This window comes from Gossypium arboreum, chromosome 2, assembly GCF_025698485.1.
Source record: "Gossypium arboreum isolate Shixiya-1 chromosome 2, ASM2569848v2, whole genome shotgun sequence".
In the NCBI taxonomy this organism is placed as follows: Eukaryota; Viridiplantae; Streptophyta; class Magnoliopsida; order Malvales; family Malvaceae; genus Gossypium; species Gossypium arboreum.
In genome coordinates this window covers 86940102-87012190 of record NC_069071.1, presented here as the reverse complement: position 1 = coordinate 87012190, position 72089 = coordinate 86940102, and the positions used below count along the sequence as shown (strand labels likewise).

General features: G+C 36.3%; 3 protein-coding genes and 2 non-coding genes across 5 annotated transcripts; 3 read left to right on the top strand and 2 right to left on the bottom strand.

Moving 5' to 3' along the window:
• Positions 1 to 19821: 19821 nt before the first annotated feature.
• LOC128290041 (small nucleolar RNA R71) lies at positions 19822 to 19928 on the top strand. Its single transcript, XR_008279682.1, has one exon. It is a non-coding gene; the product is annotated as a small nucleolar RNA R71 (small nucleolar RNA).
• A 5057-nt stretch (positions 19929 to 24985) lies between these two features.
• Positions 24986 to 34119, top strand: LOC108465199 (protein VAC14 homolog). The gene is made up of 20 exons (XM_017765519.2): positions 24986 to 25426; positions 25534 to 25647; positions 25751 to 25816; positions 27004 to 27093; positions 27184 to 27303; positions 27394 to 27422; positions 27539 to 27681; positions 27766 to 27860; positions 28078 to 28164; positions 28369 to 28476; positions 28586 to 28677; positions 28877 to 28958; positions 30165 to 30230; positions 31219 to 31334; positions 31493 to 31613; positions 31799 to 31960; positions 32087 to 32215; positions 32842 to 32910; positions 33142 to 33435; positions 33638 to 34119. Exons 1-20 carry the CDS (start codon positions 25337 to 25339, stop codon positions 33725 to 33727), a joined length of 2163 nt encoding a protein of 720 aa, XP_017621008.1. The 5' UTR covers positions 24986 to 25336; the 3' UTR covers positions 33728 to 34119.
• A 695-nt stretch (positions 34120 to 34814) lies between these two features.
• On the bottom strand, positions 34815 to 37396 carry LOC108465200 (ankyrin repeat-containing protein At2g01680-like). The gene is made up of 3 exons (XM_017765520.2): positions 36752 to 37396; positions 36118 to 36527; positions 34815 to 36024 (listed from the first exon to the last, which is right to left on the bottom strand). Exons 1-3 carry the CDS (start codon positions 37077 to 37079, stop codon positions 35149 to 35151), a joined length of 1614 nt encoding a protein of 537 aa, XP_017621009.1. The 5' UTR covers positions 37080 to 37396; the 3' UTR covers positions 34815 to 35148.
• A 300-nt stretch (positions 37397 to 37696) lies between these two features.
• Positions 37697 to 38297, bottom strand: LOC108465198 (protein MAINTENANCE OF MERISTEMS-like). Its single transcript, XM_017765518.1, has 2 exons — positions 38244 to 38297; positions 37697 to 38158 (listed from the first exon to the last, which is right to left on the bottom strand). Exons 1-2 carry the CDS (start codon positions 38295 to 38297, stop codon positions 37697 to 37699), a joined length of 516 nt encoding a protein of 171 aa, XP_017621007.1.
• A 23858-nt stretch (positions 38298 to 62155) lies between these two features.
• On the top strand, positions 62156 to 62262 carry LOC128289879 (small nucleolar RNA R71). Its single transcript, XR_008279521.1, has one exon. It is a non-coding gene; the product is annotated as a small nucleolar RNA R71 (small nucleolar RNA).
• The last annotated feature ends 9827 nt before the right edge of the window (positions 62263 to 72089 follow it).

The following is a 72089-nucleotide window of genomic DNA, read 5'->3' as shown; positions in this document are numbered from 1 at the left end:
CTTGCATCAATACACAACCCAACCCAAGTAAGGATGCGTCACTGTAAATGACAAACTCTTTGCCTGATTCAGGCTGCACTAGCACTGGAGCTTCAGTCAAGTAAGTTTTTAGTTGATCGAAACTTTTCTGACATTTTTATGACCATTCGAACTTAACATCTTTCTGAAGTAGCTTTCGTCATTGGTGTGGCTATCATCGAGAAACCCTTTACAAAACTGGTGCACCCTAAGCAGAATAACTCGGTCTAGCAAAACTCTATTCGTCAATTCTTGAAACTGAGCTTTCAACTCTTTTAACTTTGTCGGGGTCGTTCTATACGGAGCTATCAAAATTGGAGTAGTTCCCGGCATTAAGTCAATACCAAACTCAACTTCTCAGATCGGAGGTAAACCCGGTAACTCATCAGGAAACACACCTGAATACTCACAAACAACTAGCACTGATTCAATCTTCTTTTCAACCACTTTCGTGTCAAGTATATAGGCTAAATAAGCTTCACAACCCTTTCTCACATATTTCTGAGCTAGCATCACTGAAATCACTGCTGGCAATCCATTCAAACCATTTGATTCAATTCGGATAATTGCGTTACTCTGACATCTCAAATAAATCATCTTTCGTTTACAATTCACAATCGTATCATGCAATGTTAGCCAATCCATACCCAGAATTATGTCAAACTCATCAAATTGTAGCAACATCAAATCGGTTGGAAAGCAATTACCCCAAATCATTAATAGACAATTCTTGCACACTTTATCAACCAATACACACTTCCCTAAGGGGTTTGATACTTTAATAAGTCTTACTGGATACTAAATTCACACATATATAAGAATGAGTAGACCCTGGATCTATCAATGCAATACTTTAGCATCATAGAGAGTAAAAGTACCGGTAATAACATCTGGAGATGACGCTTCTTCGCATGCTTGAATAGCATAGATTGGTGCAGGTGCTCTAGCCTCAGATCTCGCTGCAGTGTCCTGTGTCACACCTCTACCACCACTCACATTTCCCGTGTTTCTCAGTGGTCAACCTTTAGCTGCGATGTTATTCGGCCTCGTGTTCTAAGCATTATCTTTTTCAGCTAACTCAGGGCAATATTTTATAAAGTAATCTCATGAACCAAAATTGTAACAAGCTTTGTTATTACTTTTCCCCCAGCAATCTCCAAAATGTCATCTTCCATATTGTTTACACTAAGGCTTTACATCCTTTGCGTTACCAACACTTGATATAGAGGTAGTTTGAGCTTTGGGGTTGGTATATTGCTTTCTACGATCTCTATTCTGACATCCCACTAAAGCTATCGATCGATCAATATAATCTCTGGATTTCTTTGATGAAGAATGATAAGATTTATTCATTAACCTCTTTCTCGAGTCTCTAGCCTCTGAATCAGCTTTTCTCTTTTCTTTACTGAGATCTTCGGCTTTACAAGCCCTCTCAACCAATACTACAAATTCTTTCAATTCAAGTATCCCGACTAACAATTTTATATCTTCGTTCAATCCATCAATAAATCTTTTACACATGTTCTCTTCAGTAGACACATATTCTTGAGCGAACTTGCTCAAATGTACAAATCCTCTTTCATACTCAGTAACGGTCATTCGACCTTATTTCAATTCCAGAAACTCTTTATTTTTCTGATCAAGAAATCTCTAGCTTATGTACTATTTTCGGAACTCAGTTTGCAAGAATTCCCAGGTAACTCATTCTCTAGAAACCATCGATGTCAACGTTTTCCACCAGTGATATGTATTATCTCTAAGCAAAGATACTACGCATTTAATACATTCTTCTGGAGTACAGGACAATTCATCGAATACTCGGATAGTGTTTTCAAGCCAGAACTCAGCCCTCTTGGCATCATCATCAACTGTAGCCTAAAACTCTTCAGCCCCGTGTTTACAAATTGTATCAATAGGTGGCTTACTCAGTTGAATTGGGTCTATTATTGGTGGCACAACCAGGACTTGTTGAGCAACAGGTGGGGGTGGAGGTTGTTGAGCAGCCGGATTCGTTCGTACGAATTTTGTAAACCACTCAGTCATCATTTGGAAGAAGGCTTCCTTAGCCTCTCCTCTCTGACTACTAGATATCGGCCTAGATTCAGCCGGCGCTGCCCCTTCAGCGGGAGTGGGCACATTGCTTTCAACATCATCAGTTATTGCTCGTTCGGGATCCATTAGCTATATGAAAAACACATTTTAACTGTCAGGAATCATCACACTATCGCAATTTATATATATGGCATGTATAGTTAGACCCACATATGCTACGTTAGTCCTAGAATTGACTAAACTGTAGCTCCGATGCCAATCAAATGTAACACCTTAACCCGTATCTAGTGCCAGGCTAGGGTTAAAAAGCATTACCAGACATATCGACACATTTAGCATTCATTTCACAATCATCATAGCATCATAGGTCATACATCAATATAAAGTTCTTTACATAGGTCAACAGGACCTTAAACATACTTTAGAAATAAGTTGGGACTAAACCGAGTACATACAAATTTTTCCAAAACGTAAACATTTTTCTAAGCTATAAAGGTCACATGCCCGTGTAAACAGGCTGTGTGCCTCACACGGTATTAGACATGCCTATGAGTCAAGGCCATAGCAAAATAGGGCATACATACTGACTTCATCACACGGCCACAAGACACGCCCGTGTGCCTTGGCCGTGGTCGAAACTGACTTGGGTCACACTGCCGACCACACGCCCATGTATCTAGCCCGTGTACCATTCAAAATGGCCACACATGCCTATATGTCGAGGCTGTGTGCCTCACACGGCCACCAGACATGCCCGTGTCTAGGCCGTACTCGAGACTGACTTGTATAAATAAGTTACAGTAGGCACACGGTCGAGACACACGTTCGTGTGCTCCACCGTGTGGGGTGAAATTGGGCTTGGTTTAAGCCAAATTTCCCACCTATCTCAAGCACACTAAAACCACAATATTTTTGCATCATTTATAGACAACCAAATCAACCATTTCATACATATTCCATAACATCCAAATACCATCCAATTCACTACTCAATTCCACAACCTAAATATAACAAAATCATTAAAACTTACATAAGTTTTAAAAGTATAATCTCATCATCTTATCACCTATTTCATTCCACAAAATTTACCATTACAACATTTCACAATTAAACCATCGCATAAGCAATATATACATCATATAACTTACTTAGTAAACACACCATTTAAGCCAACTTAAGAAACCATACATATCAACATCTACAAGCCAAAACTTATGGCTAATTTTCACAACACAAAACATACCAAAATGACACTAGCCTATACATGCTATATACCATAGATACAACTCTCAAAATGGTACCAAAATTGTTGTCCGATAGTGTGAATGAGTTGCTGACTATCCTCGAATCTGAGCTAGCTTTATAACACTGTAAAACAGAGAACATTTCACACAGTAAGTTTCTTAGCTTAGTAAGCTCATACCAAATATAATCAACTGTTTGTATAATACAAAACATCAACTAATAAATACTTAATGGTTCACAAATCATCTATCAATTCTATTCCATCACATTTAATATGTTCATACAATTTCATCAAGCATCATACACATAATATCATCTACCACAAAGGTATCATATATAAGAATTCGCACACCTAGTGCTTTAATAGTTAGCCGAAGCTGTAATAATCCCGCACACTTAGTGCCATCTCAAATAATTGAAATATCTCTGTATCGCACACTTAGTGCCTCATATAGCTGAGGCTATTTCAATTCGCACACTTAGTGCTATTTATACCCGAAGCTATTTTGAATTGCACACTTAATGCCAATGTAGTCGATTTATCATCATGTACAAATCATAATCAAATATATACAATTTATGCATTATCAAAGCAATTAAACATAAATTGTTACATCATTTATCACATCCGAACTTACCTCGTACTCGAAATTGACGATTCGGATCGTTTACTCAATAACCTTTGATTTCCCTCGATCTAAATCTGAATTCCTCTTTTCTTGATCTATATGTATTAAAAATTAACCCTTTTATTCAAAAAATTATTCAATTCAATCCATATACACATATTTAGGGCATTTTACAAATTAGCCCTCACATTTACACATTTTGACAATTTAGTCCCTAATTCACAAAATCACAAAATACACAAAATCCCCTTTTGCACATGTTAGGCTGAATGTTTCTAAAGTTCATATAAGCCCATATATTCCATTTATTTCACATTTTAGTCCCTCAAAATGTCCTTTTTACAATTTAAGCTAAATTACTCAAATTCATCAAAAATTCAAAGACAAAACATGTTAACCCAATGCATATCTTTTATTTACTATCAACAAACTTCTTAAAGCTCATAATTTCATCAATGGCTAAACTCAAAATCATCAAAAATTTCCAAAATTCAGACATGGGCTTAAAATAAATTCGGTTAGGCTTGATTAATAAGGAAATCTGATATAAATCGATTACGAGCCTAGGGGTAAAATCATAATTTTTGTGGAAGTTTAGGGGCAAAATGGTCATTTTGTCAAAGTATAAATTATGGAATATATTGGTTAATAAGATGATTAAAGTAGTGAATTTTATCATTATAGGTCAATAAAACCGAGATTCAGGCTTAAATCGAAAAGTACGAGGTTATGGACTAAAATAAAGTAATTAGCTGAAATTGCATTCGAGGTAAGTCCGTGTGATTAAATAAGCATGATATCCGTGCTATTGTTAATATACTTGAAATTTATCTTGTTATGATTTGTATTGAATTATATGTTGATGATATTGTATATGAGAAAGTGATGCCAAATGTTAATAATATTTATGTGATGATTGAATACATTGGAAATTTGATGGAATACGATACTCCATTGAAATGAGTAAGTTGCGCGTAAATATTAACAACTTTATCGTTATTATGCATTGAATGATTAATTTTGCATAAAATGCTTGAATGAGGTTATGAGAAATGTACGATGAGACTTAATGAGATAAACTCTCGGTTGAACTGTAAGAATAAATTGGATATTCATACCATGACATTTGCGTGACATGTGTGCTAATGTAACATCGCAAAATATGGCCTAGTCGGAATAGTGGTTTTGGGACCACAAATCTGACATCAAAATATTTATTTTATGATTATTATGAGGCCTAAAATATGAGAATATGCATGTGTTAAAGTTTCATGAAAAAATTCTTTGAGTAAGGTGTCCAATTGGAAATTAGGGACTAAATTGAATAAATTGCAAAACTTGGATTCTAGAAGAAATTTGTATGAAATTAATTTAGATTATAAATTAGAAGGTCTTGGAGAGCAATTTTCCCAATTTTTAAGTTTTTGGACAAAAAAGGGCTTGCATGGATGAAATTTTAAAGAAATGGCTTAAGGGCATTTTGGTCATTTGGCATTTTAATGAAATAAAATCGGAAAAATGAAGCAAAAATCAGCCATTTTATCCTTTGTACTAGCCGAAAATCTCAAGCCCTCCATAGCTAGGGTTTTCAAGCTTTTCAAGCTCAATAGTAAGTGCTCCCAAACCCCGTTTTTAATGTTCATTGTATTTTTGAAATTTCGATAACTTGCTCTCTCCATTTCTATCCATATTTCATGCGAGGATTCATGTTTAAAAATTTACCCATGCATGAGTTACTTGTATTTTGATGGATTATGGAGGAATATGAAAGTTGGATGAGTGTTAAACATCATTTTCTATATGGTTTTCATGAAAAACCCTTAAAAGGACCTTTTTGCAAAAGGTGTAAAATATGTGGTGGAAATGAGAAATAATGGAAAATGTGGGCTTCCATAAGAGGGAAAAACATTCGGCTAAGCTTGGGTAAGATAGAAATTGTATGTGTTTCATTATACGAGCCTATGGACTAAATAATAAAAAAAGTGAAAGGTTAGGGGCAAAACGATCATTTGGACCAGGGGGAATTTAGACTTCAAATGTATAATGTGGAGTGTTAATGATTTAATTTTGTTTAATAGACCCTGATGAACAAATTCCGAAGGTTGATTGAGGAAACGAAACACATCACCGAAACGAATACTAGGTAAGTTCGGATAACTTAAAGTAAACTCTTAATATGCCTAATTATATGATTTGTGAATGAATGATGATTGCATTTATTGATAGCATAAGATTTCATGAAATGCATTCCTAATAATTATGTGTTGAAAAATTGTCTCGGTTGAGCTTAAAAAGGGAATTCGATGGATAAACGATGTTTTACATGTGTAATGAGATCCTGCATGTGTTGCAGAAAGGATTTAGCCTGGACGAGTGTTCCTTTGGATAATTGAGCCTCCCGAAGAATACATGTGCATTATGGATTTAGCCCAGACAGGTAATTTGATCAGGGTCTGAATTTAGCCTAGACTGGTAATTCATATCCGAGCTCATTAAAGGTGTTTGTTGCAATAAGGGACTTAGCCTAGACTGGTAATCCCGACACCACCTTATAAATTTACGATATGGGGGATTTAGCCTGGACTGGTAATCCTACCATAAGATGTGAGGTTCGGGGGAGTGCACACCTGAAATGATCATCCTTATGAATTGACGGTTAATGGATAGTCCATCAAGATTTCCTAGACACTCAATGGGATTAACATGAAATACATGTACAAAATGAAATGTTGAATGATGAGCTCATCTAAGATAAATTACATGGTGTTTTGTTATGTGACTAACTCATTAGTTAAGTGCATGTGATAGGGAACCACTTCATACTTGATGTATGCTAATTACTTGGTAAGTTTACTTTCTGGTTATTCGAGCTTACTAAGCATGAAAATGCTTACCCCTCTCTTTTCCCTATATTTCAGAGTTCGAGGACTCGTAAAGATTGAAAGACGGTTGGAGAGTCAACACACTATCAACTAGTCCAGCTTTGGTACATAGATACTTTATTTTGTTCAATGGCATGTATAGATATTTTTGGGTCATTTTGTCATATGTGTCTTTTGGCTAGCAATGTAAAGGCTTGAAAGTTATGTCTATTCATTTTGTGTATGGCCTTGATATATGTCCTATATTGGTGTAGGTTGCTATCCTACTAATCATGTAATTTTTACTTGTTGAAATGATTACATGGTGTATTATGAATGGATACGATAAATGTGACCAATTCATTTGAAATTGGGAGGACCACAGTTGGCAATGAGTTAAAGGACGAGCCAAATCCGATATTCTGATTAATAAGACTATAATCTTTAATACAAAAAGGGTCACCTAGCATGTGAAAAACTGATAATATGAGGTTTACGTGCAATTGACAATTATGATAGAACTTGAGTGCAATTAGGCATGTTAGATATCAGTGGAAACTATAGATGAGAGTGGGCAATTAAGGATGGCCAAAGGCTTGAAAAGTAGCCTAACAAGGTCCACACGGGTAGACACACGGGCGTGGGTCCAGACCGTATGTGACACATGGGCGTGTGTCTTGGCCGTGTGAATCTAACAGAATGCTTAAGTTTTGGACATGGGGTGACCACACGGGCATGTCCCAATGCACACGGGCGTGTGTATGATCTCAACACGGACGTGTGAGGTATTAAACTATAAGTTTTCCTCAGATCTTTATTTTGGTCCCGAACCTTTCTCAATGTTTGTTTAGGGCCTCGTAGGCCCAAAATTTGGGACACTACAATGTTAGTGGATTTGTTTTGAGTTGAAATGAAATTTTATAACCTGTATTTTCTATTTATGCTCACATATAAGTCTAGTAACGCCTCATACTTGTCCCCGGTCTCGGGTACGGGTAAGGGTGTTACAGCTTGTGTAAGACATGTTTGGGACATGCATTGGCCATACTATAAGAGCCAGTGTAAGACCATGTCTGGGACATGGAATCGGCATTGAGACTAGAGCTAGTGTAAGACCATGTCTGGGACATGGCATCGGCCTCGAGATGTGAGCCAGTGTAAATGAGATCTGTCAGTGTAAGACCATGTCTGGGACATGGCATCGGCACGAATATGTGAGAGCCAATGTATGACCTTGTCTGGGACATGGCGTCAGCCTCGATTACGATAGTCGATGTAAGACCATGCCTAGGACGTGGCATCGACTTGATGTATGAGCCAGTGTAAGACCATGTTTGGGGCATGGCATCGGCATCCTACCCTATGTTTGGGGCTTATCGAATATCCTTTAGTATTCCGAACGGTTCAACAAAGAGATTTATAGTTAAAGCTTAATGAGAGAAGTTATGACCATGTTGTGAGTGGTACAGGTACCTACTTGAAACGTATGACATGTAAGCTCGATATATGCTATATGAATTGTATTGGATAGTGATGAGTAAGTTGTGCTTATGTCCATTTATGTATTATGAATGAACTATGAAATGTTATGAGCACGTTGAAAAGGTTCAGGTATGTACTCGAAGCTCAAATACTATTACGATCATGAAATGAATGCATCTTTAGTAAGGAGACAAATAAGTAAGCTATGCCTATGAGAATGAAATATTGATGACCTTGTGATTATGGCTCTATGCTTATGATGTACCAATATGTATTTTTTTGCCATGATGTTTAAAATGGTTTGTAAAGGTGTTATAAGCTTAGTTACCATTATTTTACACTAAAATAGTTTTGGATAGCAGTAGTAGTCCGACTTTGAAAATACACCAAAAATAGTAGAAAATGAGTTAGAGACTGAATAAAATATGGAATTGAAGCTTATCAAGTCTAGTTTCTTATAAAGGAAATGTTGTAAGCAAAAGAATTTCATATTATGAGATATTTGAATTTGTGTGAGACAGGGTCAGAACGATTTTGAAATCCCTTATTCCTATTTGAGAAAATCATTAAAAATTTTACAAAAATAGTTATGGGTTATAATTTAAATGCTTAGAATTATTAATGAGACTAATTTCAGGAGAAATATATAGAAACATCATCCGAGTCACATACTGTGAGTTAATTAATATTTAGTGAAGAGGGGTCGAAACTGTCAAACAACAAAACAGGGGTGACTTTAAAGAATAAACTGTACTTATTGGCTAGACAAAAAATTTTGAAAATTTTATGGTAAGAAGATATGTGAGTCTAGTTTTAGGGAAAAATAGCAGATCTTAATTTGGGGTTTTGTAGCTCAAGATATAAATAATTTAATGACTATGACTCGAGAAAACAGCTTGACCTGAACATAAGTAAAAGTGCAAATATGGTTGCATTACCTTGAGAAGCAAGTTGATAAATTGCTTATTATTTTCATATAGTCTTACTAAGCTATAAAGCTTACTCCTTTCCTTTCCTTTTTTTTAGAGTTGTCAGGTTAGCTCGGGATTGGAGATTGTCGGAGGCAGCATCACACTATCAAGCCATCACCTTTGTAATATTGATATCTGTTAAATGTTTTAAGTGAGTGGCATGTATAGGGACTTATCTCTATGTTATGTGTTATTATGATTAGCCAAATGTATTGGCTTATATTGAGTTATTTGTATATGGCCAAGAGGTGTGTCTTATTTTGATTATGGTTTGTGAACCTATTTATCTATGCTATGTTCTAATGCTTGTGATGAGGTGGTGTGATTATGCTTGTTGGCCATATATGGTTGGCGTTAATGTTATGAATGTGTCTTAATATGAGATGCTAAATCATTAAAATGATGTCATGATATGTGTCCTTAGTGCGTATAAAGATGTGAAGGATTAAGGGTAACAAAAAGGCTTAGAAAATAGCCTAAGTGTTGACCACACGGGCAGAGACACGGCCGTTTGTCTCAACCGTGTGGGGGACACGGCCTTAGCACACGGGTGTATGACTTGGCTGTGTGACTCTAAACGTTTGCTAACATCATAAATAAAGAGTTACATGGGCTGAAGACACGGGCATGTCTAAGCCACATGGGCGTGTGAAACCCACACGGGCGTGTGACTCTCTAAAGTGTAAAAATTTTCTAAGGGTTGCAAAAGTTTCATATTTTTACAGTTTGGTCCCGAACCACCCCGAATGTATGTTTTGGTTCCCGTAGGCCTATATAAGGGACAACAAGCATATGAATGAAGGTTTTTAAATAGAATGAAATTTTATGGCTAGTTTTTACATGATTGATTGTATTCAACTCCAGTAATGCCTCGTACCCTGTGCCGACGTAGGACATGGGTAAATGTAACACCCCGTACCCGAGTCCGTTACCGGAATCGGACACAAGGTGCACACAGACTTAACTATTTTCACAGTCCAATTAGAAATTTCCAGACTAGCTGGTCACTGCGTCACTGTCACCTTAAAAATCATATCTTGAGTTTCAAAGCTCGAAAATTTGTTTCGTAATTTTTCCCTGAAACTAGACTCATATGTCCATCTATAGATTTTTTTCTAAAATTTTTGGTCAAGCCAATTAGTACAGTTTATTAGTTAAAGTCTCCCCTATCCCAGGGTTCGACTACAATGACCTTCGTGCGTTACGAATTGAATATCTCCTTGTACAGAGCTTTAATACTGATGCCGTTTATTTCTATAGAAACTAGACTCAGATAGGAATCTATACATATATGGCATGACTCCTAATTATCTCTGGTTAATTTACAATGAATTTCCAAAGTCGGAACAGGGGATCCAGAAACCGTTCTGGCCCTGTTTCACGAGAACTTTAATATCTCTTAACATATAACTCATATGACCGTTTCGTTTCTTCCACATGAAAGTAGATTCATCAAAGTTAATTTACATAATTTATTCACTATTTAATACCATTCCTACTATTTTAGTGATTTTCACATCCACATCACTGCTGCTGTCAGCATCTGCCTTTAAGGTAGGCTTTACCTATTTCATGATTTCCATGATTCAATTGGCCCTTTTGCATACATAGCACAAAGTGTGATCATGATTAACCATCCCAATGGCTAATCGTTTCAAAACAATTCCATACCTCATAATGATCAACAAACAAACGATTATGGTACTAGGCTAAAACGTATATAAGCCATTTTAGCATGGCCATCCAAGTTTACACAAAACCGAAAGGTATATGACCTTCAACAAAAGGGTAGTCCTATACATGCCATTTCAAAGTTCAACCAAAATTGTACCAAAATGGGGGCTTTGATAGTGTGGATGACTTCGACTTTGATGATCCCGAATCCGATAGCTAACGAGCAAAATCTATAAAAGCAGAGAAAGAGAAGACGGAGTAAGCAATTTATGCTTAGTAAGTTTGAGCAAGAGATTCCAGCACAACAAAAGCATAGCATTCATAAAGATAACGGATAATTTCATATGCACAAATTCTCAATATCATACTCATTTCACATTCCAACCCCTATGTTCATACATAAGGGATCATCTTAGCCACATACCGGAAACCCATTACTCGACTGAGCGAATATTATTCGAAGGGAATCAACTAATTCAAGCACATACGAACATACCTCATTGCTGGAATTTTCACAAGTGTATAAACTGAAATTTTTACAGCAAGATTGCTCGTTCTCGAATCACGTACCTTCGGAATTTAACCGGATATAACGACTCACTCAAATGCCTTCGGGACAAAGCCCGGTTATAGTAACTCGCACGAATGCCTTCGGGACTTAACCCGGGTTTTGTAACTTGCACAAATGCCTTCGGGCTTAGCCCAGATTTATTAACTCGCACGAACGCCTTCGGATCTTAGTCCGGATATAGTCACTTAGCACAAAGCCTTCGGGACTTAGCCCGGACATCATTCAAATAGCCAAGCACAATTATCAATAAAACATGACACATTCGTATTTCATTTTCATTAGCAAAATTCAAACACAAGTCACTTATCACATTTGCAATTTCAGCTCAATAGCCACACACAAAGAGCATGATCTAATCAAATCATAATCTAAGTTCCATTACTCGAGAACTTACATTGGATGTTGTCGAGCGATTTCGACGGCTACTCGACTACTTTTTCCTTCCCTTTATCGGATTTAGCTCCCCTTTGCTCTTGAGCTTAATCTTGATGCAAGTATAGCCAAACCCCTTCCTAATCCTCTTCCAAACCAAGCATGAAGCAAAACTCTTCCTTATCCTTAGTATTTTCGGCCAAAAAGAGAGTGAAATGGATGAACAAAATTTTTTGTTTTCTTTCCTACCTACACGGCAATGGGGAGGAGAGAAGCCTTCACACACATTTTTTTTTCCATACTCCTTATTTTATTTATTCCAACATAACCCACTTACCAAACATGTTTCATGACATGATTTTGCCCATAATTCCTTGTCATGGCGGCCACTAGCTATTGGGGAATTTGACATGCAAGTCCATTGTTTTGCATGCATGCTTTAATTAGTCATCACACATTTCCCCATCATACTTTCAAAGTTTACTACTAGGTCCTTTCTAGTGAAATTCACATTTATAACTCTAAATCAAAACATCAAAAATGTCACACATGAGTTAACACACATTATAGGAAATAAAATAAATATAAAATTATTTTTATGCCTCGGTTTTGTGGTCCCGAAACCGCATTCCGACTAGGGTCGTTTTAAGGCTGTCACAACTCTCCCCCACTTAAGAAATTTTCGTCCTCGAAAATCTTACCGGTAAATAGATTTGGGTATCGCTCTTTCATAGAGTTATCGGGTTCCCAAGTAGCTTCTTCTATTCCGTGTTTGAGCCATAACACTTTTACTAGCGGAACCCTTTTGTTTCGCAACTCTTTTACTTCACGAGCTAGGATACGAATCGGTTCTTCTTCATAACTCATATCGGCTTGAATTTCAACCTCTGATGGACTAATCACGTGCGACGGATCAGATCTATAATGTCGAAGCATTAAAACGTGGAAGACGTTGTGAATCTTTTAAAGTTCAGGGGGCAAAATCAAACGATACGCAACTGGGCCAACTCGTTCAGAGATTTCGTACCGCCCAATGAATCTCGGGCTCAACTTGCCCTTACGGTAGAATCTGAGTATCTTTTCCAAGGCGAAACTTTAAGAAACACTTTATCTCCCACGATACTCAATGTCCTTTCGTTTCAAATCCGTATACGATTTACGACGATCTGTGGCCGCCTTCAGACTTTCACGGATTACCTTTACCTTCATTCACATTTTTAATCAAATCCACTCGAAAATTTTGTTTTCACCGAGCTCGGTCCAAAACAATGGTGTACGGCATTTACGCCCATACAAAGCCTCGTAAGGCGCCATCTTAATACTTGATTGAAAACTATTGTTGTGCGAATTCAATCAAAGGTAAATCTGATTCCATGAACCACCGAACTCGAGAATGCAACATCTCAACATATCCTCAAGTATCTGAATTATCCGCTCGGATTGACCATCGGTTTGAGGGTGAAAGGCGGTGCTGAAATGCAACTTGGTACCCAAAGCTTCTTGCAATTTCTTCCAAAATCGCGAGGTGAACCTCGGATCTCTATCCGACACAATGTAAATCGGTACCCGTGTAATCTCACAATCGAGAAGCGTACAATTCAGCTAGTTTATCCAATGAAAAATCCGTACGCACAGGGATAAAGTGAGCCGACTTAGTCAGTCTATCAACAACAACCCAAATCGCATCCTTCTTACTTGCTGACAATGGCAGTCCGGACACAAAGTCCATTGTGACTCGATCCCATTTCCATTCGGGTATCGTGATCGGCTGAAGTAATCCTGAAGGCACTTGATGTTCCGCTTTCACTTGTTGACATATTAAACATCTCAAACAAAGTCGGAGATGTCTCGTTTCATTCCATGCCACCAAACCGACGTTTCAAATCGTTGTACATCTTCGTACTCCCCGGGTGAATTGCCATTCGGCTACAATGGGCTTCGTTCAGAATTATCGAAATGAGTTCCAAATTCTTTGGAACACACAGACGACTTCTGAACCTCAAACAATCGTCATCATCAATTTGAAACTCCGATTCCTTGTTCGAACACACTCACCCGCTTTTGCAAGCAACTCATCGTCAACTTTACGAGCCTCACGAATTTGATGAGTTAACAATGGTTTGGCCTTTAATTCGGCTACTAACACATTGTCGGGTAGAATAGACAGTGTACATTCATTGCTCGTAAAGCAACAAATGATTTCCGGCTTAAGGCGTCTGCAACCACATTAGCCTTTCCCGGGTGATAATCAATGACGAGCTCATAATCTTTTAACAACTCGAGCCAACATCTTTGTCGTAGATTTAAGTCTCTTTGAGTCATCAAATATTTGAGACTTTTGTGATCCGAGTACACATGGCACTTCTCACCAAATAAGTAATGTCGCCATATCTTTAAAGGCGAATCGATGGCGACCGATTCGAGATCATGGGTCGGATAATTTTTCTCATGTGGCTTTAATTGTCTCGACGCGTAGGCCAAAACTCGACCTTCTTGCATTAATACACAACCTAACCCAATTAGGGAGGCGTCACTATAGATGACAAACTCTTTGCCAGATTCGGGCTGCACTAAAACTGGAGCTTCCGTCAAATGAGTTTTCAATTGATCGAAACTTTTCGACACTTTTCGTCCATTCAAACTTGACATCTTTACGAAGGTTTAGTCATGGGTGTGGCTATCATTGAGAATCCTTTTACAAACCGTCGGTAGTAATGGCGGCAAGCCCCAAAAGCTCGAACCTCGATAATATTCCTCGAGGCTTCCAGGTTAAGTATGGCTGAAATTTTACTCGGTCGACTCGAATACCGATCTGAGATACCACATGACCCAAGAAGCTAACCTCTCTTAACCGAACTCGCACTTGTTGAACTTAGCGTATAACCGCTTGTCCCGTAAAACTTGCAACACTACTCTCGGGTGCTCGCATGTTCGGTCTCATCTCTTGAATAGACCAAGATGTCGTCAATGAACACAACTACGAACCGATCCAAATACGGTCTCGAAGATCCGATTCATCAAATCCATAAATACCGCAGGGCATTAGTGAGCCCAAACGGCATCACTAAGAACTCGTAGTGACCATATCTCGCTCAAGGCGGTTTTGGGTATATCCGAATCTCGGATTCAAGAATCGATAATAGCCCGATCTCAAATCTATTTTTGAGAACACCGAGGCTCCTTCAGTTGATCAAACAAATCATCGTCTGTGATAACGGATATTTGTTCTTTATTGTCACTTTATTAAGGCGGCAATAGTCGATGCACAACCTCATAGTTCCGTCCTTCTTTATCACAAACAACACTGGTGCACCCCAAGGTGAAAAACTCGGGCGAGCAAAACCTCTATCCACCAACTCTTGCAACTGAGCTTTCAACTCCTTTAATTCCATTGGTGCCATACGATACGGAGCTATCGAAATCGGTGTGGTCCCAGGTACAAGCTCAATACCAAACTTTATCTCCCGAACAGGTGGCAAACCCGGTAATTCTTCGGGAAAACATCCGGGTAATCACAAACCACCGGCACAGATTCGGGTTTTACTTCTAACTCCTTATCATCAAGTACATACGCAAGGTATGCTTCGCACCCCTTTCTTACATATTTCTGGGCCAACATTGATGATATTACAGCTGGCAACCCCTTTAAGTCCGTAGATTCAACTCGGATCATCTCGTTATTTGCGCACCTCAAATCAATAGTTTTGCTTTTACAATTCACGACCGCATCATGCACGGTCAACCAATCCAACCCAAGAATAACATCAAATTCATCGAACGGCAAAAGCATCAAGTCCGCCGGAAAACAGAACCTCGAATTACTAGGGACATTTCTTACACACTTTGTCGACCAAAGACGTAACGACCCAAGGATTTGACACCGAATTACGAACTCGAGAGACTCAATAGGTAAAGTCTTCTTTGGATGCTAAGGTTTCGCATATATAAGAGTGAGTAGAACCGGGGTCAATTAAAGCAATCACATTAGTATCAAAGAGAGTGAAAGTACCGGTAATAACATCCGGCGAGGAAGCATCCTCACGTGCGGCGTATGGCATAAGCCCTAGCGAGCGCGAGCCTCGGATCTGGTCGTAGCATCTCTAGATCCTCTCGACCACCACTAGCATTGCCCGTATTTCTAGATGGTCTACCTCGAGCAGTGGTAGCACCCGGCTTCCCACTCTGATTTGTATTTTGTTCAGGCAACCTCGGGCAATCTTTAATAAAGTGGTCGACCGATCCACACTTGTAACAGAGCGGTCACGGAACCTCAGACTTCGAAATGCCATTTGCCACAATGTCGACACTCAGCTTACGTCTCGGCGTTCATTCCCAACACTTGGCGGCCAAAGTGCCTCGTGTACCCATTGTGGGTCGATCACGATCTCGTCTAAAAAGGCCCGAAGTGCCTCTAGACCGGCCCATATCATCTCTAAATTTCTTCGATGCATGTTGAAGAGACTTTCCCGAGGATCTTTTACAAAACTCTCCAATTCCCACATCAACTTTTTGTTTTTCTTTTCTAAGCTCTTCGGCTTTACAAGCTCGCTCGACAAGTACTACGAACTCTCGTATTTCAAGAATGCCAACGAACATTTTTATGTCTTCATTCAGCCCATCCTCGAAGCGTTTACACATGACAGCCTCGGACGAAACACATTCCCGAGCGTATCTACTAAGTCTAACAAATTTTCGCTCGTAATCAGTAACTGACATAGAACCTTGCTTAAGCTCAAGAAATTCCTTCCGTTTTTGATCAACAAATCTCTGACTGATATACTTTTTCCGAAACTCAGTTTGGAAAAATTCCCAAGTTACTTGCTCTCGGGGCTGTGAAGTCGAGTGCTCCACCAATAGTAGGCGTAATCACGTAGCAAGGAGATAGCACACTTTAGGCATTCATCGGTGTACAAGATAGCTCATCGAGTACCGGATAGTGTTGTCCAACCAAAATTCAGCTTGCTCGGCATCGTCGTTATCCGTAGCTTTGAATTCAGATCCCGTGTTTTCGGATTACATCAACTGGGGCTTATTCGACCTTATTTGGTCGATTCTAGGAGGCATTGTAGGTCTTGAAATGTGTTTGTTGGGAATGGAGGTTGTGGAACAATCAGTATTAGTTTGAATGTATTGGTTGAACCAATCATTCATCACGCTATAAAAGGCTTGCCTAGCCTCATCATTCGGATTGCTAGCAACAGGTTGAGAGTCCGCGGCATTGTCCCTTGTGCGGGAGCAGCGCCACACTCTCCACATCATCACTATCGCGGTTGGGATCGGGATCCATTACTATAAATAAACACAAATTCAAATGTCGAAATCACCACACTATCAAATAATCACATAAATGGCATGTATAGCTAGACCCAAACGCATTACGGTAGTCCTAGAATTGACTAAACCGTAGCTCGATACCAATAAAATTTTAACACCCGTGCAGAGTCCGTTCTTAGGAATCGGACACAAAATGCACAGACTTAACTATTTTCACAATCCATTTAGAAATTTCCAGACTAGTTGGTCACTGCGTCACTGTCGCCTTAAAAATCATATCTTGAGTTTCAAAGATCGAAAATTTGTTTCGTAATTTTTCCCTGAAACTAGACTCATATGTCCATCTACAGATTTTTTTCTAAAATTTTTGGTCGAGCCAATTAGTACAGTTTATTAGTTAAAATCTCCCCTATCCCAGGGTTCGACTACACTGACCTTCGTGCATTACGAATTGAATATCTCCTTGTACAGGGCTTTAATACTGATCCCGTTTGTTTCTATAGAAATTAGACTCAGAGGGGAATCTATACATATATTGCATGACTCCTAATTATCTCTGGTTAATTTAAAATGAATTTCCAAAGTCGGAACAGGGGATCCAGAAACCGTTCTGGCCCTGTTTCACGAGAACTTTAATATCTCTTAACATATAACTCATATGACCGTTTCGTTTCTTCCACATGAAAGTAGATTCATCAAAGTTAATTTACATAATTTATTCACTATTTAATACCATTCCTACTATTTTTAGTGATTTTTCACATCCACATCACTGCTCTTGTCAAGATCCGCCTTTAAGGTGGGCTTTACCTATTTCATGATTTCCATGATTCAATTGGCCCTTTTGCATACATAGCACAAAGTGTGATCATGATTAACCATCCCAATGGCTAATCGTTTCAAAACAATTCCATACCTCATAATGATCAACAAACAAACGATTATGGTACTAGGCTAAAACGATATAAGCCATTTTCGCATGGCCATCCAAGTTTACACAAACCGAAAGGTACATGACCTTCAACAAAAGGGTAGTCCTATACATGCCATTTCAAAGTTCAACCAAAATTGTACCAAAATGGGGGCTTTGATAGTGTGGATGACTTCGACTTGATGATCCCGAATCCGATAGCTAACGAGCAAAATCTATAAAACAGAGAAACAGAGAAGACGGAGTAAGCAATTTATGCTTAGTAAGTTTGAGCAAGAGATTCCAAGACAACAAAAGCATAGCATTCATAAAGATAACGGATAATTTCATATGCACAAATTCTCAATATCATACTCATTTCACATTCCAACCCCTATGTTCATACATAAGGGATCATCTTAGCCACATACCGAAACCCATTACTCGATTGGCGAATATTATTCAAGGAATCAACTAATTCAAGCACATACGAACATACCTCATTGCTGGAATTTTCACAAGTGTATAAACTGAAATTTTACAGCAAGATTGCTCGTTCTCGAATCACGTACCTTGAATTTAACCGGATATAACGACTCACTCAAATGCCTTCGGACAAAGCCGGTTATAGTAACTTCGCACGAATGCCTTCGGGACTTAACTCAGGTTTAGTAACTTGCACAAATGCCTTCGGCTTAGCCCGGATTTATTAACTTCATTTAACGCCTTCGGATCTTAGTCCGGATATAGTCACTTAGCACAAAGCCTTCGGGACTTAGCAGGACATCATTCAAATAGCCAAGCACAATTATCAATAAAACATGACACATTCCGTATTTCATTTTCATTAGCAAAATTCAAACACAAGTCACTTATCACATTTGCAATTTCAGCTCAATAGCCACACACAAAGAGCATGATCTAATCAAATCATAATCTAAGTTCCATTACTCGAGAACTTACATTGGATGTTGTCGAGCGATTTCGACGGCTACTCGACTACTTTTTCCTTCCCTTTATCGGATTTAGCTCCCCTTTGCTCTTGAGCTTAATCTTGATGCAAGTATAGCCAAACCCCTTCCTAATCCTCTTCCAAACCAAGCATGAAGCTAAACTCTTCCTTATCCTTAGTATTTTCGGCCAAAAAGAGAGTGAAATGGATGAACAAAATATTTTTGTTTTCTTTCCTACCTACACGGCAATGGGGAGGGAGAGAAGCCTTCACACACACATTTTTTTTCCATACTCCTTATTTTATTTATTCCAACATAACCCACTTACCAAACATGTTTCATGACATGATTTTGCCCATAATTCCTTGTCATGGCCGGCCACTAGCTATTGTGGGGGGAAATTTGACATGCAAGTCCATTGTTTTGCATGCATGCTTTAATTAGTCATCACACATTTCCCCATCATACTTTTAAAGTTTACTACTACGTCCTTTCTAGTGAAATTAGTCATCACACGTTTTAAGGCTGTCACAGTAAAGGTTGTTACAGTTTTAATCATATTTGTTAAAGATGATACCTGATCTGTTAAAGATGTAATCGCATCAAGTTCCATTGCTCTAACAACTCTTCTACCAGTACCAATATTGGTAGTGGGTTACTGATAATCATTGTTTACTATTCTTTCTAGAATTTCGTATGCTTCATTATAGGATTTGTCAAGCAACGTCCCATTAGCAGATGCATCCACCATCATTCGCGTATGAGCATTTAATCCATTGTAGAACATTTCTATTTGTGTCTAATACTGAAAACCATGTATCAAACATTTTCTAATTAGTTCCTTGAAACACTCTCATGTTTCATATAATGTTTCATCTTCCGATTGTCTAAATGATGTAATGTCGTTCCTAAACTTGGCATTCATGTTGGGAGGATTGCACCTAAGCAGAAATCTTTGACACAGTTCATTTCAAGATGCCACCGTACCTGATGGTAATGCATTCAACCATGATCTGGCACGATCTCGCAATAAATAAGGGAACAATTTTAATCTAAGGGCATCTTTAGGGACACCCTGCTGCCTAAATGAGTCACAGACTTCAAGAAAAAGTCTCAAGTGCAATCTTGGATCTTCAGTAAGTAAACCACTAAACTGCCCTATCGTTTGTAGCATTTGAACCATTAATGGTTTTAATTTAAAGTGTTGAGCTTGAATATGTGGCCTAACAATTCCTGGATTTAGATTTCCAAAATAGGCACTATATGTTCTCTGATGGATCTGCCTTTGTCATCTATGATTCGAGGAATATCAGTATTCCTTTGATTCCAAAGTACTGGATCTTCTCTGATTGGATCATTTCTAATTCTCTCCATTTCTCTTAACACTTTTCTTCTTTGCCTTAATGTCTTTTCAATTTCAGGATCAAAACAATGTCATGTATCCTCTTGAATACTTCTTCTCATGCACTAATACAAACCTGGAAAATAAAATAAAATACTAATTAACTCTAAAAAAAGGAATAATAACAAATCAACTTTTCACCAATATTGTCGATCCCTACCAATGGTGTCAAAAACTTGTTGCGTGTAAATAACTAATGCAATTGTGCAAGTGTACACGTCATTCAAGTAATAGAGTAATAAGTAAGTATCGCCTTTATAGGGATCGAAAATTGGTAAGAAATTGAGTAAGTTATTATAATCCATTTGACTATATTAAATAGCAGGAAATACTCTCAAGTTAAATAAGATGTTTATATAATGAATTAATGAAATCAAATGCTAAAAACAAAGAATTGATATGGCAAATAAAATGTTGTGGCAAATTATATAGAAAGCAAGAGTATTTCTATTATTGAATGAATCGAGCTGGAATTATTCAAATGAAATGTTCATATTAAAATAATGCCATGGAAAAATATTGTCTAATCAACTGCTTAGAGAGTCGCTACTGTAACCTGCCTCTTTTGATAGCTAAATCTTAAGCTAGAAATCTAAGTTACTGTATATCTACAGAACTCTAGATTTATAGCTACAATGAACGTTCTTATCTGTACAACTCGCAACATCTATGTCTAGAGTGTACGAATATTCTATTGAGTATTCGCTTGCATCAAACGATTTAAGATCTAGTATATTTAACCTTTTCAGAATTAAAAATACACCTAAGAACACAACACACAATCAACTATGTCTAGAGCTAGCATGCATGTATTTAAAATAAGTATAAATCGAATGAAACAGTGACATAGACAATCTCAAATCACGGGCATTAAAGATAATAAAACATTCACCGAAATAACTCCAACCCAAAAAGGATTTAGTTCATGGGTGGAAAAGTTAACATCAAAATAAAATCATTCATCAACATTCTCAAATAAGTTTGAATCACAGAAATCAGGAAAATAAAGGTAGAAATGAAAGAATTCTCTCCACATCTAGCTTCTCTTTGATCTTTAGATTATACGTGAATCCAGGATAGCTATCTCTCCCCCTTCTTCATGTTTGTATTCTACTTTCTTAAGCTACTACCCTTTCTTTCTCTGGAATTCTCCAATAGAGAGAAAAACCATTGTCACCAATTTTCTTCTCACACAAATTCTCTTCTTTTTTCTTCTTCTTCTTCTCTCTTCTTCTTTTATTGGGTAGGTCCATCTTTTTCAGCATACATTTGTTTCTCCTCTTTTTCAGGATGGTTTTTCTGGTACACGTCCAGCTGGCTGAGAGTGACGTGGATAGAGTACTAAGCCATCTTCTTGGAATTGCCATGGTAATTGTGTTAATAATCAATCTCACCATTTGCTACGGTAATGTTTCACTTCCCTTATTTTCCTTTTGCATCCTTTTTATCCTCTTCTTCTACCTACACATATGTCTAACCACAACCACAACTTTTCCTTTCCCAAGTAATAAAAGTAATAAATGATTATCATTATAGTGCAATCCAAGCTTTTATTATGCAATGTTCTAAAATTATCTTAAAAATGAAGATGTATTTATCTAATTACAGACAATTAGTTCTATCTAGAGTCCTAAAATATAACTCCTTTTAAGAGTTATCAGTGTATGAAAGGAAGCAAAGATGAGAAGTAAGGATAGATCTCGCTGATATGGCGAGGTGATAGCAAGTTAATTTTATGATTTTAATATATCTATTTTTGGTTAATTTTTTAATAAAATACTACTAAACTTATGATTTCTTTCTTAGATCTTATCAGGGATGAAATTGGAGTGCAAAAATTCAAAACCAAGCAGAATGGAATAAATCAGAACAAAAAGCAAGAACATGGGCTGAATTAGAAAAATCACAGAATTAGTGGTTGGTCAAATCAGATTTTTGAAATTGTCAAATTCTATAAATAGGAAAATTCTGGTTTTAGTTGGCATAATCTTAGAGGAGTCATGTTGATATTAGTTGGTTGATTCATGCTAAATATAACACTTGAAAATTGTATAAATACTTGTATAAGTGGCTTGGACAGACATACTAGAATTTACACAGGAAGTTGAATTGAATATATTTTTCCTTATTCATTTCCACTCGTTTGTAGCTTGGCAAAGCTTACTGCCAATTTCTTTCTTTTTTCTTTCTTTTGGTATAATTGCTTTGCAAGCCATTTCTCATTTTCACCCATCACTATTACACTCAAATCCACATTTAAACACCAATTGATTATGATTAATTTCATGCTCAACTAAACCCCATTTAGCCTTAGCCCAATTATCATTCCTATAAAAAATCGTGAGATATGAACCTGTACTAAAACTTTTCAAACATGGTATTTGTTATCTTTTCGGTATATGGGATAGTCACAATCCTCCCTTATAGTTAATGTAATTTCAATTCAAAAAGTGCGCGCTGGGTTGGAATTATTTGGCGTATAGTTGGGAAAACGAGACAGTCATCTGCCAAGTTTGAATTCTCACGAACAAATTGGCATGTCTAATTGGAAAAATCTAGTTGGGTTTTATCAATGGAGATAGTGATCAGAAGAATTAAACGACCCACGCAGTTGAGGTCATTTATTCGAGTTAAGCTTTTCTAGATCGCAAGGCTACCGAGATCTTAAATCGCGAATGCGTGTTACGTGGTTAGATAATCAGTAAGGGTTGGTTTGTAGGTTATATCAGAACCTACTACACAATGAAAAGTTAGCGGTTGAGGCTTCCTTGATCACTATAACCAGCTTATCATTTGGAAAAGAAAATCTACTTTCAAGGATTGATACGAATTCGGAGTGTATCAAGGCTGAGGCTAAGTATTAATATATTTGATTTATTGATTTAATTTAATTTCCTTAATTTTATTTTGCAATCATTATTATATTATATTATATATTTTCTTTATTTTCTTCATCAACTAAAATCCTCATTTTTTTATTTTTTTTTAGCTCTACAATGCATAGGTCGTGGGCACGACAACTACCTAGACTTAGGAATCTGGTTACTTAAAATAGGAAAATTATGAGTCCCAGTCCATGTGGGATCAACCCTATTACTCTACACTACTATTTCATTAAGTTAGAGCGTAGGAAATTATATTTGTTGTTTTTGACGTCCATCACGAGGTATCTGGCATATGGTCTAGTGGAGAGCTCGACCAGAGGGAAGTGTTGTAGTGAGCTGAATAGCTCAGAGGAATAGGTGGAGTCCGCTACCCTGATAAAGAATATTCGCCTTGAGCGAGTAAGGAGTATTTATGTTTAGTTCATTTTACGATTATTACCCTCGTACGATAAGGTTTATTTATGTATGACCTAGTGAAGGAACTCATTAAGTTCATTTGATCTTACAAGTGGTTGGTTTATGTTCGCAGGATTTGCAAAGATTAATCAAGGACTTCGAGGAGGGACCAAGCCAGATGGAGAGGAGATTGTGGATCATTGTTGGACCAAAGTCATGCACATAGGAGGGGTACCATTGAAAGATTCGCCTCAGGATAAATCATGGCATAACCAGATAACGTCTTTAGGGTCTGGGTTCTGAATTAGTCAATGTAGAACAATTTTGAGTACTAAGTAAAAAAAGTTTAATGACTTTTCTTTTTCTCAAAGACTCTATATAAATAGTATCAAAGTTCCTTGCCTTAAAGAGAGAACGATCTCCTCATATCAAATTAGTGAAGAGACTATTGAAATGACTTAGAAGGTCAAATAGTGGAATTCTATTGAGTATAATAAAGGACAACAAATTAGAAGACAATAAATAAAATGCTAGCAAAATCATGAAATAAAACACACTCGGGAATCACCCATTTACATGCATGCAACATATACGAAATACATAAGGGACCAAAGAAAGGATATGGAGAAAAATGATTTTCTTAGAAAGTCAAGAAAAATCCAAGTAAAATACGAACACTAAATTCTTGGAAATAAAATGATTAGAAGATCTTCAAAGAAATAAAGAATCAAAGAAGAAATAATTATCATAAAATAGATTGTGAATTGAAGAAAAAAAACTATAGATGATTTAGATGATGGAAGAGAAAGGTGATTACCGTGTAGTTAACTAACTCTATTAAAAGGTTAATGATGATAAAGTGAAAACACTTTGGAAAGAGAAAAAAATTTTAGTTCTTATACTATGCTCAAACTTTTGCTATCATGGTTACAATGCCTTTTACCCTTTTTTCTAATTGATTATCAATTGAATTTTAATTTTAATTTTTAAATCAAATAATAGAGGATTAAGTTCATGAAATTGAAATTAGGAGATTAAATTTTAAAACTCTGAAAGGTACAGGGACCGGAGGTAAAATAGACATTCAATCTAATTTAAAGATAAGTAATTATTGGTAGAATTAGGTGAAAAAGTAGCACTTTTTCTAACATTATGAAATTCCAATTTCACCTTTATGCTCACCCTTATCTCGTTCTGAGACACTCGGATTGTAGCTGTAAATACTATTTATGGGAAGGTTAATTTGGACATTTCAATTAACTATGTCACTTTCAACACCCTTTCCCCATTTATCTAAACTAAAAACGACACAATCCAAATTCCCAAAAAATGATTTGAAAATTAGTTTGTTAAAAAACATTCAAATAATAAAAACTAAAGAAAGGAAATTGAAAATCCGATCGCATTTGTTTGAAAAAAAAAAAAAAAACTATTCGTTTCTGCAAAATTTCTCCAGATCTGTTATTCCCCTCAATTTTCATTTACCGGTCCAGAAAACAAACCGCAAACCCTAAATAGACCAAAAGGGAGGGAAAAGAAAATAGAGAAGAAAAAAACTATGTTCAGATTCGAATTTGAGAAGATCAGGAAACGAATTTGATTTTATCGAAAAAAGGCCTTTTTTTTTTGTAAATTTCTGCTATGGCCGACGCGCTTTCTGTGATTCCCGCATCAGTTCTCCGTAATCTTTCTGACAAGCTGTACGAGAAACGCAAGAATGCTGCCCTTGAGGTTTTTGTTCCTTTCTTTTTTGAATTTCCGTGGAATTTAATTTGCAGCTCTTTTTTTTTCAGTGATCAAATTGCTTAACTTCTTTTTTGTCATATTACTACTTCTAGGTTGAAGGAATTGTGAAACAGCTGGCGTTGTCGGGAGATCACGAGAAGATATCGGCGGTGATCAAATTGTTGGCCAAGGAATTTACCTACTCTCCACAAGCCAATCACCGTAAGGTTGGTGGATGATGAATAATTTTGTGATTTTTCTCACTTTCACTATTAATTTAATTTGAATTTTGGCTCGGTCTTGTTAAATTCCGGTCTTCTGTTTATGTAGGGAGGATTGATTGGTTTGGCTGCTGCCACTGTTGGGTTGACTTCCGAAGCCGCGCAACATCTTGAGGTAAGCACTAGTTTGGCTTTATTTTCAGTCTGTTAACACGTTTAAACCTTTTAGAAGCATGTAGAACAGTGTTTACCATGGCATTGATATTCAATCTCAAGGTTTATGGACTATTGCTCTATAATTGTAATGTTTTAGGGTTGTTAGTTCAGGTTTGATGTTTGTTAATAAGGAGATAACTACACTAGGCATACATTTGGTGTGCCTTATTAGATATTACCTGACATAAGCTATGGGATTTTCGCAACTTAATAAACTTTAGTTTTTTACCTTCAGACTTCTGTGTCTCTGGTAGGGAGTTGGGGATACATGCGAAATTAGGGATATAATTTAGTGTCATCTCACTGACTTGGTTTGACTTTTGAAAGTTTCTATTATTCAAAAGTTGCTTTATTGAACAAATGTTATCATGATTGCATGCATGGTGTTACTATTTTAGGCTTAGCCCGTTTCTGTTTGTCGTATAAGTTGTAGAAAACTGCTTGGATGATGCTTTGGTTGCCATAATTTTTTTAGCCCCTTGTTGGTAATTGGTAATGCATTGATGTATTTTCTTATTTGTCTAATGTGAACATGTGAGCTCTTTCATCAGTTCTTCATTACTCTTGCATGAGCTTCTAAAAGAATTGGAAAACTTAAAAGGTTGAATTTGACATTGTTGCACATTTAATAACATTATTGGCCAAGTTCTTAAATATTGTTATTTCGATTTGACCTCTTACTTTGGTTTGTTGTTCCTGTTTTAAGAACTCTTTTCATTATTAGCTCATATAATTATAAATTGTTGATTAAAAAGCTTTCAAGCATTGTAGTAGACTGCATCTATTGGTGTATTTCTCTGCCACTTATGTAGCTTGGCTTGGGTATAGTGATATTTATATTTCCCCTTTCCATTTTAGTCTTGCGGGGGAGAGAATGTGGGTGTTGGGCTGGGACAGGCTATAGGGGTATGAGTTAAGACTTTAGGTCCTTTCAGGCACATAGAAGGGATTAACGTTGTTTGAAAGTTTTATTCTTTCTCAAGCAGAAATAGGAAGTAAAATGAGAAAATGTTGTGATTATTTTGTCTTTATTAAGAAGTGTCAGTTATTTTTTCGCAGTTAGATGTTTATTTAGTTAACTTCTTTTCTTTCCTCTTCTTTTGTATATAATTTAGTGATTGATTTTCTTGTGATTGAATCTGCTAGCAAATTGTGCCGCCAGTGCTTAATTCTCTTTCTGACCAAGACAGCAGAGTACGATATTATGCTTGTGAAGCACTATATAACATTGCAAAGGTGAAAGAAGATTTATTTACTTTTTTTTTTAAATCATTTCATGTCTTCTTTACTAATAGTGGATGGAATATGCTGTCTTCTGCTGTTCAGGTTGTCCGAGGAGATCTCATCATATTCTTTAATCAAATATTTGATGCATTATGCAAGCTATCGGCTGATTCTGATGCCAATGTACAGAGTGCTGCTCACCTTTTAGATAGGCTCGTGAAGGTTAATAATTGCTACCTCATCTAAATGTTGGCATTTAATTATGTGAAATATGAGAATTTATTGCCCTTCTATTTTTACAATGTGAAACAGGACATTGTTACTGAAAGCGACCAGTTCAGGTCTGCTTTGTTCCCTTCCAATTTCACTTCTTGAATCTTGTTTCATTTAGAAGTCTCATTTGAATTTTCTGGGAACTATCTTTGTAATGTTATTTGTATGGTTGCTTTGCCTTCAGTATTGAAGAATTTATACCATTACTGAGAGAGCGTATGAATGTCCTGAATCCCTATGTTCGCCAATTTTTGGTTGGGTGGATAACTGTACTGGACAGTGTTCCAGATATTGACATGTTGGGTTTCCTTCCTGATTTTCTTGATGGTAATAAAATCTTGGTCTCTTAAACCAATTTACCACTTCCTGATGAGAATTTATTTTAATTAATTAGCACTTGATAACTTTCAGGTTTGTTTAATATGTTAAGCGATTCTAGTCCTGAAATACGGCAACAAGCTGATTCAGCACTTTCAGAGTTCCTCCAAGAGATTAAAAACTCCCCAGTAAGACTTCTACTAACATGTTCTTTGACTGTTGGATTGGATTCTTGGCCCTAAGATTCTCTGTTTTAGAAATCTTTATGGTAATAACATGATTCATTACCTCATTATTTTTACTGAACAAGGTTATGGATTTATTATATATCATCAAAAGAATTTCTCATGAAAAAATATTTTGTTCATTTGTAATTTTCTGACTCGAGCAGTGCTACTCTTGAAGTCTGTAGATTATGGTCGCATGGCTGAAATACTGGTGCAAAGGGCAGCTTCTCCTGATGAATTTACTCGGTTAACAGCAATCACTTGGGTGAGTGGAATTTGACTTTATGTTGCCATAGATACGGGAATAATTTTAAAGCAGAAAAGTGGAAAATAATCTTGATAATGGATTCTTCCTCTTGTTAACTTATATATTCATACTATGATATTTTTTTCTTGCTACTCTTAGACTGATTATTTCATCTGGTACCTTTACATCATAGAAATTGAATCTAATTTTTGCCCTGGACAGATAAACGAATTTGTAAAACTTGGTGGAGACCAGCTTGTTCCTTACTATGCTGACATACTGGGAGCCATCCTCCCCTGCATATCTGATAAAGAAGAGAAAATTAGAGTGGTAAGTTTGTTTCTTTTATAGTCTCCTTAAAAGAATCATAAATAACCATCTGCAATGTCTTATAGGAATATGTGAGTTCTTTCCTTTATGTTTTTTATTTTTATATTAGGTTGCTCGTGAAACCAATGAGGAACTTCGTTCAATCAAGTCTGATCCAGCAGAGGCTTTTGATGTTGGGGCCATTCTCTACATTGCAAGGAGGTTAGTTTTTGTTACCTAGGAAAAATACTAGTCTTGAGATGTTAGTAGTAGTCTGCACTTCCATCCGTCAGCATATGCAGCGCTTCTGTATTTTGAGGAGCTATTGAAAAGTGTTTAAAATGGTGTCTTTGTTTTATTTTACTCCTGAAATAACTTTGTAATGATTTTGTACTAATTACCATTTACTTTTACTGATCAGGCAACTGGATAGTGAGTGGGAGGCCACTAGAATTGAAGCATTGCACTGGATATCAACCCTTTTAGACAGACATCGTGCTGAGGTGAGGAAGCATTTATTTGTGATTTTCATTTACATTTGGATGCGTGTGTGTTTTTGCATACTTTTTTACTATAATCATATTGGTCTTACATGCACAAATACTTAATTTAAATCCATGTTTAACCATTTCAAGTCTCCTTGTAATAAATTTCTTAGAACGATACCTTGTAGGTGTTTGGTTTTCATGTTTCTGTTTCTTTCTACTATTATCTTCCCTTTGAAGTTTTTGAGGAGTGTCTATTACATTATGCCTTATTTCTTAAGTTGTTTTTGGTCCTAGTAAAATTCACTGAAATGTTGGTCATTAAATTACATGTAGAGGCAAAGTATAAAAGGTCCCAAACTAAATTTCAATAGCCCTTTTTCAAAAAAAGAAAAAAAAGAAATTTCAAGTAGACTTGATATAATGGTGTACAATGAGATACTGATGGCCAAAGTCAAAGCAGTTATTTGTGATTTTCATTTACATCCTGCCCCGGGGGGGGGGGGGGGTGTCACATATTTTTGCCATAATCATATTGATCTTACATGCACAAAAACTGAATTTAAATCCATGTTTGTGCTACTCTTTAAGCATTTAAAGACTCCCTGCGATAAATCTCACATCTCTTAAAATGATACCTCGTAGGCGTCTGGTGTTCATGTTTCTGCTCCTTTCTATCATTATCTTCCCTTTGAAGTTTCGAGGAGTGTCTATCACTTTATGCGTTGTTTCTTAAGATGTTTTTAGTCCTAGTAAAAATCACTGAAATGTTGGCTGTTAAATTATAGGTAGAGGCAAAGTACGAAAGGTCCCAAACTAATGTCACTAGCCCTTTTTATAAAAAAGAAGAAAAAAAACACAAGTAGACTTGATATAAAGGTCTATAATGAGATACTGATGGCCGCCAAAGTCAAAGCTTGTTGGCTACGTTTGGTACTTGGATATATATAGCATCTGCATCTCAATAGAAGTCCTAATTGACCTTTCTTTAGACTATTGTTAGCACTTTTTGTTGAAGCACATCTGATACTGCATCCTTGATTTCTTTTCATGTATCAAACAGACCTCATTGCGTTGTAAAGGCATGATAATTTCAACATAAATCGAAATAGGAAGTGTACAGTCTCTTGTCAAATTTGTAATTTGCGTGTTATATTTATTTGCAGTTTATGATGCTTGTTTTGCTCCTCTATGCATGATGTTTAACTTTTTTACCTGAAACAGGTCTTGTGTTTTCTAAATGACATATTTGACACCCTTTTGAAAGCTCTATCTGACTCTTCTGACGAGGTATATTTCTGCTACTGCTTATGTGTTTCGGATTTAACTATTCCATACTTTATTTTATTTTATCTTTATTATTGTTTTGCGTATTTGTATTATTATAATGACAATAGGTGCATAGTTTTATTTTATTTATTCTTTTTTTTTACATATTTGTATTACTATAATTAAAATAGGATGTATGTATAATTTTGTTTCTTGGATGCAACTGCTATTGAAACTTTCTATCTAACACTGTTGGCAATATCCTTATATTCTCTTCTTTGAGAGCCTAGAAAGAGTGTTACCTTTGCAAGAGGTTCTCCTACACCCCATTATGTCTACCATCTGATGCTTTTCCAAGAGATGGGATTAAGGATGGATGTGGATATGTCTACTCTGTTGGCTAAATGTTAAACCTGAAAAGTAACAAAAAGGGGGGATTGCAAAATTTGGAACTCATGAAGAAGCTAGAGTTCCTGAATTTCACTGGGAAAGTGTTAAAGTTCTTGCCTTGGACTCAATTAATTTGCTTTGTTTTCTTAATTTTGTTAGAGAAATTTCTTTCTAAATCTCTCTGACATTATTCCAAAATTTGGTACAAGTTATAGTAGTTAATTCATTTGATATTTGTTATTGTGTATCTTTTGTTTCGTTTCTAAAATCTTCCACCATTTCTAGATTGATCCTGGCTACTGCTCTCTTTATCTTGAAGCTTTTTATCCTCCCTTTGTCCTTTTATTAGGCTGACTGGATGATGATGCGATGGTGGTTGGAAGATTTTCTTCCCCATAATGTATTGGGATCATCTTAGTCATTACTAAATGGATGTTATTATGTTGGGATGTATCTAATGTAGCCTATGGTCTTCCTCTCTAATATCCATTTTTATGTCATAAAAAATGAAATTAAAACTGCTCATGATTGATTTTATGGGTTTTGGTTCCAATTATTGATGTTAATTCTCTTAATTAACATATACTAATTTATCATGCGATTTTGGTTTTGCCATCAGGTTGTGCTTCTGGTTCTTGATATTCATGCATGCATAGCACGAGATCCCCTACACTTCCGCCAGCTTATTGTTTTTCTGGTGCATAATTTCCGGGTTGATCATTCTCTTCTGGAGAGGTGATTCTAGGTCCCTCAAGCCTCATATATTATTTAATTTTTTATTATGAATTGTTTTGTTCAGTTGAGCACTCGTAGGCTATGTGGCCTACTTGTCTTGTAATTTGTGTACAGTATCTCATCACTTTCTTTTGCAAATTCTTCTCCTCTATTCTTAGGCGTGGTGCTTTGATAATCCGTAGACTTTGTGTTCTTTTGGATGCTGAACGGGTCTATCGTGAACTATCCACCATACTAGAGGGAGAAGCAGACCTGGATTTTGCCTGCATTATGGTTCAGGTTCTGTCATGTATTTAAGGATTCAATTAATGCAATAATGCTCTTCAGTGGACATAATAAAATGAAGCTGCTCCATAACTTTAAAATGTGATAGTCATGAAATTATTAAAGTTTATATGTTTTTTTCCTGAATCTTTATCTTTTAGCTGAATGGTGTCCAATTTTAAATTTTATCCTGTGTGCAGGCTTTGAATTTGATTCTACTCACTTCTTCTGAGCTATCTGTGCTTCGGGAACTTTTGAAACAGTCACTTGTTAATGCTGCTGGAAAGGATTTGTTTGTTTCTTTGTATGCTTCATGGTGCCATTCACCCATGGCCATTTTAAGTCTTTGTTTATTGGCACAGGTAATAAATTATAATTCCTTCAATTGCTAGCCAATCCCTCTATTTTTGTGTGCGGTGGGCTGAGAGAATAGGTGTGTTTGGACAATCTACTTCGATGGTTGTTAATCTAGTTTATTTGCTTGATAGGCATATCAGCATGCAAGTGCCGTGATTCAGTCCTTGGTTGAGGAAGATATTAATGTCAAGTTCTTGGTTCAGCTTGATAAATTGATTCGCTTGCTCGAAACTCCCATCTTTGCTTATCTTAGATTGCAGGTTCCTAAATAATACTTACTACTTGCCTCAGTTGTCCTTTTAATATCTTTACTATGCTTGATTTGTAGGAATTGTAATATTGCATGCATTCTTTATTTAGGTTTTGGTTCACTTCCGATATTTGCTTATATTTCAGCAAGTCTCAGGGCATATTTTTTATTCATAATTATTTCTCCTCCCACCACCCCCCCCCCCCCAAAAAAAAAAAAACAAATTGGCACATACTTGTGTATTTCACTTGAACTAAATTATGGTACAGCATGCAATTTCGTTTTCCGTAGAGAGATGCATATTCTTATTCTCAACCCTTTTATGATGGGATGTTTGGCCAATGACTGACTTATGTAGCCTTTGTTATTGAAAAGGTTATGCTCCAACATTTTAGTGGCTGGTCATTGAACTTTTATGTGAACAATTTTCCTTTTCCAATAGTTGCATATCTTCATTCACTGGGAGATTTGTTTGCAGGTTGCTGCTCATTTTACCAGGCCAAACTAAGGCTTTAGTGAATTCATTGGTTGTAATGTAGTTAAACTTTTCTTAGAAGTAATTGGTTTACTAATATTTTCCTTGTTTATGTTTTAAATTTAGAATGTTGTGCTGCTGACCCTTTTTTCTGATTTCAGCTTCTTGAACCAGGAAGGTATATATGGTTGCTGAAAGCATTGTATGGTCTTTTAATGTTACTTCCACAGGTATGTCCGTGCTACTTTCTTTTCTTGGCACCCCTGCCCCAAACCTAAAAAATGGTTGTCAGTGCATTAACTACTTGACATCATCAAAACAGATCAAACACCGTAGGGGGATCTTTGATTGGTTTTAAGGGGGCATGTAGTGTGTTCACGCATGTCACAAACTGGTGCATGCGCATAGACACTGCATAATTTTCATTGTTAAATTATATTGACCCTTTGATTTATCTACAGCAAAGTGCTGCATTCAAGATCTTGCGAACTCGTTTGAAAACTGTGCCATCGCACTCCTTCAATGGTGATCAACTCAAACGAGCATCATCAGGCAACCCATACTCCCAAATTTTACATTATAGTGGATCCCAAATCAGTGAGGATGGCGATGTAAGGCAAGATAATGGGAATTTACAGAACGGAATCAACTTTGCTTCAAGGCTACAACAGTTTGTTCAAATGCAGAGACAACATCGAATGCTTGAAAAATCACAAGAGCAATCACAAGCTAGAAGTAGTTCCACTTTATCAAAGGTGTGTAAGTTACTCATTGATCTTGTTTCATAATCTTGCATCATTATCTTAATGATTATGTTGGTCATTGTATTAAGTTGTAAATTTGATTAAATTAACTACATAATACATTTGATCTTTATATGGGCTATTGGCAGAAAATGAAAGGTCCTGTTGACCGGTCTTTCTTCATGATACTTTACCTTTATACATTTTTATGCAGGAAGGGCCAGAAGCAGAAGAATCCCGGGGACCTCAAACATCCGACTCAAACTTGCCTCCTTCAAGATCATCCAGAAGAGGCCTGGGGTAATTGCCAAATTAATTGATGGTGCTTCTGCGACCTACTTATAGTTCAAAGTCATTGTACTATGATCTCAATATGGTTGAGCCACAGGTGAGATCTGGTATAAAGTATGTAAAATTGTATATCATATTAGTTTGTTTCCATTAAACTCATGGAGATTGGGATGGTGGAAATTGGGTTTTGAATATAAAGCTTGGAGGGGCTTTCCAAGCTATTCTTTTTCCTTTGTAAACAGGATACACCCATGTGGTTCTGTGATCTTTTTTTTATTTATTGAAATCCACATGGATTAGAGGGAGATGATGAATTTAGAGAATGCAGTTTTTATTTTTCTATTTTCTTCATGTCTCGTAGCAATCTTACAATAAAAATAAGGGAATTTCTAATTCATGTACAAATTGATCTTTGGTGTAGCTATGTATGTACACTTTTATATATCCCTTTTAATCGATACATAATTTGATTATGGTGGGCTGTTTTGCTGTCTTTGTTGTTGCTTTCTGCAGGCCACAGGAAAATATAATGGATGTATATGACAGCAAAAATAGAAAATTGACCTCAACTAGTCACTGGATTAGTGGCAAATGACTAGTGTTGTTTTAAGTATTTGCTGACAGCATGTCATTCTGGGTTCATATCTGGATAATCCCTTCCCTTACATTTGATTAAAAAATAAATCCTTTGGCTATACAAGGTTCCATTTCATTTAATTGATACCTTTTATTTATTTATTTTGATTAATCATAACTTATTTTCAAAAGGAAGCAAAACCCTGATGTGCTCATCTTTTAATAGCTTTGATCTAAATAATGGAGAAAGGGGTGCTTTTCATTTTCCAAGTCAAGCCTTTTTCACGCCAATTTACAGGGTAGAGAAAAGCTTTAAAGCCTCTTCCACCAACTTGTTCTTTTTCTCTTCGTGTAATTAGTTCTCTAATGCTGCATTGTCATGAACCATTCATCATACCTTACCGTTATTTTCCTCAATTTCACAAACAAGACTTTAACCAGATAAGTTTCCACTTTCAACTACCAGCAAATCTTCTAGTTATTTAGTGGTTGTTTCTTTAAAACAATTTTGTCTTCATTCGACATTTTTGTTTAACACATTATAACTATATGCATAAAATATTTAAAAAATCATAATGTCGTATGCATACTAATTTACAATACTCACATGAAAAACATAGTCTATTGTACACAAATCTATAATCAGCCTTGGGATCGTGAACCAGGAAGCATGAACTACAGTCTTGCTTTTACAGCATTTGGATTAAAATTTGACAGCTTTGATATTACAACTCTGAATCATTAGGCGTCAGCCATTTAGTTACACAGCAAAAGACTTTCTGCGGCTGTACCGTGCTCCTTTTGCAAGCTTTTATTTAGTGGCTTCTTTTTTTCATTTTTCTTTTTTAAAATAGAGTTTTACAAAGCATATATCTTCTCAAGGTCAGAATTATAATCATCATCATCTGATATATTTGCAGAATATGTCCATGAGAAAGACTTGCTTCCACTTGCCCTCTTTATTCGTCTCTGTGAGTCGCTGCGAAAACCCCGGAAATGTTGTTGAGAAACAAAGTAACACATGCTCGCAAGTGTCCCAACCAGAATTGGTGCTCCAACAATGGTTATAATGACTGCCATCCATGAATTCCCTTTTCCTACAACCAAAAAGGCTATTGACAAAAATGCTCCACAGGTGCAAGCACAAGCAGCCCACATTAGCTTGTTAACCACTGATACAACCTGTTTTTGAGCATTTGTGTCCCATGCTACCAATGTGATCTGAACAACAACAACAGCCAATGACATGAAGAGGGATGTGGCATTCAAGAGGCAGAAAATGCGGAAACCTACGTGATCAGCTATGTTGGCCTTCCCTTCATCCGGTTCACTTGTTACGTATTCGCCAGGCAAGTTGAAAATGGCTAAGAAGGCAATCGATGCAAAGAGCACTGCAATAACGGTGACGAAATTGGTGGTGTTTTGAACAGCTTCTCGATGGAGTTTCTGAAGTTCCTTGGCACTTCCGGACACCCTTATGTTGGTTTTTTGGTTTTGTAAGAATTGTGACTGCACTTCATGCTTAATATCACTCACAGTCCTCTTAAGTTCCATTGCTTCATCCACTTGGCCAACATACCTAGCATGCTGTGCACCTGCCTCCATCAGAACTCCTTTAATTTCCAGTGTGGATTCTCCATATTGGAGTTTATCGGCCAAATCCAACGCGGTTTTGTGCTGATTATTAATGGCATTGATATCAATCAATCTTTTGGTTAGCAACAAGCTCACAATCTGAAAAGCAGAGGAAAACAGAATATCAGTTAAATCTTACAACTGCATAAGTTTATGCCATTGCTGGTATGTGACAAACAGTGAGAGAGATACCTGTGGACGAGCCTTCCTCGTAGCTATATGCAATGCGGTATTCCCGTTTTTGTCTCGTTCATTCAGTAGTGAGTGATTGGCAAGCAATATTTCATCAACGACAGCCGGGCACTGACCCTTCACCGCCATATGGAGCGCGGTTTGGCCTTTCTTATCTTTGATTCTCACAATGCCTTGATCACAATCTGTAAGAGCTTTTACTACACTAATAAGGCCATACCTTGCAGCCGTATGCAATGCCGTCTTTCCATTTTTACGCACTATCCTAACGCAGCTTGGATCGCTACTCAATATTGCATTTACGACATCTAAATTACTTTTAACAGCTGCAAAATAAAGGGGGCTGGTATTCGTCGAGTCACATAGCTCACAAAGCTCCGGCCAAATTCCCAAAAGTTCCTTCACCACACCTACAATACACAAAACACTATATTTGGTCAATCACATTTCAGACACACACCGCGACAAAAAGCAATTAAAATCAAGATTTCCCTATTTTTCTTAAACCTTCCACCAGATGCATGTTTTCATGAAAATGGACCCTCTCCCAATTAAAATCAAGCTAAAATATAAAACCCAGATTGCAAAACCAAATCATGATTGAGAAATCAGAACCATACCCAAGTTTCCTAACCCAAGTTTCCTAACTTAGCAACAACATGAAAAGTGTTGATATCAGAGTTGGACCTCATCTTTACAACCTCAACATCACAAAACTTGAGCAAGTAACTGAAAATCTCCTGCAAATTGTTTTCTGCAGCAATATATAAAGCAGTCTTCCCTGACTTATTTTGTGATGCCACCAGATCAGACACCGTCGATGATCCATCAGACGGTTCATCTTTTGTCAGCTTATCCAACATCTGCTTCACAGACTGAAGCTCCCCAGATTGAACAGCTGCAAAGAAAGACTGCTGAGTGAGGAACCGTAAAGACTTGGACTCCATTAAAGCTGCTTCCATTTTTGGTTTAGTTGTAAATGATAATAGATCGATCTCTTGAATTTGATTTTTAAATATGGTTATGGGTTTATCTGATGGATTGAGAAATATAATGGGGGGTATCTGCCATTAACAATCGTGTGCCAGAGTTGACTGTTAAAGAAAAACAACCACCCGGTGTGATATTATCCAACAAATAGTGGAAATATAGGATATAGCTTTGTAGTTGAAGTTGTAATGTATTTTTGTATTTGGAGAAATCAGAGTTTAAATGCTGTCGAGATTCTAAGAATCCCAACTGTTGCTTTGTTCTGGTGGCTGTGACATCACTTGACTTCTGTTCCTTTTTCTTTTCACTTTTTGTTTATAGTCTGATTTTCTTGAGTTTTTTACCTTAATATTATAAAAAAAAATTTATACACTAAAATAAGTTGTCAATCAGATTAATTACGAAAATGGTATATTTTTTTAGGTCGTGCCTATCTGACAGGCATAACCGATTTTTTTAATATTAAATTTTTTTTCGTTTAAAAAATTATTATTATATATATATTTTTTTTTTCGGGTTAGTATACAACCCGTGTATATGGAAGCATACATACATGTTGTGCCTACCTGACAGGCTCAACTAGTTGAGCCTATCTGACAGACACGACTAGGTGCATAATGTAAGCTCGAACGGCCTGCATCACCTCCCATTCATTGACAGTACTCGGCAAATACTCAAAATTGGCCTTTAGCCATGACAACCTCAAACTGGCAAATTTTTCCACACTTGGCGAGAGTCCAAGTAATTCATAGCAAAAGGTTGCCGGCCTGGAGATCGAACTTACGCCCATGACCGCATTCCCGTCGATGGGGAGCCCGAGCTGTACTGCAACATCTTCTAGAGTGATGCAGCACTCCCCGCACGGCAAATGAAATGTGTGGGTCTCCGGACGCCATCGCTCGACTAAGGCGGAAATCAGGTCATATCGCAGATCAAAAGTCCGGATCAATGCTGCTGATTCGAACCCGGCTAACTCCAAGAACGGTATTAGGCGTTCATCTGGCTGAAACCCTATACTATTAACACGGCCTCTCAATACGTGGTACGACTCCTGACATTATTATATTAGCGAAATAATTAATACAATATAATTTAATTCAACAAATAACATGACTATGAAATAAAAATTTTATTACCATCTCCTTAATGGTACTTGATATGTGATTTGTATTATCAATCAAAGAACCCATTTGTTACAAATCTGCAATTAAAAAAAATTAAATTCAATTTTTCTTATTTCAAAAGTTACAATAAATTTTTCAAATTTTAGAAATAAACACAAGAAATATCTCATAATTTCTCATTTTTACCTACAATTTTTTTATATTAGATAACAATAATAATATAATTAAAACAAATAAACTATCTAAATATAAAAACATACGAATTAAAAAAAAAGAACTAGAAACATACCTAATTAGAAGAACTTCCAAATGACCTATAAAATTATGTAACAACAAATTTAATCAATATTTTAATAAATCAATAAAAATTATCAAATAAATATATAATAATATAAAATTACATTATATAAAAATTACATTAAAAATCACAAAACACTAAACTCACAAAACACTAACAATTTATAATCATATACTAACACAAAATAACTATAAAATTATTTTTTAAATACATTACTAAAAAAAATCACAATACATTAATACACACACTAAACACTAACAATATATAACCTAATCTTAAATTACTAATAAAATAGCTATAAAAATATTTTTTAAAATATATTACTAAAAAATTCACAATACACTAATACACTAAACCACTAAACACTAATAATTTATATAACCTAATCTTAAATTACTAATAAAATAGCTATAAAAATATTTTTTAAAATATATTACTAAAAAATTACAATACGCTAATACTAAACCACTAAACACTAACAATTTATATAACCTAATATTAAATTACTAATAAAATAGCTATAAAATTATTTTTTTAAAATATATTACTAAAAAATCACAATACACTAATACACTAAACTACTAAACACTAACAATTTATATAACCAAATCAACTATAATTTTTTTAAAAATATATTATTACTAAAAAATCACAATACACTAATACACTAAACACTAACAATTTGTAACCTAATCCCATAAATTATTAACAAAACAAATAACTATAACAAAATACAAAAAAACTAATAATTTATAACCTAATCATAAACTACTAACAAAATATTTATACAATTTTTTAAATAAATTTACATACTAAAACTCACAAAACACCATAATTTTATAATAAATTACTAAAATAATACATTACCTTTTTTTTCTTCTTCTTCCTTCTTCTTCTTTCTTCTTCTTCTCCTTCACGTTCCTTCTTCTCCTTCTCCTTTCTCTCCTTTCTTTCTCACCCGTAGATGCTTCAATATGGATGGGAGGGACCATGCTTATAAGGTCCCCCATAATTTTTTTTTTCCCATGAGTGATAAGACTCATGCATGAAAAAAAATGGGCAGCATGCAGGGGGAAGGCAGCAGCAGTAGCAGGGGGTGTTGTGCCTACCTGTCAGGCACGACTAGTCGTGCCTACCTGACAGACTCGACCCATTTCAGGTATTTTTACCCGTATAAAACCCATATTTTTACATATATATTAATATAAATATTAAAAAATAATATAATAATAATTTTTTAAACGAAAAAAAATTTAATATTAAAAAAATCGGTTGTGCCTGTCAGATAGGCACGACCTAAAAAAACATACTATTTTCGTAATTAATCTGGCTGACAACCTATTTTGGTGTATAAATTTTTTTTATAATATTGAGGTAAAAAATCCGATTTTCTTCGTACTTTCCTTCTTTGGGTGAGGAATAATAAAGGGATTAACTGTAAATTTATTCTCTAAAATTACTTTGTTTTTAATCGTTTTGTTCTTAATTTTTAAAATTAAGTTAAATTGAGGACACGAATATCGCAGCTCGTGTAGCAGTAAACTTCTTTTGTAAAAAAATAATTTAACGAAAATTTGATAAATTACAATGCCAAAAATCAATTGTCGAATTTGAGTGGCAAAGCTAGAATGGCAAACTTGTTATTTGTTGTAATTTATAATGACAAAAAAAGAAAAGCCTTTAGCAGAGAATTTATATCAGAAAATACATCAATATTAATATTATATAGACTGAACCCCACACGGATTTGGGAGCAAACCTGTAATCATTGGATTAAGGAGATTGATACATAATGTATGCTTTATTATAACCTAAAAAAATATTATATTAATCTGATTTGTTAAAACTATAACGTGGATGAAATAATTTATCATTAAATGTAATCAAGAGAACCCATATATAAAAGCATTGGACACTTGCTATTTTCGTCTAAGGTCAACTGGAAACAAAAAACAATCTAAATTGTCATGCTTCCAATTAAGCCCAACTTCCTAATATTTCAAAAATGCAAAAAGTATGTATTTTAAACTATTAAACATTTATAAATATATTATAAATATAAAATGTATTAAAAATAAAAAATAAAAATTTAAAGCTCTAAAAATATTAAAATTTATTAAAAAACTATATACTTTTTCAAAAAATATTAAAATATTATAGATTTCTTTTTGAAATAAAAATGCTAATTTGGTTAACCGTAGCCTCTAATGACACCAAAGCTAAGCAAACATTCATGTCAAGGATCTGAAGCCTCTCGATGCTGGAAGCGGCGAGGAGGCTGGGCACCACATGGTCTTCCGGAGGTTGCCTATATTGCTGTCATGAAGGAAGTGTTTATAACCATGAGGGTTCTTAAAGCAGTGAACTGTTTAAAAAAGGTAGGTTACTAAAACACAGGTAGCTTGGGTGAAGTCCACGTGGTGCTAGGCTTCCTGATGGCTTCTACCACTGAGAGGCTTGAGATCCTTAATGACGGACCATCACATGCTTAGCTTAGTGTTGTCTAAGGCGATGGTTAACCACATTAGAATTATTTTCAAAATTTTGTTATAATATTTTTAAAAGTTTAGAATTTTTAATATTTTATAACAATTTATCATTTTAAATTTTATAGTATTTTTTGTTAATTTATTTTAATTTGGTTGTCATTGGCATTGTTATTAGAGTATGAGAATATAAGTTTGAGGCGTTAAAAATGCATTTATCTTCCTATTTATGAGTGGAATATTGTATCAAAATTTTAAAGTTTTTAATAACTTTTCTAAAATTTTTAGTCGTTTAAATCATTTCAAATTTAGGTTATTTAGAGATTCATATTGAGTTCAATTCTTTTTTATTAGATTGTTTTCACTTTAATAATTTATTTTACATAGAAGTTGACATATTCATATATTTGTTGTGTTCATTTTATTTAATGATAAAACATATCTTAATAATTATCAATATTTTTTGCATCATGTTTGAGTTGACAATTTGTATAGTTTTATCATAGTAATTTCATTTTTTTACATAAAACCCATAATAACTCAAATTATGCTAAAAGTAACCAACATGAATTAAATAATGTTTAAAAATGAAGCATTATTTATCGAATTTTTTAAAATTTTAATAGATTTTAATTTTAACAAGTAATTAGTTCTCAATATGCATAAATATATATTGTAATCATGACTGAAATTTTTAAAAAATATATTTGCAAGCAAAACAGACATAGTGCTAGAAGTAGTGTTGAAGACCAGTGCTAACTGCTTCAAGCATTGAGTATGAACAAGGTAGAAAATAATGAACATACAATATGTTCACACAGTTCAGTTTCTTTATATCTACGAGGCATTGGCTAGAGATAATCTTCTGTCTTAGTGACACGTACAACAAGTGATTTCAATCTCTAACACTTGTCAGATTTGACTCCTCACTTTTGCATGTAAGATCTAAACAACTCTCCTCTAAGTTTCCCCCTAAAAACTTTGGACATTAACCAAGTAACTCACTTGATTTTTCACTCAATGCACTTAAAAGAAATGTTCCTCAATAAACAAAAATAAGTACTCCAAGTTTAGTACATCACCTATACAAGTTTCCACAATTTATAAGGAATTGATATTTGATAACATACTATATCAATTAGAATCAATCTTCTCATAAAACTAGTAGGATAACAAACATAAATAATATCTTCAATGAGGCCAAATAAATCTTGAATCTTCAATATATACTTTCAAGTTTCACATGATTCAATTGGATCCCACCAAACTTGGGAAGTCAATTATCTCAATCCAAATCCAAATGATCTCCAAGATATATATCCACTTTGGATATCAAAGATGGACTTGCTGTCGTCTAAAGTATTGGCTAGAATCAAAGCCCAAATATTTTTGTTGCCAAAATTTGTCAACTCATACATGTTTTTGAGTTGAACAGTACTAGATACCAATGGCCATTGCTACTTGGCACTGCTAAAAAATTGTCTAAACAATCTCTCCCTTTGAAAGTTTTTTGAACAAAACCACAATAGGAGAACATACTCAACAAAAGATACAAATGCTCCCCCAAGTTAACTCTCCTTAATAAATTATACTTTACTATTAATATAACCAAGCACGTTAATCATTAATGTAAAAAGATGAGGATTGCATTAACAATCAAAATACTAAGAATTATTTTATAATAAGTAAATTGGAAAAGGGTTCATAAAAATAACCACCAAAGTAAATGTAATAAAAGTTCACAATTTTAATGTTACAACTTCAAAATAAAAATTGAAAAGAACAAAAAAGCAATAGCAAAAGCTGTGACAAGAAGTAGTGGCAACACCAAATAGGCACTATTCCCCCTTTTTGTTCAGTAAGTTTTCCAAGGCATTACCGGAGTTACTTCGCCAATAGATCATTCCTTAAGGCTTTGGCATGATGAAAATAAGTCTGAATTTGTTGAATGGCCCTTTCTTGGAAGGAAATCTCAGTATCAAGATGTCGTAGATCCACTATTCAAAGGTTTAAAGTTGTGCAGAAGTGTTAGACTTAGTGCCAAATGGTAATAGCTAACATCAAGGAAACTAGAAACAATAAGAGGACAATGCACATCAATAGAAAGTATCATATCATAAGGGAGATAGTAAGATACAAAATGGTAGATGTAGTCAAAGTCGTATTAGAAGACAACCTTGCAAATCTATTTACCAAAACTCTAATAGCTAGGAGTTTTGAGAAACATGTAAAGAGTATGAGCATGTGAAATATGACTCATCTACTTCACTAAGGTAAGGGGGTTGTTGGATTCGGTGCTCTAAGTGTAGTATTTTCGTTTTGTATTTAAGTGTAGTATTTTCGTTTTGTTTACTTTTTTTTGAACAAATCGGTTTAATAATAACATTTATTAATTGCCTTAATACCCTTTATATATTATCCTTAGTTTTTTTCATGCAAAACAAAATGGAGGAAAATATTGGTTCATTGGTTATCAAATGTTTAACTAATACTAAGCGGTACTATGTGGTCGGATCATAATACAAAAAGACAACTTGTATTAGTAGGTGAACCTAAAATTATCCTTAGTTTAACCAGAAATGAGCAAATAGGTTGAAAAACTAATATGTCATCTATCAAGTTCAATTGGGGAGATGCTTTTCCTTGAGCATCAAAGAGGATGGCTCTCAAAAGTAAATGTAACTCTCCTAACCCGTCTCCATCGCCGGATTAGGGTTACGGAGAATTACCATACAATAAAAAAATTTAAACAGCATATCATTCAACATGTTAATAATATTATAAACCACTCATTCACATGCATATCGTCCCTAAATCAAGCCTTTGAGGCCCTAAAAATAGTTTAGAAGCATTTCAGGACTAATTTAAAACAAAACAGGAAGTTTAGGAAAAGGTTGAAAAAATTGGAAACAGGGGTCCTGCGATCGTGTGGAATCACCCCAGCCCGTATAACTTTCGAACAGAGGACACACGACCGTGTCCCAGCCCGTGTCTTCACCCTTTTAATTCATTGAGTAGGGTCACACGGCCGTGTCACACGCCTGTGTGCCAGGCCGCGTAACTCTCTGAGTTGCCCCACACATCCGTGTGCCAGACCGTGTAACTCACTGACTTGAACCTTAAGAAAACCTTAAATGACACACGACCGTGTCGCCAGGCCGTGTGCCTCACACGGCTGTGTCACACACTCGTGTTCCAAGTAGTGTGAACCCAAAATTTACCTAAAATCAAGCCATCTCAAAATCATTCCATGCATAACTTTTCAACCTATTTATGCACACTTTAAAGGGACCTAAACATCACCTAAACACACATCAAAATGCCAATTCAAGACCCTATTTCAACTAATGAATATGCCATTCAAAGGCACCACAATATACCAAAACAAAAACTATCAAAACATGTCAATATTGCACCATTTCATACATAATAACCCATTCCAACTAGTTATCAAAAAATGTTAACATCACCTAATTCAATGCATTAAGATCTATTTCTATTATGTGCCCTAAACACATCATAAATGACCATTTCCATGCCAACATCTTGTAATAAAAAGCCATACACATCAATTTCCAAAATGTGACCAAAAAGGCTTACCTAAACAAGCATTACAAATCCATCAACCATACATAAACATCAACTCACAAACATACCAAATTACCATTTACATATTCATCATAACACCATTATAAACCACCCTATACATGCCATTATAAACCTTGGCCAAAATGCTAAAAAACTACCAAATTAACTGTTGGATAGTGTGATAGGTCTCCAATGAGCTTCTAACCAACTCGAGCTTCCGATAATCTATTAAACAAATAAAAAAAACGTAAAAAACAAGTACTTAGTAAGCTCGTATAAACTAAAACATAACTTACCATTTCATTTGCATAATATAAAGTATAAGTATAATATCAACCAAAACCATAAGCTTGGCATAAGCCTATACAACATCATCAAATTTATAAGTTAGTACACTTGTACATGATCCAAATGAATTTAACCATAAGATAAGTATATTTCCATATGAAATACGTCATTGAATTCATAAATCATTTCCATAAGATTATATTTAATTCCATTTGAATACTTACCTTTTCATTTCTCGTTGAACCATCTAGAATTACATCGGATACACAGGAAAGCTCACACAAAGTGTGCCTTTACATATAAACATAATCTTTCCTTTACATCATTGTCCACACGAGCTATGAACGGGCCTTCTCACACAAGCTGTGGGTTGGAATGTAAGCTAACGATGCTGCTCATACGAGTTATGGAGAATCTGCAACAAATGCAAGACCTCAGACATTGGTAGGACATGTAACACCTCTAACCCATATTCGTCGTCGGAACAGGGTTTCGAAGCATTATCGAAACTTTCATAATATTTTACAATTAATTTATGTAAATTACTATTTATTAACAAATATCATTTAAAACATCCTTTAATTGGACCCTTGAGGCCCAATACGAGCACTAGAATCGAGTTGGGAATTATTCGAGAACTTTAAGAATTTTTCGTTAAATTACAAATTTTTTCTCAAGGTGTAGGGCTCACACGCCCTTGTGGTCCAAGGGACACACCCGTGTGACCCTGGACATACCCGTGCTACAGGCCGTGTTCGACCCCGTGTAACTCTTTGACTTGTGCACATGACCATTCAACACACCCGTGTGCTAGGCCGTGTGGTCAATTAATTCATTTCGAAATTAAGTGCAGGTTTCACTCGGCTAAGACACACGGTCGAGTTCTAGATCGTGTAGCACACACGTCTGAGACACACGCCCGTGTCTCTGCCCGTGTGCTCAATTCTGAGCATTTTGTTTCTCAAAATTAAGGTGCAGGGGACACACGACCTAACTACACGTCTATGCTATAAGGCCGTGTGTCACACACGGCCTAGACACACGCCTGTGGGTTTACCCGTGTGGACAAAAATAAAGCCACTTCTAGCTTCATTTCTCACCCAAAATCACTCAATGACCTGTACTTAAACTCACATCCAAATACCAACCAATTCAAGCTTTCAAATTAAGCAAATTCCATCATTCAACATGGCATATCATTACATGTATACGTGATTACAATCTTACCTTAGTTTAATCCACATGTTAGACATAATTTGGTCAACTACTTAACATATATATAGCTGCCATAATATGAGATTACAAGTATACCAAAACAACCATTACTAGCCATTCCAATTGCTAGATTACAGGCATCATTAACATGCCACTAACGCCCAAGTTGTCCTATACATGCCATTATACCAAAATGATTTTACTATAAATACCCAAAATAGCTAGTAGATAGTGTGATGATGCTCCAATGATCTCCAACCTTCGCGAGCTTTCGAGCACTATAAAACAAGGGAAAATAAAATGAAATAAGCATTACATTCTTAGTAAGTTCCTATAACAGAAACTAAACTTACCAATAAGCATACAATATCATGTTTTCCATCCACTAGCAAAATTGCCTAAACGCATGCATTCAATCAAACATGTTAGTCACCAAAATCTTCATATCAATCAAGTAAACATAGATGATCTTATCATACAATATTCTTTCAAGACATTATCATTTTGTCTCATAATACTCATACCATGTTAAGAGTTGTGTCCGTTGAATCATTGAAACTCCTATGGATGCTCAAGCAGTACACTCGATGTGACACCCCTAATGTGACCCTAGTCGGGAAGTGGTTTCGGGACCACAAAACCGAGTCATAAAAATAATTAACCGTCATATTTAATGCTTATTATATGTATATATGCATGTGTGAAAATTTCATATTTGAATTTTGTTAATAGTAAGTGAATTTTATTAAATAGGACTTATGTGAGAAAGTTTAGAAATGTGCTAGGCAAATGTAAAGTGGCCTATTAATGCATGTTATAAAAATGAAGGGTTTGCATGTCAAATTACCCAAAATTTGAGCTAGTGGCCGGCCATGCTATGGGGTAAAACATATTATAAACCTTTTGTGTTAATATGTTGTGGGAAGAATAATAAAAAAATGAGGGGAGTGGGAGGAGAAACCAAAGTTGTTTCATCCTTGCTCCCCCATTTTGCCGTGACTTGAGGAAGGAAGAAGAGAGGAGTTCTCTTGCTTCATGTTCGGCTTGGAGGAGGTTTGGAAGAGGTAAGTACCTTGAAATTCTTGGAAAATTATGTATAAAGAAGGTGGTTAGTTCAAGTTCTAATCATTCAATGGCTTGTTTATTTTGTTAAGTTCGGTTTCAAGGTTTGATCAAATTATGGTTATATTTGACATGGTTGGTTTATTTTGTTATGCTTGTTATATGATAGGTATGATTTGTGTTGGTGATGTGTTTGTGATGTTGATTATATGATTCGAAAATGAGATATGTTAATGATGAAATATAATCGGCCATGGAAGTAGCTCATTTTGGGAGTATGATTTGTGGTATATTTTTTTTTTGTGGTTGATTATAAAATTTGGCTTAAGTGAGGAAATTGGTAAAAGATGTGTTTATGATATAATACATATGCTTTCATAAGCTAAGTTATGTATATGTGATATCTTGCATATTGGTTGTTAAGATAAGGTTTGAGATATTAACGATGAATATGTTTTGTATACTATTTGATGTTCATTTAGGTACGGTTATAAATGATGCAATTAGTTTTGATTTAAATTGTGAAATTGGTTGAATTATTAAAGAATAAATTTTATGACCGAATATATGGTTAAAAGGTTGGCCATGCATATGTATTTTGGAAATGGTAAAGGGTTGTATATTCATATTTGGCTATCAACTGGTAAAATATGTTTTACATGCCTATGATATGTTTTGTTTGTGGTTCGCAACTAATGGTTAAGTTGTTAAGTTACATGCTTGAGTTTAAAATGTGCCTTATATGTGGTTTATGAATTTGGTAAATGATAGATTGATATTTTGGATATTTCATTAGTCAAGTGATATTGTAACTATGGTATGATTTGATTCGCACTTATGTGTAAAATTGGTAGTTATTATTTTGGTAAAATGTGCAAAATTTGGTAAGACCAAATTTTATACTTAAGCTTAAGTGAAGTTGTTAATGCTGTATATATATATATATATATATATATATATATATATATATATAACGATTAATAAATCATGTGGTTTGGCTTGACTTAGTAAATAGTGAAGAAATGCATATTTATACATAGTGTTTATGAAAGGTAGTTTTATAAATGTGATATGAGTATTTTGTTTGTAAATGAGTAGTAAATATGTTAAGAATGGTTCTAAAATGTATATGGATGCCGTGTGATTGTGTTTGATTGGGAAGTAAATTGTTTGATTAGCTCAAGAGCTTAGAGGATCAAAGTCGGATAAGGGAAAAGAGAAAGTAAACGAATAGCCGTGGATATCTAGTCGTCGACCACTTCCGAGGTAAGTTTTAAGTGATTAAACGTTGAGTAAGTTCAATCATAATAGGACATAATGAGTTGATTTAATAAGATATGATGTGGCCATGATATGTCTTAAACTCAAATGGTAAGTTCATAAGTGTTTGGACTTGGAAATTTAAGAGCAAATTGTAATAATTTGCTTAGGACAGCAGCAGTAACGTGATTTTAGAAAATCACTATAAATTGTTGGTGTGGAATTATAGGCTGAATAAAATATGTAATCAAAGCTTAATTAGTCTAGTTTCTTATAAAAGAGACCGTGTAAGCAAAGAAATTTCCTATAAAGAGATATTTAAAGTTGTGTGAGACAGCGTCAGAATGACTCTGAAATCCCCTGTTCTGTTTTTAGAAAATCATTATAATTTGTAAAAAAATGGTTATAAGATAAAAATTATATGCTTAGACTCCTTAATGAGTCTAGTTTCAAATGAAATCAAATAGAACATATTTTTAATTCTTTACAATGAGAAATTTGATTCGTAGTGAAGAGTGGTCAGATTAGTCAAACAGTGAAACAGGGGAAACTTTAAGAAAAATCTGGTATTGATTGGACAAACCTAAAATTCTGAAAATTTTATGGATGGAAGATATATGAGTCTATATTCAGGGAAAATTAACGACAATTGATTTTGAGTTTTGTATCTCCAGTTATAAATAATTTAGTGACTATTGCTCAGGAAAACAGCTTGTAGTGAATATGTGAATTTGTTGTAAACATTGATGAAACTATTTGAGTTGCTTATAAGCTATTGCTGAAATTGATGTACAAGATAAATATATATGAGATATGTATATGTGGTAAAGCCGAATGGCTAATGTGAAATATGTATGAGAAATGTATATATGTGGTAAAGCCGAATGGCTAATGTGAAATAGGTATGAGATATGTATATGTGGTAAAGCCGAATGGCTACTGTGAAATATATATGAGATATGTATATGTGGTAAAGCCGAATGGCTAATGTGAAATATGTATGAGAAATGTATATATGTGGTAAAGCCGAATGGATAATGTGAAATAGGTATGAGATATGTATATGTGGTAAAGCCGAATGGCTAATGTGAAATAGGCCGAATGGCTAATGTGAAATATGTATGAGATATGTATATGTGGTAAAGCCGAATGGCTAGTGTGAAATATGTAGGAGATGTGTGTATATTGTGGCCGAATGACCAAATGTGAAAGGTGTGTTTTATTAGATATTTGATGAGGCAAATGAATTACAAATATGACAGTCGATGTGAATGTTGTAACATGTGATTAAATGTACATGAAACTTGGAAATATGTCCGGGTAAGACCCGATGACTACGTGTGGAGATTATGTCCGGGTAAGACCCGATGACTACGTGTGGGGACTATTTGAGCTAAAGGTTTCGCTGAAGATTCGAGTAAAGCATAAGATTATACGACTCCACAGTAATAATTGGTAATAAATACGCTCAATGCGTTAAGCTGGCCAGGTATGTATTTTGAGATTATATTTAAGCTTGATTTGGACTAAATCACAAGGTCGTTATGTGGTGCATATGTGAGTAAAGCAATAAGACTGTTCTATGATTATTGTGCGTTTGGTCAATGTGGAAAGTTAGGTGAAAATATGTAATGTACCTATGCTTATAAGAGATCACTATCAAGTGAGAATTTATCTGTCTATTATATATGATGAGATGGGCATATTCGGTAAAGGGATGGTATGCCCGAAGGAAGAGTGAAATAAAAATACGAACAACTATGTTATAATTTGATTGTTAGCTGTTGACACTGCTTTATAGATCTCATTTGGAAGGTACAGGCTCGGGGATCGTCAGCAACTAGTCACACTATCACTATCCACTGCTTGTTACTGTTATGTTTTGAATTATTTTATGGCATGTAAGGAATAGACCAGTGGCCGAAGAATATTTTGGTTAATGTATATAAGCCATGCGAAAATGGCATCTTTTGAATGTGTACTTATAGCAGTTAAATTGTATCCCTGACTGTTTTTAGTATTTACCTAAAGGAACGTTCTTTATAAAAAAAATATTTAAAATTTTTACTGTTCGGATATGAGTTTCAAGTCCGGTAATGCCCCTTTACCTATTCCGGCGACGGATACGGGATAGGGTTGTTACACTCGAGGTGTACGATTAAATAATTTGTCAATTCTTATTCAAGAGTACCCATTAGGGCACATAACTAAGGAACACACTCGCGAGCCACATATTGTATAACAAGATTACTAGCCCAGGCTAAATCCTTTATATAACGTATGCTCAGAGGAGCTCAATTAGGATTACCAGTCCAGGTTAAACCCTAATCATAACGTATAATTGAGAGGTATTATATTAGGATTACCCGTCCGGGCTAAATCCTTTCTATAATGAGGTTAATAGGATAACTCGTCCGAGCTAAATCCCTCAGCAACAAATGCAGGACCTCATCCATTTTGGGAAAACACTTATATTCATCAGAATTCAATATTCAGTTGGGACTTAACCCCTTTTTCACTATTTCAAGCATGTCTTAAAATTTTCATTATAGCATTCAAATAATGTACATCGGTATAAGTCACATTCCATACAACACAACATTCAGTTAGACATATTTAAATACTCGATTAAGTTACACGAACTTACCTCGACACTTCGCGTAAGTAATCTACTAATTTGAAACCTCTTCTTGTCCTTGATCTAACCTCGAATTTGTGTTGTCCGAATCTATATAAATAGGTTTAGATATCATACTCATTTGGACTCAATTAACGTCCTAGGAAAAATTACCATTTTGCCCCCAACTTTTCCATAAATTCTAATTTCATCCCTAGGCTTGGAAAATGAAACTTGTACAATTTACTCCCTATAACCAAAATCTCATTACAAAATTTAAAGCACATGTATTCATAAAAATTTAGCATTTTTCTTCAGTTTCACAATTTTACATTTTAGTTGTAACAGCCCGGTTTAGACCCTAGTCAGACTAGTGGTTTCGGGACCACAAATATGAGTCAAAAATATTTAAATATTATTTTTTGTGTTTACAGTATGTGTTTAAGCATGTGTGAAGGTTTCGTGTGAAAATTTTATCATTTGTGTGGTTAATTTTGAAAAAGGACTTAATCACAGAAAATGCAAAAGTAGCATTCTATTTGATTAAGTGCCAAATTGTTATGTCTTTTTAAATGTGAGGTTCTTATGTTGTAAATGGACCATTGAATTCATGAATAGACATAGATGGACATGGGATAGTGGAATTTTAATGTTATTAATCAAGGTTAATTTAGTAATTAAATAAATAATGTATATTAAATAAAAACCAAAAGATGAAAATGTAACATCCTGAATTAGGGTCTAGTCGAAATACGATTTTGGGACCAAAAATTCGATGTTAAAATAATTATTTTATGATCATTATGAGGTCTAGGATATGAAAATAAGCATGTGTTAAAGTTTCGTGAAGAAATTTTATGTGTAAGGTGTCCAATTAGAAATTAATGACCAAATTGAATAAATTGCAAAACTTGGGTTCTAGAAGAAATTAGTATGAAATTGCTATGGATTATTAATAAGAGGTCCTTAAAGAGAATTTTCCCAATTTCTAAGTTCTTGGACAAAAATGGGCATGCATGGAAAATTTTGGAAGTTTAGTAATGAAGGGCATTTTGGTCATTTGGTTAATTAAAAAATAAAAAGGGAAAAATAAGCCAAAATCATGTCCTTCATCTTCTCCATGCTGTCGAAATTTGCATGCTCTCCATAGATAGGGTTTTCAACATTTCAAGCTCAATAGTAAGTGCTCCCTAGTCCCGTTTTTAATGCTTTTCGTATTTTTGAGATCCTCGTAACATGCTCTCTCTATTTCTACCCATATTTCAAGCTAGGGTTCATGTTAAAAAATTTACCCATGCATGATATGTTTGTGTTTTGATGATTTATGGAGGAATATGAGAGTTTAAAGGCTACTAAATAACTTTTACTAAGTAGTTTTTCATGGAAAGAGCTTAAGGGACCATTTTGTAAAAGTTGTGAAAATGGGTAGAAAAATGTGAAAATAAAGAAAATGTGGGCTGCTATAGGCCAGAAAAATATTTGGCTAGGCTTGGGTAACTTAGAAATTTCATGCATTTCATTATGCGAGCCTTAGGACTAAAATGTAAAAGTGTAAAAAGTTAGGGGCAAATTGGTCATTTTGCCTGGGGTGAGTTTTAAATTCTAAAATAAAAAATGTGATGTATTAATAGTCAAATTTTATTGATATAGACCTCGAGGAACCAATTCCAAAGGTCGACCATGGAAAACGAAAGGTTTCGGAATAACCGAAATACAAAACTGAAGCAATTACCAGGTAAGTTCATATAACCTGAAGTGTTAAGAGTCTTAATATACTTAAACATGTATGTTCTTGAATGTATGAAAAATATATTCAAGGCATGATAATTCGTGAAATGTGCTTGTGTGAATGAAAGACGATAAATGTCCCGGTTGAAATAGAAAAGGAGATCTAATGGATAAATTATGGCTTACATGACATGAGATCCTGCATGTGTTGCAGAAAAGGATTTAGCCCGGATGGGTAATTTGATGATCTCAAAATAGAAAGGATCTAGCCTGGACGGGTGTTCCTTAAGTGATCAAGCCTCCTGAAGAATATGGGTGCATTAAGGATTTAGCCCGGACGGGTAATCCTATTGTGGACTGAATTTAGCCTAGACTGGCAATTCAGATCTGAGCTTATGAGAGCAATTGTCGTTAAGAGGGATTTAGCCTGGACTGGTAATCCCGAAATTGCTCTATGAGTTAATACTACAGGGGATTTAGCCTGGACTGGTAATTCCACCATAAGATATAAGGTTCACGGGAGTGCGTACTTGAGATGATCACTTGTATGACTTGAAAATAATTGGGCTATCCATTGAGATTTCCGAAGAATTCCACGGGATTAACATGAGAAATAGAAATGGAAATATTGAATTGATGAGCTCATCTAAGACTAATGACATGATGTATTGTTATGAGACTAACTTGATGATTGAGTGTATGTGATAGGGAAACTTTTTCATGCTTGTTGGAATTATTGCCTAAATATGGTTGTATGCTAATTAGCCGGTAAGTTCACTTTCTAGTTATCCGGACTTACTAAGTATATAAATGCTTACCCCCTTCTCTTTTCCCTGTCTTACAGAGCTCGTGGACACGTGAAGATTGGAAGACGGTTGGAGAATCAACACACTATCGACTTGTTCTGCTTTGGTATATAGATACTTTTATTTTGTTTAATGACATGTATAGGATTTTCAATTATTTTGTTATATGTGTCATTTGGCTAGCTAATGTAAAGGCCAAAATGGTATACTTATTCTTTTGTATATGGCCATGAGTTATGGCTCATATTGATGTAGGTTGTAAACCTACTAATGACGCATGTCTATGTTTAAATGTTTCATGAGATATGATGATGAGGCTTATCATGAATGGATGATTGACATGGGACCTAATAACTTGAGAGTGGACATAGCATATAATGGTATATGGTTATAATATGGCGTAAGTGTAAAATGTAAAATGTCCTATGAGTTAACATGCAATGAGTTATGTCAAGGTTGTTTGAGAGTATAATTAAGCCATGTAAAATACCATTGAAGTCTCTAAGTGTGTATGGAGGAAAGAGGGTGACCAATGGCTTGGAAAATAGCCCTAAAAAGGTCCACACGGGTAGATACACGGGCATGTGTCTAGGCCGTGTGTGACACACGGTCAGCCCCATGGGCGTTTTGCCTGCCCGTGTGTCCCCTGCACTTAAAATTTTAGGTCAGTTTTCATGCTACTGAACACACGGGGTGAGACATAGCAGTGTGTCTCAATTGTGTGGAGGGCACGACCTAGCATACGGATGTGTGCCTTGGTCGTGTACCTCAAAATGAATGATGACATCATAAATAGAATGTCTGGGTTTTTGAACATAGGCAATGACATGGGCAAGTCTAGGTCGTGTGAAGAACACGGGCCAGGGACATGGGCATGTGCTTGGCTGTGTGAGAATCCCTGTAGGTTAAAAATGAAAGATAAATCCAAATAATTCAACACGGGTGTGTCCTTAAGCACACGGGTGTATGCTTTGGCTCCACACGGGCGTGTGAGGTATAACCCTAGTAATTTTTCTAAAATTTTCTATAGTTCTCGGTTTAGTCCTGGATCGCTTTTAATGTATGTTTTGGACCTTGTGGGTTCGTAATCGGGACACTGTGGTGTTGTTTGCTGATACGTGATATTCGTGACAGGTTTTAAAGATTTATGAATGAACCGTTCTTGAGACTAACTTATTATCACGATTACGGCAAGTGTACCTATCAAACAATAGTATAGTTCAGTGAATTGCCGAACCCATAGGAACAACGAGTACTAGTATTTACTTCCTTTTTATTATCTAGCCTAAAAAATTAAGAGGTTTGGTTATCTAAACTAATTATTAACTAAGAATGCACAGGAAGAAAATTTGGGAAACTACTTTTGGGAAAATTCGATTGATTAAGACAATACCTAAGGAAAAATCCACTTAGACTTCACTTGTTATTTGACACTGAATCAGACGATTTATTCAGTTGACTTGATCCGTAGAAATCCCTAAGTTGTATTATTATCTCTCTCGAGACTAATAACGTTTAACCCTAGGTTGAATAATTGAAATCTCTTTCTAATTAACATCCTAGAATTGCATTAACTCGATCTATGGATTCCCTTATTAGGTTTCACCCAAATCCGACAAAATCTTATCACCCTATCTCTAGGCGTGCAATCAACTTCGCTTAATTATGACAAATTTACTCTTAGACAAGTTCTATTCCTCCTCTGAATAGGAGTTTAACTTGAATCAATATCCTGGAATATCAAAACAAGAATTAGGAACACATAATTAAGAACAAGTCAAATATTTATCATACAATTCAGATAATAATAACCAGATCCGTCTTAGGTTTCATTCCCCTTAGGTATTTAGGGGGTTTAGTTCATACCTATGAAAGAAAACATCTCAAAAGCATAAAGATAACAAAACATAAGAAAACCCAAAATTCCTGAAGGAACTTGAAGGGAGATCTTTAGTCTTGATGATGAATCCGGCCTCTAGGATGGATCAATCGGCTTTCCTTGAGTAATTCCTTGCTTTCTACTCCGCGTCCCTCTTCTAAGTGCCTCCTCAGGTGTTTAAATAGGCTTTAGAATGCCTAAGAGCCCCCAAAATTGGCCTTTTCTGAATAAGGTTATACTTGGGCTCAGCAGGGACATGCCCGTGTGACACGCCCGTGTGCGATTACTCCAGCCCGTGGTCAAGGCTGTTGAATAGGCACGGGCGTGTAGTATACCCGTGTAAGTCATGCTTCAATCCTGCCAAAGGGACACAGCCGTGTGACACGCCCGTGTGAGAAATTCCAGGCCATGTTGATTTTCTATGTGGGTCCATTTTCTCTATTTTCGGCTCGTTTCTCACTCCTTTTACTCTCTTATACTCTCCTAAGTATAAAACATGAAATTAAAGGATTAGGAGCATCGAATTCACGAAATCTAAGGAGAAACCATTCATAAATAGGCTAAGCGTGGGACAAAAATATGTATAAATTACGGTTTATCAAATACCCCCACACTTAAGCATTTGCTTGTCCTTAAGCAAAAATCCTCAACTCATAATCAAAATAAATTCTTCTCAATTTATAGTCCCTATCAATAGTATCTCAAAATAATCCATAAGTACTCATACATTGAAAATTCAACTAAAAGTACATTAAAGTTTCAAACATTCCAAGTTGAGCATTTTATCATGAAAACATAGGTGTCTCCCCTCATCTAAGTGATTACCTTTGATCAAAATACCACAGAGTTTAACATCCTCACTAAAGATTCACTCAAATCACTCAGGGTGTTTAAGGACATCAATAAAAGCACTCATTAGTCGATATGAAAAGTTATTACCATAGGCTTGCTTGAAAATCAAATTTCCATCACTATATATTGAGCTGATACATCAATCAAAAAGGTCTTTTTAGAGGGTTGTAATATGGCTTTGGTTAGGGGTGTGGTCACAAGTTGAAAGAAGATGTTAGAGTCGAGATTGAATTGAAAAATTACCTAGCTAGAAAAAATAACTAGTCATCAGTTGAATACAAGTGAGCTTCTTTTCAGAATATAGACTTAACACTCAAGCTTAAAAAAGACGAATTACTACTAATATGTATTGAAGTAATTTTTTTTAAGAACAATTCAAATACATAGAAGAACAAAACATAGCTAAGCAATTAGTTCAAATCAAATCTCGACAAAAATAGGGATCAAATTAGGGGATTTCAACAATAATGGGTTATGGGTTAATATTGAGGGTAAGTCAATTAATGTTTTGTTAGGCTCAAAGGGGTTCACTAAGGGTTAATTATGAAGGTAGGCTTTTGTGGAGTGAGTGGATTAAACCTAAGTGCCTTTATCATCTTGACATATCAAACCAAATGGTGTGGTCTTGACATGCATAATCAAGCAAGTTCTAGAATAACAATTCAATATTGACGCACTCATAATGAAAGTGAGCATGAAAGGAATAAAATATGCTCTTAAGTCTCAAAATCTCACAAAAAATATGGCTTTTTGATGTTCAAACTTGTGAATTTCAACTCAAGATAATACCTAAACTTAGGGAAACAACCTAAAAGTTTTTAATTCTTTAAAAATCAACTTATCATGCTTGATTCCCTAATGTCCTAAAGTTTAAACAATTAATGCATAAATACCTATGTTTTAATTCAAGACATATCAATAAAAATCATAAATTAATCAAAATTCATTCTAATAGTGATATGAGTGATTCACGTGAGAATAAGACAAAATTCAAGGATTTCTAATGATGATATAAAAGACCCCCCACACTTAAGATGTACATTGCCCTCAATGTACAAAGAAAGATATATTGACAAAGATAGATTAATAATCATAAGATAGGAAGAGAAGTGAAACTTCCTGAATGATGAATGAACTCCTTGAATTTGAGTCATGGAGAATAAACGGCCAAAGGAATGATGAGGGTGGAGGAGGATACTCCTGTGGTGGTAAAGGTTGGGTTCCACAAATGTTGCACCAAAAGAATATTATATCTCTTGTTGGCTATGGTCGTGGTCGAGCAGGTCATGGCAGTCGTGGAGAACCTTTCCCAGTGGGGTTCCAAGTTCCTAAGTAATAGTGAGCTTTGGAGCTCTTTATAACTGTGATAAAATTAGGAACTTTTTCAGGAAATATATAAAGAAGAATAATTACTCGTAATGAAATAACCGAAATTAAAAATTGTAAAATAATAATTATAAAACCTAATAAAAATAAGCTTAAATAAAAATAAAAAGTAGTCTTAAAATAGAATAAAAGTAACAACATAAAATAATAAATAAAAGTTTTTAAACATCTTCATCGCTAGATGGTTCGCGAGGTGGGGGTGGCGATGAAATGTGGAAGTGCTGACAAATCTGCTGTAGAGTAGCATCAATGTTATCGAAGCGCTAAAAACACTGCTGCTCTAATCGAGTAAGGCGCTCAGAGATGTCAGCGTATGAAGCCGCCGCATGAACTAGACGAGAGGGGGGTCGTAGCTGAGACGGTGGGTCCTTATGCCGTGGAGGGACATCATCAGTAATGTCCTCTAGGTCCTCCTCCTCGGTGGACTGGGCAAGGCGGTACTGATGAGGGTATGTGTCACGTTGTTTCTCGATCATCCTCATACTTAGTATGCTCAAGATGCCTTGTAGAGACATCTGGCCGATGAGAGTGAAGGAGGATGATTGTGCTACCGTGTTGAGGGGCCTAAAGTGCTGAGCCAATCAAGTCACATGGGGCCCGATAGAGATGACCCCTCTTCTGTGCCAATCCGTCTGGTGGCAAATGGCGAAAGCAATAAAGTAGGCGAGGTTGATGACGTGCCCATTCGCCATACTCCATAAGAAATTGGCGTCGTGGGTGGTGACGACGCCGGTGCTCTCTCGTCTCCCTGTCAGAGTGTGAGCCAAGGTGGCTTGTAGATACCTCAAGGATGGAGGGAGAGCCGATGCCTTGGAGCGGCTAGGGTCGTAGGTTGCCAAGGCAGGGACGAGGTCCCTCCAGCATTTTGAGGGGGAGTAGTAGATGTGGCGGTGGAGGGTGTTGAGTTCATTATCGTCCATGAATTCCTTCGTGTATAGCCCTAGTACAATCCCAACTCGGGTACGCTCAACTGGCGTACTAGACCACTAAGGCAGAACTGGACCATTCCAGGATCGTCGAAGTTTGTCATTACGGTCTGAAGATGGAACGTCGAGCAGAGTTCCAATGTAAACTCGAGATACATCGGTTTGATAATCTCAGAGAAGAGCCCCCATGGGTCAGTCGTTAGGAGGGCTCAGACCGCGTCAGCCAATTGAATCTGTTCGAGTGTAGCCCAGTCAATGCAACGGCCCACACCTAGGGGTCAGGCCTGGAATATCTGATATAATTCCTCCTGGGGTCCCAAGGGAACCTGGAGGAACGAGTGCGTAATCTCCGTGGTAGGACCCGAGGATGATGTTGCTCCTTTCCTCTTCTTTGAGGCGGGAACATCAGTCTTCTTACTACGTGAGAATGACATTGTACCCGCGTTGAAAAATCGAAGTTCAGCCAATACGTCCCAAAAATAGCATGGAAGCACAAAACTAAATAGGAATATTTCATGAGACTTATGTAATGGATGAAGTAAACAAAACTACTAAATATATCAAGTTATAGGATTATGGGAATAATGTAACGGGAATATGAATGAATGCATGTGGATAAGCATAAATTTCATGGAACAAGGAAAAATGAAAAAGTATAGCATAATGGAGTAACTAAAATGACAAAATTTTTAGAACCAATCATGAGTATTTTAATATTCTAACTATGAATATTCAATAAAATAGTTCAATAGAGCAGAGAAATCATGAAATAAGCAACATATTTAAAGAAAATAGAGAGAAAAGAGTAAACAAATGCAAAAGGAAGGAGCTTGGGGCGTTGGAATCGGTGTTGTAGGCGGCGTACAGGCGTGGGGGTAGGGCGTGTGAAGTTACAGCGGCTAGGGTTAGGGTTTTTTGGGGAGGGAGATGATGAATAGTGAGGGGTTTATATAGATTTTGGGGAACATGGCCGTGGGACATGCCCGTGTGGCCCAATTTTTGCCCGTGTGTTTCATGAATTTTGAATTTGGGCGCATCTGACATTTGGTCCACACCCGTGTTCTTTGGGTGTATGGGTGCACACGGCCATACGACACGGCCGTGTCTTACTTTGTTTGCTTCTCCCACGTCTGTGTACATAGGTCCACGCCCGTGTTTGTTTTGATAATGTCGCCCACGGGTGGATGGCACAGGCATGTCTCACACCCATGTTACATTCTCAGTTTCAACCATGGTTTCGAGGCACGGGAGTGTCTCAAGCCCGTGTTGTTTTTGCAGTTTTGCCCACGGCCATTTTGTACGGCCATGGCAACTTATCGCATCTTGTGTTGGGAAAAAAACTCTTGTCCTGTTTTCACACGGCTTAATGCATTCCCGTGTGCCTGGCCGTGTGGTCTTTTGAAAGTCTGCGTTCCATGATTCGGTTAGTATGTTAGATGTTAAAAACTAAAATTTTAAAGAAATCAACATTGTTAGTTCTCGGGTTGCCTCCCGAGAAGCGCTTATTTATAGTCTAAGCTTGACTTACCTCTCTTTTGCATGGTTAAGGTGGTGCGATGAGCTTACACTCCTCATCCCTGCTATCAACTTTATCAACATAAGGTTTAAGACGGGTATTGTTTACCTTAAATGTGCCAAATTTGGGATGAATTACCTCGATTGTACCATATGGGAAAATACTGAGTACTGTAAGAGGAATTTCTTCATTAGGTTCAGGAGTGGCAATGTAAGGATCTGCTGCATCTAGTAGTACTTTGTCTCCAACCTTAAGTTGATTTGGTGAGTTATTGAGCTTGTCTTGGCTCGATTTTGGTTTATCGGGTGTTCTCGATTTCTATGTCCGCCATTCATCTAGCTCCTCGATTTATAACCTTCGTTCTTCATAGATATGTCCTTTGTTGTTGTTTGAACACGTCTCATATTATTCTTCGAAACTGTTTCCTGCATAGAGGGTGTCACCACATGATCAGTACTAGTAGAATAATTTATACAACCACCTTCAATTTTTGATATGTTACTCAAATTACGGGCTTGAAGGGTGATTGTTTCGTCTCCCACACGAAGTGTGAGTTCACCTCTACCAACATCAATAATGGTTCTAGCAGTCGCTAAAAAGGGTCATCCTAAAATTAAAGGTGCGTTACTATCCTCTTCTATGTCTAGAACAACAAAGTCTACTGGGTATATAAATTTTTTGATCTTAACAAGAACATCTTCAATAATAGCCCTAGGAAATCTAATGGTTTTATCAGCCAATTGAATGCTCATCTTAGTTTGTTTGGGTTTCCTAATACCTAGCTGTTTAAACATTTTATAAGGCATAACATTAATGCTTGCCCCTAATACAGGCAATGCATGATGAACATCTAAACTACCAATTAAACAAGGAATCGTAAAATGCCCTGGATCCTTCAATTTGTTGGGTAGCTTATTCTGTAATATGGCTGAGCAAACTGCATTCAACTCCACATGCGACTCCTCATCCAACTTTCGTTTATTTGTTAAAAGCTCCTTGAAAAACTTGATTGCATTCGACATCTGTGAAAGGGCTTTAATAAACGGTAAGTTAATATGTAGTTTCTTTAAAAGTTTAAGAAATTTACCAAATTGTTCATCTGATCAGTCTTTCCTTGTCGCATTGGGGTATGGCACACGAGGTTTATATTCCGTACTCATCAACTTTGGGTTATTTTGGCCTACCTCATTGTTACCTTTGCTTACCACCGTTTCTGGCCTTGGTTTTGCAACTAAGCCTTCCTCATCTTGAATGGCAATCGCATTGAGTTGCTCCCTTGGGTTAGATTCAGTGTTGCTTGGTAGGTTTCCTGGTGGTTTTCAGATATCAATTTAGGGAACTGACCTATCTGAGTTTCGAGCCATTGGATCGACGCTTGTTGATTTTTAAGTGTTATCTCAGTATTCTAAAAACGAGTTTCTGACACTGAGATGAATTTTGTTAGCATCTCTTCAAGGTTTGGCTTTTTTTCTTGTTGGTAGGGTGGTTGTTAGAAGCCTGGAGGGGGTGGTGGTCTCTGATTTCCTTGGCCCCCTCATGAAAAATTTGGGTGGTTCCTCCAACATGCATTGTAAGTATTGCTATAAGAATTGTTTTCAGATCGAGGATTGTTACCCATGTAATTTAACTGCTTGTTCTCCATGTTGTTGTCATAAGGTGGGCATTCTGAACTGCTTGATCCACCTCCACTTGCTTTGCACCGCATTACTGGGTGAACCTGTGAAGAACTAAGAAAACCATCAATTTTCTTATTCAAAAGTTCTACCTGATTAGAGAGCATGGTGACCGAATCGACATTATAAACATCGGCTGTTTTCATTGGCTTTGTCATCATGACTTGCCATTGATAATTGTTCAGTGACATCTCCTCTATAAATTCATAGACATCTCCTCTAGAAATTCATAGACATCTTTAGGTGTCTTATTATTGATGGTTCTACCAGCAGCTGCATCAACCATCTACCGAGTCTAAGGATTCAGGCCATTATGAAAGGTTTGAACCTGTAACCAGAGTGGTAACCCATGGTGAGGGCATCTTAGCAAAAGGTCCTTGTATCTCTCCCATGCATCGTAGAGTGTTTCTAAATCCATTTGCACAAAAGAAGAGATATCATTACGTAATTTAGCCGTTTTAGCTGATGGAAAATATTTTAATAAAAACTTTTCAGTCATTTGTTCCCAGGTAGTGATTGACCCCTGTGGTAACGAATTCAACCACTGTTTAGCTTTGTTTCTCAACGAAAAAGGAAACAATCAAAGGCGAATGGCGTAATCAGAAACGCCATTTATTTTAAAAGTGTCGCAAAATTCTAAAAAATTTGCCAAGTGAGCATTGGGATCTTCGTCCTGCAAACCATCAAACTGAACAAATTACTGTATCATTTGAATTGTGTTAGGTTTCAGTTCAAAAGTATTTGCAGGTACAGCAGGTCTAACTATGCTCGATTCAATTCCTGTTAAAGAATGTGACAACCCGAATTAGGGCCTAATCGGAATAGTGGTTTCATGACCACAAAACCGAGATAGAAATAATTTTTTTTATAATTATTTTGGGGTTTATGATATGATTGCATGATTTTGTGAAAATTTCGTGATGAAATTCTATGCCTAAAGTGCTTAAATTGAAAGTAGGGACTAAATCGAATAAGTTGCAAAATTTGCATCCCGGGAGTTTTTAGTATGAAATTGTTTTGGAATATTAATTAGGAGGTCTTAAATAGCAATTTGACCAATTTTAAGTTCATGGACAAAATTAGGACATGGAAGGAATTTTTGAAAGTTTAGTAAGGAGGGGCATTTTGGTCATTTGGATATTAAATGAAATAAAATGGGAAAAATAACACAAAATTGATCATCATCCTCCTTAGTTGCTGCTGAATTCTCCCTCTCTCCATAGCTAGGGTTTCTTCAATTTTCAAGCTCCATAGTAAGTGATTCCAAGCCCCGTTTTTAATGTTCTTTACGTTTTTGGAATCCCGGAAGCTCGATTAAGCTTGTGCTAGTAATAATTTAACCTAGGGTTCATATTTGGAAAAATACCCATAGGTGAAATTTGTGTATTTTGATGTTTTATGATAGAATATGACGTTTTAAATTATGTTAAATAACTTGTGCTACTCGGTTTTAAGTGAAAGCGAGTAAAAGCAAGATAATCGGTAAAAATACCTATTGTTCATAACTATATGATAGAGTGAGAATTTGATGTTGTTGTAGAAGAGAAAAATGTTCAGCATATCATAAAACATAAGAATAAGGGCTGAAATTAAATTCCCGAGCCTAGGGGCAAAATTGTAATTTTGTAAAAGTTAGGGGCAAAATGTAATTTTTCCATGATGTGATTTTGGATTGAAATAAATAGTATGAGTATTAAATGAGCTAAATGTGTTATTATAGATCAAGAAAGACGCGGAATTGATCTCGAACGGGGGAAGGAAAAAGTTTTGGACTAAATTGCAAAATTTTCACATTTTGCACCAAGGTAAGTTTGTATGTAAATATTACAATAATTTCATGTACATTCTTATATTTCAGCCTATTATATAAATATACTAGCTGATGTTAAAATGTAAATCGACTATTGGAAGAATGGAAATAAATATATAGAGAGAGATCCCGGTTGAACATTCGGAGAGATCGAATGAAATAGAGGGAGTGTAGCTAGGTCACATGTATGATGCTGAGTGCACATCATGTGTACAAGAAAGCTACGAGACACCCTGTAGTAGCTAGGTCACATGTGTGATACGAGATGTATCCCATGTAGACAAGAGAGCTACGTGAAAGATAAATGTAGCTAGGTCGCATGCGTGATTCCAAGTGAAGGACACCATGTAGACAAGAGAGCTACGTGAAAGATAAATGTAGCTAGGTCGCATGCGTGATTCCAAGTGAAGGACACCATGTAGACAAGAGAGCTACGAGACAAATCGGTTAGGTCGCATGAGTGGTACTAAGTGTTCACCATGTGTACAAGAGAGCCGAACTAAACGAAGTATGATGGTGGGGTGTGTCTTTGAAACCATTAAATATCGAGGATTGATCCGAATTGTTCAACGGGATGGTTTTGTGGTGATATTGTGGTTTGGACCTACACTTATGGTGAATGAAATGTGGTGAAAATGATTTGTGGTATAGACATATATAAGATAAAATGAGGTTAGCATAAAGAATGTGTGAAAGAGTGAAACTAGCATTAAAACTGTTGTTAGATGGTAGCAATGACGTGATTTTGAAAAATCACCAAAAATAGGAGGAATATAATTAGAGGTTGAATGAGATGTGAAATTAAAGTTTAATGAGTCTACTTTCATATAAAAGAAACAGAGCAAGCAAAGGAATTCTATATTTTGAGATATTTACAATTGTATGTGACTTGCTCAGGATGAATACGTGATCCCCTGTTCCGACTTTCAAAAATCATTAAAAATTGTACAAAGAAAATTAAGAAATATAGTTTACATGCCTAAATTCCTTATTGAGACTAGTTTTAAATGAAATATACTTCAGGGTTGTTTAAATTGTGTACTGAGAGAAATTCAATTCGTAGTGAACAGAGGTCAGATCAGTCGAGCTGTGTAACAGGGGAAACTTTAACTAATAAACTGTACTAATCGGCTGAACCAAAAATTATAGAAAAAAATTAGAAAAAATATTTATGAGTCTAGATTCAGGGAAATTTTACGGATTTGAATTTCGAGTTTTGTAACTCGAGTTATGATTTATTTAGTGAATATGACGCAGCAGAGACAGCTTAATCAAAGTGGAATGAATAGTGAAGTTAAAGTAGATATACTTGAATTGTTGTGTAAACATGTTAGATTCTTTAATTAGTATTTACATACTTACTTACTAAGCTATAAGCTTACTTTGTTTCTCTCTTTTGTCTTATAGTGTCCTTGGCTTGCTCAGAGTTAAGGATCGTGAAGATCTACCGCACTATCATACTTTAGGGTATTTGAACTAAACGTTTTGAATTATGGCATGTATAGTAGGCTTAATTATTTTGTTACGTGTCATATTTGTCTAGGTTTAAAATATTAGTTACAGTACTCGACCAGCTACTTTGTACAAGCCATTAAAGTTGGCTAATATTGTTCAAGACATATGTTATACGATGCACTATCAAATTGAATGACATATTTATATCTCGGTTATACTTAATGGTATGTGTTATGTTCTGGTAATACCTTGTATCCTGTTCCGGCGACGGTAACGGGTAAGGGGTGTTACAAAGAAGGTTTAGCATAATCATACATAGTGCGCGGAGCAGGATTCTGATTAACAGCAATCGTAGGAGATAGCAGATTTTCTTGGTCTTCAGCCATCTCCTCCGTTGTGGTTGAAGTATCATCCTCTTGCTCTTCTATGTATCGTAAGCTTCACCTTATTTCTCTTCTATTTCTGTGAATTGTGCGATCTAGCTCACTATCAAACAGTAATGGTCCTGACAGGTTTCTTCTGGTCATAAACTAGAAAAACTTGTTAGAAGAAAATAAATGAAGAATTAGAAAAAAAATTTAAATTGCAGCAAAAGTAAAATGGATAAAGTAATAAAAATCGAGTGTTCCTTGTAACACCCCGAACCCGAGACCATTGCCGGTGTCGGACACGAGGGGTTAACAAGCCAAGTTCACATGGTTTGCCCACCAATTTGACATTTCCAGTCAGGCTGGAAGACTGCATCACCGTCGCCTTAAAATCATATCTCGAGTTTCACAACTCGGAAACTGGTTTCGTAAATTTTCCTGAATTTAGACTCATATATCCATCCATGGATTTATTTCTAGAATTTTGGTCGGGCCAACTAGTACAGTTTATTAGTTAAAGTCACCCATGTTACAGGGATCGACTGCTCTGACCTTCGCGCGGTATAACTTGAATATCTCTCTGTACAGGCCTTTAATGCTGGTGCCGTTTGTTTCAAATGAAACTAGACTCAAAATGGAATCTGTACATATAAGGTATGTCGCCTAATTCTTTCTGGATAATTTATAGTAAATTTTAAAGTTGCGACAGGGAACCCAGAAACCATTCTGGCCCTGTCTCACAATAGCTTTAATATCTCTTAACCTGTAACTCCTATGACCATTTCGTTTCTTCCATAAGAAAATAGACTCATCAAGGTTCATTTACATAGCTTATTCACTATTTAATTCCATTCCTATGAATTTTGGTGATTTTTCACATTCACGCCACTGCAGCTGGCAGCATCTGTTTTAAGGTAGGTCTTACCTATTTGGTAGTCTCCATGAACCAACTAGTCTTGCCATACATAGGTTCATATATGATCATTTTAACCATGCCAATGGCTGATCATATGACCAACATTCCCATTTCCAATCCATAGCCACATCATGACACCAAATATATACATACAAACCACAATTAGTCTAAGTTCATGCTTCCTTTTGAGCCATTTTCGCATGGCCGTACATACTTACATTACAACATATTTAACAAACAAGAGGTAGTCCTATACATGCCATCTCAAGTTCAACCAAAATTTATACCAAAATGGAGGCTTGATAGTGTGGATGACTTCGACTTCAACGATCCCGAATCCGATTGCTATCGAGCGAAATCTAGAAAACTGAGAGCCAAAGCAGCGGAGTAAGCATTTTTATGCTTAGTAAGTCTCAAGGAATATAATCAACTCTAATTACAGCAATACATTCACATAGTTAAATGCATCATTTCATTAATGCACATTCACATAATCATACTTACTTCACCATCCCAACTCTTATGTTCATACACAAATAACGGCTTCATTAAGGCCGATAACTCGCTCCATCATAGGAGCGGATATTCATACGCTCTTACTCCTAGCGCATAAGCACACACCGTACTTACCTTATCATTGGGAAATTTCACAAGTGCATTAGCTGAAATTTTCCAGCAAGCTCATAATTTTCAAATCACATACCTTGGAGTTTATCCGGATGTCGGTACTGCTTCAATCGCCTTCGGGACATAGCCCGGTTATGGTAACCCGCACCAAGGCCTACGGGACTTTACCCGGATATCACGATTTGCACAAATGCCTTCGGGTCTTAGCCCGGATTTAACAACTTGCACGAATGCCTTCGGGTCTTAGCCCGGATATAGCTACTAGCACAATTGCCTTCGGGTCTTAACCGGATATAAATTTCAGCATAATTGTCTTGGGGCTTAGCCCGGATATCATTCAATTTCTCATGCACACATACATCAATAATCATTGGACATACATATTTCATTTTCACATACTAAGGCTCAAACACAATTATAATCATTAGCATATTCGCCTTCGGGACTTAGCCCGGGTGGAATTCAAATACTCATACACACATGATCAATAATCATACACATCCATGTTTCATCTTACATAATTCAAGTAAGGTCACTTCTTGAGGACTTACCTCGGATGTTGTCGAACGGCTTTTTCGGCTATTCGATCACCTTTTCCTTCCCCTTGTCCAATTGTGGCCCTCTTAGCTCTTGAGCTAATTCAAACAAATTCAATTTATTAAAACCTCATTGTGCTTGCTTATGGCGAATATGACAAGGATTTTAAATGGTCATATGGCCACTCTTTAGCTTGAATACACAATGGTCATGCACATTTTATACTACATCAAGCAATTCAATACAATTTATTTGAGCATCAAGGAAATGCTAAGGCCTTCAATAGGCTACCCAAGGCGAATATTCATGTACATGTTGAGGTCAATTTTGCACTTAATACCTCACAAAAACAGCATGCAATTTACTAATTAATGCTTTGCACATTGTGGCTCAAAACTTATAATATAGCATCAAGCACTTATATGTGTGCTAGGCGAATTGTGCTTGCAATTTCACAAGCATTCTTCCACATTTTCTTCTTTAAACCAATATATTCATCACTTAGTTCATAACCAAACATAATGTGCAATCATATATATGCATATATGAGCATGGCGAATTTTCAAGGTGTCCATAGCCATCCAAAACACAAATTTTAACTAACATGCAAGAAGCATGAATCATGCTCAAGAATGCATCATGGCGAATATGACAATCATGCTCCTTTTCAATTTCAATCATGATAAAACAAAGAGAAAACTCAAAATCTTACTCAAGAGTAGACAATCCATCATTGCATGCATCATCATCAAGCTTCACACTTAGCATGCAATGGCTTTATCACCATAACAACTTTGGCCAAATACCATTTCCATGGCTTAACAAAGATTTGAGCCATGGCTAACATGCACATCAAGTTAGCAACCAAAGCATGCATGAAACTCCTAACACAACCTCATACATACCTCAATCTTGATGCAAACTTAGCCAAATCTCCTTCTAGATCTCTTCCAAACCAAGCATGAAGCAAAAATCCTCCTTCTTCCTTAGTTTTGGCTCAAAGAAAGGATGAACAAAATTTTTTCTTTCCTTCTCTACAACTCACGGCAATGGGGGATTACCACACTCACACACATTTTTTTTCATTTTTATCACCCATACACCTTTGTTTATTATTTCACCCTAATGCACCAACAAAACATGTTTCATGACATGTTTAGCCCATCCTCCTTGTCATGGCCGGCCACCACCTATAAAAGGGGGAATTTGACATGCAAGTCCATTATTTTGCATGCATGCTTTAATTAGTCATCACACATTTCCTATCATACTTTCAAAGTTCATTACTAAGTCCTTTCTTGTGGAATTCACCCTTATAACACTAAATCAATCATCATAAAATGTCATACATGAGCACACATATTATAGGCATCAAAATAAATTTTAATTATTTTTATGCCTCGGTTTTGTGGTCCCGAGACCACCTTCCGACTAGGGTCAATTTTGGGTGTCACAACTCTCCCCACTTAAGAAATTTTCGTCCCGAAAATCTTACTGTAAATAGGTTTGGATATCGCTCTTTCATAGAGTTCTCGGTCTCCCAAGTAGCTTCTTCTATCCCGTGCTTGAGCCATAACACTTTTACTAGCGGAACCCGCTTGTTTCACAACTCTTTCACTTCTCGTGATAGGATACGAATCGGTTCTTCCTCATAACTCATATTAGCTTGAATTTCAATTTCGATGGACTAATCACGTGCGATGGATCGGATCTATAGCGTCGAAGCATCGAAGCGTGAAAGACATCGTGAACCTTTTCGAGTTCGGGGGCAAAATCAAACGATATGCCACCGGATCGACTCACTCGGATATCTCATATGGCCCAACGAACCTCGGGCTCAACTTGCCCTTACGGCCGAATCGAGTATCTTTTTCCAAGGCGATACCTTGAGAAACACTTTATCACCCACGATACTCGATATCCTTACGCTTTAGGTCCGCGTCACGACTTCGACGATCGGAGGCTATCTTCAGACTTTCACGGATTACTTTCACTTTCATTCAGCATCCCTAATCAAATCCACCGAAAATCTTGCTTTCACCGAGCTCGGTCAAAACAATGGCGTTTGCATTTACGACCGCATACAAGGCCTCGTAGGTGCCATCTTAATACTTGATTGAAAGCGTTGTTGTAAGCAAATTCAATCAACGGCAAATACCGCTTCCCATGAACCACTAAACTCGAGGACGCAACATCTTAACATATCCTCAAGTATCTAAATTATCCGCTCGGATTGACCATCGGTTTGGGGGTGAAAGCGGTCTTTGAAATGCAACTTGGTACCCAAAGCCTCTTGCAATTTTTTCCAAAATCGCGACGTAATCTTGGGTCTCTATCCGACACGATAGAAATAGGCACCCCATTCAATCGAATAATTTGGGAGACGATAATTACGCCAATTTATCGAGCGAAAAATCTGTCGCGACAGGATAAAATGAGCGGACTTGGTCGGTCTATCAACAATGACCCAAATCGCATCTTTCTTACTTGCCGAAACCGGTAATCCGGATATAAAATCCATTGTCACTCGATCCCATTTCTATTCGGTATCATGATTGGCTAAAGTAATCCCGATGGCACTTGATGTTCCGCTTTCACTTGTTGACATATCGACACCTTGAAACAAATTCGAAATGTCTTATTTCATACCGGCCACCAAAATTGGCGTTTGGTCATTGTACATTTTAGTACTACCCGGTGGATTGACATTCGACTCATCGTGAGCCTCGCTCAAAATCATCGAAACAAGTTCGAATCCTTGGAATACATAATCGACCCTTGAACGTCAAGCGGTCATTGTCGTCAATCTGAAATTCGATTCTTCATCCGAACACATTCGCTCGCTTAGCGACCAATTCAGCGTCGACCTTTTGAGATTCAAGTATTTGATGAATCAATAATGGTTTGGCCTCTAATTCGACTACTAGCACCTCCTGGGTGAAACGGATAAATGAGCATCCATCGCTCTCAAAGCGCATAAAGGCCTTGCGACTTAAAGCATCGGCCACCACGTTGGCCTTTCCCGGTGATAATCAATGCTGAGTTCATAGTCTTTCAACAACTCAAGCCAACGTCTTTGTCGCAGGTTTAAATCGCTCGAGTCATCAAATATTTTAGACTCTTGTGGTCCGAATAAATATGACACCTTTCTCCAAACAAGTAATGCCGCCATATCTTCAAGGCGAACACTATGGTCGCTAGTTCAAGGTTATGGGTCGGATAGTTTCTCTCATGCGGCTTTAGTTGTCTCGACGCGTAAGCCACAACTCGACCTTCTTGCATCAACACACAACCTAACCCAAGCAAGGATGCGTCCATCAGATATGACAAACTCTTTACCGGACTCATACTGTATTAGCACTGGGGCCTCGGTTAAACAAGTTTTTAGTCGATCGAAACTTTCTTGACAAATGTTCACCACTCGAACTCAACATCTTTTTAGAGTAGTTTCGTCATCGACGCACTATCATCGAAAAACCTTTCACAAATCGTCGATAGTATCCGGAAGCCCCAAAAGCTCCAAACTTGGTAACATTCCTTGGAGGTTTCCAATTGACTATGGTCGAAATTTTGTTCGGGTCCACCGACACCGATCACGGACACCACGTGCCCCAAAAAAACTAACCTCTTTCACCCAAAATTCACATTTACCGAACTTTATGATAATCGCTTATCTCGTAAGATTTGCAACACTAGCCTCGGTGTTCGGTTTCATCTCTCGAATTGACCTAATTGTCATCGATAAATACAACTACGAACCGATCCAAGTATGGTCTGAAAATTCTATTCATTAAATCCATAAACACCGCAGGGCATTAGTGAGCCCCAACGGCATCACCAAGAATTCAGTAGTGACCGTATTTCGTTCTAAAAGCGGTTTTGGGTATGTCCGATTCTCGGACCCTCAACCGATAGTACCCGACCTTAAATCTATCTTTGAAAACACCGAGGCTCCCTTTAATTGATCAAACAAATCGTCAATTCGTGGTAACAGATATTTATTCTTTATCGTCACTTTATTGAGTTGACGATAGTCGATGCACAACCTCATGCTTCCGTCCTTCTTTTCACAAACAATACCGGTGCGCCCCATGGAGAAAAAAAACTTCGGTCGAGCGAAACCTCTATCCGTCAATTCTTGCAATTGGACCTTCAATTCCTTTAACTCCGTTAATGCCATACGATACGGAGCTATCGAAATTGGAATGGTACCAGTACCAATTCGATGCCAAATTCTACTTCCCGAACAGTGGTAAGCCCGCAATTCTTGGGAAAACATCCGGTATTCACAAACCACGGCACAGATTCGGGTTTCTTTTCGATTCCTTGTCATCGAAAGCACGTCGCAAGGTACGCTTCGCCCCTTTTCTTACATATTTCGGGCCAACATCGGCGATATTACACCGGCAACTCCTTTAAGTCCGTAGACTCAACCCAGATTATCTTGTTATTCGAGCTCCTCAAATCGATAGTCTTGCTCTTTCAATTTACAACCGCATCGTGCATGGTCAACCAATCCAGACCAAGAATAACGTCGAACTCATCGAACGGCAAAAGCATCAAGT

Coding starts and splice junctions, on each gene's coding strand:
- LOC108465199 (XM_017765519.2), top strand. CDS start 25,337: ATGGCCGACGCGCTTTCTGTGATTCCCGCATCAGTTCTCCGTAATCTT. Junction 25,817..27,003: donor AAGCCGCGCAACATCTTGAG/GTAAGCACTAGT, acceptor TGAATCTGCTAG/CAAATTGTGCCGCCAGTGCT. Junction 32,911..33,141: donor TTTTAATGTTACTTCCACAG/GTATGTCCGTGC, acceptor ATTTATCTACAG/CAAAGTGCTGCATTCAAGAT.
- LOC108465198 (XM_017765518.1), bottom strand. CDS start 38,297: ATGGGTTCTTTGATTGATAATACAAATCACATATCAAGTACCATTAAG. Junction 38,159..38,243: donor CAAGTACCATTAAGGAGATG/GTAATAAAATTT, acceptor TAATAATGTCAG/GAGTCGTACCACGTATTGAG.
- LOC108465200 (XM_017765520.2), bottom strand. CDS start 37,079: ATGGAAGCAGCTTTAATGGAGTCCAAGTCTTTACGGTTCCTCACTCAG. Junction 36,528..36,751: donor TGCTAAGTTAGGAAACTTGG/GTTAGGAAACTT, acceptor TGTGTATTGTAG/GTGTGGTGAAGGAACTTTTG. Junction 36,025..36,117: donor CGAGGAAGGCTCGTCCACAG/GTATCTCTCTCA, acceptor TCTGCTTTTCAG/ATTGTGAGCTTGTTGCTAAC.